The 72,089-nt window shown below is 46.4% G+C and overlaps 1 protein-coding gene and 1 pseudogene across 1 annotated transcript; one reads left to right on the top strand and one right to left on the bottom strand.

The window, feature by feature from the left end:
- Window positions 1-23,819: 23,819 nt before the first annotated feature.
- Window positions 23,820-26,572, bottom strand: LOC146202689 (endochitinase-like; annotated as a pseudogene).
- A 472-nt stretch (window positions 26,573-27,044) lies between these two features.
- On the top strand, window positions 27,045-57,911 carry LOC146202688 (uncharacterized). The gene is made up of 3 exons (XM_084601800.1): window positions 27,045-27,800; window positions 27,831-28,188; window positions 57,736-57,911. The coding sequence occupies exons 1-3, from the start codon at window positions 27,141-27,143 to the stop codon at window positions 57,909-57,911; spliced, it is 1,194 nt and encodes a 397-aa protein (XP_084457926.1). The 5' UTR covers window positions 27,045-27,140.
- Window positions 57,912-72,089: the final 14,178 nt, after the last annotated feature.

Below are 72,089 nucleotides of genomic sequence, written 5' to 3'. Positions count from 1 at the left end.
GAAACACACTTCACAAAATATGGTGTGGTTTGGTTTGGTTTTGAGGTTTAACATCGCAGAACGACTCAGGCTGTGAGAGACTCCGTAGTGGAGGACCTTGGAAATTTCGACCACCTGGGGTTCTTTATCGTGCATTGGCATCGCACAGCACACGGGTGCCTAGCTTTTCGCCTCTATCGAATCTTCACAAAACATCTTCTGTTCATTAATGCGTAAGCACTGTATGACTATGTAGGCAGGTTTTGCGTGGGCATGACCTTGCCGGCGCTCTAAAAGAGGAACTAGGTGATTTATCGGAAAAGAGAATGGTATCATCGGATATAGCGTCAAGGAAAGGTGTGCAAGGGACAAAATGGCTGGTGTGGGTTACTTAAATAAACAATTACACCTGAATAAGTCAGACATCGAAATAGCCAGGAGTGGTAATGTCGACGTCCAAAAGGGGCACTGATACTGGACTTCCGGTGACGTAGGCCTAACTTCCGTTGGCGGGAAATTTTAAATGTTGGAACGCGTTCAAGCGGGAAAGGCCGTGATTTGCTTGAAGAAATGGGTGGGATTGTTAGTGTCTAAAAAACATTTAATCAAGCAAATGCAGTCTGAAAACTTCCCCGAGCACTGCAGAATATGCAGTCCACAAATGTTAAAGCTTGAGCGTTGGTGCTGAACACGTTTCATCATGCGCCCCTTGTCGAACACATCCAGCATTCCGTTGAACGCAGCAAAGTTCACAGACGTTCTATAATTTGTTTACAGCAAAGGAAAGGCGTACTGCCTGTCTCTCGCGAAATCCCGCTGACACATCTCACAGACAACACAGCAACGCTCAGGCTTACGCATTTATCCAGTGCAGACGCTGCAGTGATCTTGGAAAATTTCGGGATTCTTTCTTGACTTTGAGTATAGATATAAGCATTGTTTGCGATCTGGATCCTCGAGGTGCCTGACATGTTTGGGGGCACTGGAAAAGGTATTGAGCAAAAGGCACAGAGAAACAGCCGACTTCTACATGCCAGACGGCTAGTTTTATACAGCCCGTCCACAACAAAAATTACTGGAACACCCTCGCAGATCTTCTGGCGACAAAAGTCTATTCGTCTTGTGGCGATGATGTAAAAATTCTAGATGCAATCCAGGTTGGGATGGAGATCCTGTGCTAGGGAATGCAGGCTGAGCTTTAACCGACTCTGAATGGCATCATGCAGCACTGGTCATGCCAAGAAGAATCCCAGTACAAAACAGTACGACCAGTGATGTTGACCTACATTATTGCAGCACACCACGGGGAACCTTATTCAGCGCCTTGTAATACAATGACGAGTACTTAAAAAGAAAAACAGCAAAAAATGAAAACACTACCAAAATATCAAGCTAAACGCATAAAAGACAATGTAAAGTAAATTATTAGAATTCTGTGAGAGTAAAATGCATGGGGGCACTTAAGCTCCGCCTTTAAGGGTATGAGGCGATAGCGTAAATGGCGGCTGTCTGCGATTTCACTTCTGATTCCCTGTTCGCGTATACATGTAGGCTCTGCTTGTGTAATTATACCAATTCTTTAATTTGTGCCCCTAATATCTCACGGATTTTGCTCCCACGTCATTCAGCTACCGGTCGTAAGCGACCACCGGACATGGATGTAAAGCCTCGCTATAACCACGCCGTGCCTACGTGGCCTAAAAGTAGAGCGTGCCTGTATGTGGGCATCCGGGAGCCCTTCCCACCTCAGATTCAACACGACATGGTAGCTTTTCCCGCCTTTGTGATACATGTGGTCTCAAACAGTCACATAACCCATCGACGTAACACTGCTCCGCCATGTTACCTGCAAATTACCACCTACCGGAAGTAATCCCCTTTATTTTTCGCTCAAAACGCCGGCAAAGACGGAATTTGTTCAGAAAGAGGCCTTTAACGCGTTTCGTGTTAAAAGCATTTCACTCCTGAGAAGCACACAAGGCGATCTAAAGCTTCACGTTACGGTACGTTTGAGCGCACCAGTTGGGCAGGGGAAATTTTGTTCGGGAGTGTTTACTCCGGGGTAGCTTTTTCCGGGGTCTTTTTCCGGAATTCGAGGGCCAACCATTGGTTTACATTGGCATGAAAAGTTTTTGAAAGTAGTTTTCCGCAGATTGCATATTCGTCAAAGATAGTACGCATATACTCCTCTATGAGTTTCAATAATTGGTTTGCGGTCCCCCGGTGAAACTTTTTGGAAGAAGCAGTTTTCAGAAGCATTAGTAGCAATATTTGAGAAAGCGCTTTTTAAAACTCTTACCAATCCTTTTTTATATATGTCGATAGGATAGACGTGGCGAAATGAGCAACTTGCACTATGAAATTATTACCCAGACGGCGCATAATTAGAACCACAAATCGAGGTAAATAAAAGACTTGGAATTGTGCAGACACTTTTTCTACTTCTTGTAACTATTCTGAAATGGATATTTTGTGTTAAACAGTCAAGCAACAATTAAACACGATCAGCGGAAACCTCAAAGTTAATTTGTTTATGTATCTGAGCTTTCAGGCTTGGCACTTTCACCGGAGCATTAGAAACTTTGTACCCTTGTGCGATAAAAAAAAAAAAAATTTTCTGCATCGTTATCATGTCCCATATTTTCTTGAAGGCCGTTTCTTCTGATAGCAGAAGGCGAGCCACACGACACGGCAACACATAAGCGGCGCATTCAAATCTCGATATTCGCCGCTTTTTTCAGATACATCGCGAACCTCTGACGATAATCTTCCATGCCCGTTTCGTCGGATTTGGCTGTGTCGGGTTGGAAACAGAGATAAAATACTTGCTCAATTAAGGTTCTAGTTTGTATTTGGTGCCCGCTGTGAGCTTTAGTAGTACGAGAGGCCAGTCCCTTCCGGAGCAGTAATCCGATTGCTGCACTAGGCCACGGTGGCCTCCACAATTAGAGCGCACATCGTGGGAACAGACGAGCGTGACTTCCTGGTGTGCCTTCAGTCGCGTATCTTAATTATGTGCAGCAAACATCAAAGGTTACGCTATTGCCACCCTTAATAGTAATCATAATTATATTATGATAGCCAGCATTCTTGTTAAGCACGTTCTGTTCGTTACATGCCCCGCCCATGCTGATATTTTTCAGTCACTTCGGATTTATTTGGGCTGGTAGGAAGTAACAATATTGAGAACGTTATTAGATTACGTCCACTTGGAAAGAGAACTGCATAACGACATTTCTAACAGTGCCAGTCTTGACGGAGACATTCAGCGCTTGGATCCAGTTTGAAAATTTCATCTGACCATCGCTGAAGACTGTGCGCATAGCAAACGGCCAAATACTAATTTCGCACATTTCCTGGGTCCATATTCCGAGTTTGCGTCGTTATCGAAGTGTTGCTATCTCACGTGACCTTGAGTCATCTGATTGGTTTGTTGAACAGTGTGTTGCCACTACGGAACCAGAAGAGGTAGCAACACACGGTTCCGGCGTTTCAATCAATCAGATGGCTCGAGGTCACGTGAGATAGCAACACTTCGATAACGACGCAAACTCGGAATCTGGGCCCTGGACGACTGCTCAAAAGGCAACATGCTTCTGAAGTATTTTTTTCTTTCAAGTCGTGTTTTTTGGTTTATAGGGTTTAACGTCCCAAAGCTGCTCAGGCTATGAGATAAACCGTCGTTGAAGGCTCCGGAAACTTCGACAATCTGGAGTTCTTTATTGTGCACTGACATCGCATAGCACATAGGCGCCTTGCTTCTCGCCTTCCATCGAAAAGCGGCAGCCGCGGCCGGGTTTTGATCCCACATCCTTGGGCACTGTAGTCGGGTGTCCTACCCGCTGCGCCACCACGTCGGAGTTTATTCATCTTTTAACTTCTGGAAAAGCTTAAGTCCGTGGTTGACCTAAAATGCGCTGTTGTACGTTTAGTCTCTGAATCCACGCTACGTGGCTACGCCCGTAGTGCTATAGTATTCCGCTAGGAGTCGATGTAAGCACGTCTAGACTTGGTGCATGTGCAGGTCGCTGAAATGTTGCCACGTGATCATACGGTCTCCAGAAAAGAGGGAGGGACGAGAAGAGAGCTTCTCTTCCTTAAATTACTCTCGTTTTTTTTTTTCTTTAAACGGGGCGTTTAATGAAAAAAAATCAAAATTAACTTAAAGGTCCCCTGAAAGGGGTCACAAAGAAGGGTAAACAACGCCATAACACTGATAGTTATTGAACCACCCATCATTTTCCCGCAAAATTTTTCGATCTAGCTTCTGCAACAACAGAGATATCGGCGATTAAAAATGACCCTTCCAATTTTCCCTCTCAACTCGCACGCCGAAGGGAGCCATAAAAAAACAAAGAATACAAGCAAGTTCAAAGCTCCGGCCAGACATACGTCACTTCGACGAACTTCCGTTTGCCGCGCGCTCGCTCGCTGGCGTACTCGCACCAACCCGTCCTCGCTCGCACACGCCTGAGGAGTTCGCCAGTTCGCGCAGCGACGGTTAGTGTAACCGCGAACCCGTGGTTATCCTATGTTACACGGCGGACCGCAAACCGAGCTTGACGACCTCGGTTTGCTGCTTTAACCGAGGTTATGACGGCGTCTGTTGACGGAAGCTACTCGTCGGCGCCCGAGTGCGCGAAACGTACGAGCGGGTCTGCTTCACAAAGTTATTCATTTGCCCACTGTATCACGTTTAAAGATCGATGTATAGATTATGGTGCCGCCCGACGTCTTCGATTACGGCCGACAGCGCAGCGACTGCGTACTGAAGCCTTGTCTTGCCTACAGTACCGTTAGAACGGCTTGTTGCTGAGCAGAACGTCAAAAAATACGCGGCCTTAGCTATGAAAGTACACGAGTTTGCAACGCTTGCAGCACGGGATGCCGCGAGCAGGCTGAGGTACGTTACACAATTACCGCAGGGGTGGAACGTGCGAGCGCGGCGAACGCCAGTGCCGTGCGTGACCGTCCCTAGTCGTCGCTAGGCCTACATTGTTTCGCTTCGAAGCCGCGGCGGTCGACGCTTTGGAACATGATCAACGCTGTCGTAAATCGTCTACTTATGAAACTGCCTTATAGTGATTCCTATCCTGCCATAGTGAAATAATTATAGGATTAACTCTGCCGACGCATTAATTGCAGAGCTAGTACGAGCAGATCGCGGATCAGCCCAAATGCAGCAGCGGCAGCTGGCTTGAGCAGAAACTAGCGTGTATCACGGCTATCGCTCTTACCAGCAATTTGCTGCTGGTCAGCGATCCTCACGAGGGCTTCATACTTGATATTCGGCTCAATATTCCAGACGCCAACAAATTTTAGCACGCTTTATTTCGGACATCGGTGCTAACGATCCGCCGTGTCGTTCGCGAACGGTATGTGGGAGGAGCTAGGGGCCACAGCGGCGGTGTTTACGGCGGTCAAGGAGGTGCTGCCATCGTGCGGTGCTTGACCGTGCTGTTGACGCCTCGTCGAACGACACTCCGATACTCCTGAAACCACGTCATATAAATAAGATATTTGTAAATGCAGCTTCGTTCTGCCGATCCCTGCGTCGCTTCGGTTGTTGCACTTAATGGGCAATGGCCACCTAACCGATAAGGGCGGCGAGCTGTAACAGCCCGCACAGAGTTCGAGCAGCGTACGAGCAGACGACTTTCGCAGCTACCGGAAGTGTGTCCGTGACGTCATGGTTGCAGTGACCGCAGCGAATGGCAGCTTCTAGCAAGCCTTGCCAGTCAACCGACCCGTGACGTCACGGGACTAGGAAATAGTTCCATGCGACACCGCCAAGCGACATTCTCTCTGCCCGCGAATTTCAAAAAACGCTGTTTTTAAAAATTAATAATAAATCGCTGGCTTTGTTCCAAGGAGTTATACTTTGCGTTAATGCTCAGAAGGATGTGTTCTACACACTGAACACGTTTATCAGTGGTTTCTTGGGGGCCGTTTCCGTGGACCTTTAAGGAAAAGAAGCTTTTCCTCGCCCCTCCCTCTTATTTTTTTTTCGAGCCCGAAAAAGCTCCGGAGACCATTGTGTTACAAAGAGCAAGAAAAATAAATACAACAAATGTTTTCACCTCCTTTACTTTAATTGTGACAAACATTCAAGTTAGAAATACGCCTCTGGCGAAAGCGGCAATAATCTCATCTGGAAATACGCCCCTGGCGAAAGCGGCAATAATCTTTTCGTTGCGCTTGCCTTCCATGAATATGCGGCTTGGCGCGTATCTAGTACAAGCCGGCCACTGGTGCCAGAATTGGAAGAACCCTGTATGCTCCGCCATTTCGCCCTAAATGACCGAGAAATGCAGGAGAATCCAGCAGAGAGCTCAGCTTTCCTTGACGAGACTGTGGGAACTGTGTCGTCTCAGTTTGAGTGACATAGAATTCTTCCATACTTCTTTTTCTTTATTCTGTTAGACGAGAGGACTATCTGTTTCCTTTGTGGCGCCTATTTAAGGCCACGCCGTGTGCAACATCACTTGGCTAGCCTTCCGTTGCTAGCAGAAAAAACATGCCATAAAAACGACGTCTGCCTCGCGGCTTTTGTGAATACGATGGGAATGGACGAGACCTTGAAACATAAAACAGGGCGGTTACAACATGCTTTTGTTTCACAAGCTGCTGATACGCCCTGCACGATGAAGTACATTTACGAGGAGGAAGATCCAAATAAAAAGGGCGCGTCATAAAACACCCGTAGATTTGCGAAATAAAATGGAACCTTGGGCTGGTTGCAACGCTGCATAATATGGTCTTCGGAGGCGCCAGCCGTGGCGGAGGAGATAGCTGCTCTCTGCGACTCTTGCCCGCTATCGCACGCTCCTTTCCTCTGCTTTCCTTCTTTTATTATTCACTTTTATCGACTTCTACAGCTAGCGAGACGCCGACGAGGTCGCATGCAGGTCACGCTTTTCGAAATCCCATGTTGTGCGATCGTCGTATGTTTTCCACCTCGCTTGCCCTCTTAAGGTAACAGAAAAAAAAAAAAGAAAAACTCGCTGATGCGGCAGATTGTGTTTCAGCTGCTATGTGATATATGCGTTTCGACGCTCTTCTCCCTCAGCGAGCCAATGCTGACCCTAAGGCTCACTCGTATTCCTGAAGCGCCGAGGTCATCTCATTGATGGCATTCCGCTTGTTCCTTTTTGGTTGTCGAAGCAGCCCTCGTTCCCGCTTTATTTTCTCTTTGTTTCATCGAACGCACTGTCTGGAGTTTCGGAATTGGATTTGATTTGGGGGGTTTAACGTCCCAAAGCAACTCAGGCTATGAGAGACGCCGTAGTGCAGGACTCTGGAAATTTCGACCACCTGGGGTTCTTTAACGTGCACTAGCATCGCACAGCACACGGGCGCCTTGCTTTTCACCTCCATTGAAAAGCGGCCACCGAGGCCGTGATTCGATCCCGCGTTCTTGGGAACAGTAGTCGAGCGCAGTAACCACTGCGCCACCCCGGCGGGTTTTTTTCGGAAATTGGGGAGAATGCGCTTGCATAATCTATGTTGCGTCCTTGATGGTTGTTGGCCAAAAGCATCGCCGCGAATATACTAGACTAAACCCACCTGCACAGGCAAGGGGTAGAAATTCCTAAAACGATGCCCGTAGTTATGCGCGATATGCGTGCATTCGCTGCAAGGGACACGGAATATTTGGTGAAAAATGAAACTCTCGTAATCCTGTCTGTTTCAGTGTAAGGCTATCGCACGACCACTGTGGAGGGAAGGGTTGGAAGGTATATCTTCTGGCTTACAATTTGCTCGCAGGACTCTTTAAGAAACGCACGCCTCGGTATCCTCGGCCTACCTACTAAGTACGAAGTGTTAGGTGTTGATTCATGGCGTTGCTATGTTGTCATAAATTTTGTGCTCCCCCAAATTACCGGTCGTGTATTGTCATCTTTGTCAGGTACAATCAGTGATTCTGGACAGCCGGGTTTTAATGTCTGTCCTTTACGCCCTGTTAGCTCCGTGAGGGCACATCTCCAGGCAAGCGTCGCTTTCATCGCGGTACTGTGTTACGAACTGAACGAAAAGAACTTCAAGTGGTTGTTATCCGCACCAGCTCAAGATAGCGAAAATAATACCAGTGTTCAAAAAAGGCGATCCGGCTTTGCCAAATAATTATCGACCAATTACGATTCTTCCTTCTTTTGACAAAATTTTAGAAACAATTATTTGAAATACGGCTGTCAGGATATATTGGAAAATACAACATATTGACAGATACTCAACACGGTTTTCGATGTGAACTATGTACAGATGCTGCTATAGCTTCTGTTATAGATTACACCAGGCTTGCTATGGATAAAGGAATGTTTTCAGGCGCAGTTTTCATTGATTTCAGCAAAGCATTTGATTCCATCGATCACTCCATCTTGTTTCAGAAACTTGAGTCATACAGCATATCAGGAACTCCACTAATGCTTTTGAAGAGCTTTCTTCGTGACCGAGAGCACATAGTCTGTATTATTTACCATGCATCTAATAACAAAGGGTTTGCACAGGGTTCTATTCTAGGCCCTGTATTGTTTCTACTCTATATTAGGGATTTACCATCCTGTTTTAGGCATTGTAATAGTATATTATACGCAGATGACTCTACCATGATAACATCGCAAGACGACATTTACCAGGTCATATCTGACCTTCACAATGATATTAATTCTCTTGAAAATTGGTTCCATATTAACTGCCTTACTGTGAATGTTACTAAGAATTGCTTTCAGATTTTCCATCCCCCTCAGAAGCCATTGCCCGTCTCACCACTACTATACTTCAATTCCACTGTCACAGCGTCGCAAGGCCGAATTTCGTTTTTAGGTGTCGTTATTGACCCTCACCTAAAATTGCATTATCATAAAGCGGAAACTTGCAAGAACATTTCATATGGGTTGCGCGCACTTATCAAAGCCCAATCCTATTTCCCAATCCACACGTTACTATCACTTAACTACGCATTCGTCCACAGCCACTTAAACTACGGCATTTCATTTGCAAAAGCAAGCCATACGCATCATAACCTCCTCCCCTCGAATGTCACCGTCACACATTTTATTCATGGATTTAAATGTTCTACCCCTCTCGGCTCTTTGTCCTTATTCTTTTATTCTTTAAGTTTATTCACCATCAGCATCTAATTAGCATTTTTCCTCCCGGCACGATCAAAAACAACAGCGTTACATATGGTTCACTCTACGTAATAATTTTTTACTACCGAAGGTCAGTACTAACTACGGGAAACAATGCCTTTATTTGTGTCCATATCACTTTGGATTTCTTTGAATTTCGACATTAAGCAAACTAGTACACTTTTTCAAATTGAAATTAAAAAATTTTCTTCTTAATTCGTGATTTCTTTATTTATCTTTTGTGCCGCGGAATTCATAAGTGTTTTTGTACTTTTTTCTGTATTCTATTTTCGTATCTAAATCTGTGAGCAATACACTCTTTACTATGTATTTTGTTATTTTCAGTGTTGCTTCATAAATTTTCTTACAACAATATTACTATTTATGTTGCCTGTCGATATCTATTACCATGGGAGGTCCCACCTGCGATATTGTACCATGGGACCTCTCGCTGTATATTCTTGTACGTTCTTTTTTGATTCGAAAATAAACTTTCAACTTCAACTTCAAATAGGAACCTCACATTTTACTATGCTAGAGGGATTGCCTGTTGGTGGCATGCGTGTGCCTAACTGGGACATTGTCTTTACTTGTTTATTTATTTTATACATAATTCAAATTGTTCAGATCAAACTTGTCACTTGTACTCCGCTCACGGCTCCCCTATATGGCTCCGCTAACGTATTATTTTTTGTAAGTTATTTATTCATCCTTCCATTTTCGCACTGTAATTTTTCTTGCGCTGTTAACAATTTTATTGAACGTTCAAAATTTTCAAAATTTAATAAAAAATCGCATTCATCCACTGCGCCGTCAATATCAGTATATCCTTGTCTCAACCCAATCCGCTCGTACACTTGCTGCGAGTACACGAAGGACACCAATGAAACTGCTTGTAGTTGCTCACAACCATCCACACGATGCTTATAGAACAGCAGTTGCGTGCAGCGCATGCATATTTCAAACGGGCGCACCGCTTTCTACGTGCACCAAAAAAAAAAATATATATATATTGTAATGTGATAGTCAGCACTCAGCCATCGACATGCACCAGTGCGTTGTGCGACGAAGACAAACAAGAAGTACGCTGGGCTCGCCGTTGCAAAGTCCTGTCCTCACGGCTCTCCATCTGAGCATCAATAAACGCCCTATTACAATTGGTGGAGGTGCCGGAAACGATCCCATCCAAACTGGAATTGCGAAGCCGTACACTGCCCTCTACGACCGCCATGCAAGACGAGTCCACTTCGACGCTGCCGGCCGTTCCACCCACGATCATGTGTTCCGGCGTCGTGCGCCAGCGTGACCCTTGCCTCTTCAGTGGCACGGCCGATCAAGATGTCGACGACTGGCTGTCATCGTATGAAAGAGTAAGCAGCTACAACAAGTGGGATGACTCATACAAGCTCAGTAACATCATATTCTACCTGACGGACGTGGCGAACCTCTGGTTTCGCAACCATGAGGCTGACCTGTCATCTTGGTCGACATTTAAAAAGAATTTCGCGGAAGTGTTCGGCCGCCCGGCAGTGCGTAAGCTTCGTGCCGAACAACGTTTACACAATCGTGTTCAGCGCGCTGATGAGACCTTTACCAGCTACATAGAAGACATCGTTGATCTCTGCAAACGAGTCGACCCGGCCATGCCGGAAGCGAACAAAATCCGCTACATCCTCGAAGGCATTACTGAGGACGCCTTCCAGATGCTGGTAGCGAAAGATCCCACCAGCGTTAGTGAAATCGTCAAGCTTTGCCAGAGCTACGACGAGCTCCGCAAGCGGCGCGCTTCTAGGCGCCGCTCCAGTGTGTGCGACGAAGGCGTATCCGCATTAGCCCTGGGTGGTTCGCCAACTTCTGAAGGGAGCCCGCTGAATCAACAGATCAAAGATTTTATTCGTGAAGAGGTCGCACGTCAACTCTCACTCCTTCCCCATTTTCAAGACTCGGGCCGCCTCGTTCCTGAACTGGCTCCATCTTTGGCCCCTACTATACGCCGTGCCGTGCAAGAACACGTCGCTGATGTCTTGCCGTCCAACCCCGTGCTGCCGCCTGTGACGGCACCTCTCACGTATGCCCAAGTAACGGCTCGACCACCACCTTCGCCCACGTCTGGCTCCTACGTGCAGGTCCCTGCCTACCGTTCACCGCCGCATGCTGAGCCTTCGTTCCAAGCCCCACCCTCAAGGTTCCGCCCACATCCTATGAAACCTTGGCGTACTACGGACAACCTTCCGATTTGCTATGCCTGCGGTCGGCCGGGCCACGTTGCACGCCTTTGTCGCCAGCGCCTCCAACCTTCACAGCCTGACATTCGACTTTACCCGTACGATACCGACTCACGCTCGCAAATGATTCCGCCCGGTTCTCAGTTTGTCTCACAAGATCGCCAAACCTATGCCACTCGTCGATCACATTCTCCTCGGCGCCGATCGCTTTCTCCAATGCTGCGACGTCCTACCAGCACCGTTGAGGGAAACTAACAGTCGCAGTTCCGGGGGCAAGAACTGCGCTTGTTTCGAATTCCTCAAGTCCTCCGCGTCGTCCAGCTAATGTTATCAAAGTTTCTGTAGAAGGCGCTACAGTTCTCGCTCTCGTCGATACCGGTGCAGCCGTCACCGTCATCAGTGAAGCACTCTGCCGTCGAATTCGCAAAGTGACCACTCCGATTTCCGACTTTTCGCTCCGCACCGCCTCATCACAGCACATTCACCCCACCGCATCTTGCACAGCTCGTGTGCTCATTCAAGACGTCTTGTACCCCATCGAGTTTATTGTTCTGCCGAACTGCTCGCATGATATCATCCTCGGATACGATTTTCTATCGACTCATCAGGCTGTTATTGACTGTGCTCGTGCGCAAATTGCCTGGTATCCGAGACTATGTGGTGGCGTACGCAAGCCGCACCTTGACCAAGGCAGAGTCCAATTATTCTGTTACGGAAAGAGAATGCTTGGCCATTATTTGGGCCATCGGCAAATTCCGTCCGTATGTCTATGGCCGACCATTCTATGTGGTCACTGATCATCACGCTCTGTGCTGGCTGGCGTCCCTTAAGGACCCGTCCGGCCGCCTTGCTCGCTGGGCTCTTCGCCTCCAAGAGTATGACATTCGTGTCATATACCGCTCAGGCCTCAAGCATACTGACGCGGACGCTCTTTCGCGCTCACCGCTGCCTCCCTCTTCGTTGTCTGATGAGGTCTGCGCCTACGATTTGTCTTCGCTTGCCACTATCGACATGGCCACGGAACAGCGGCGCGACCCATGGATATCTACACTTCTGGACTTTCTTTCAAGTCACTCTCCAGGTCGTTTGTCTAGGGCGCTTGCCCGCCAAGCTCACCATTTTTCAATTCGTGACGGGCTGCTCTATCGCCGCAATTATCTTCACGACGGAAGGAAGTGGCTTTTAGTCATCCCCCGTCATCTCCGCGCCGAAATTTGTGCTGCTTTCCATACTGATCCCCAGTGCGCCCACGGCGGAGTGTTGAAAACCTACACGCGCTTGCGTCTACGCTTCTTCTGGTGTGGAATGTACCGCTTTGTCCGCCATTTTGTCCGCTCTTGCCAGTCTTGCCAACGCCGAAAAACTCCTCTCAAGTCTCCTGCTTCGTTGCAGCCGTTGCCCTGTCCTGCCCGTCCGTTTGATCGTGTCGGCATAGATCTATACGGTCCCCTTCCTACAACTTCAGCTGGCAACCGCTGGATTATCGTGGCAGTGGATCATCTGACCCGCTACACTGAGACGTCATCATTGCCCTCTGCATCCGCACGCGACGTGGCTGCCTTTATTCTGAAAAACCTGGTTCTTCGCCATGGTGCCCCTCGCGAACTGCTCAGTGACCGCGGACGCGTTTTCTTATCAGACGCTCTTGAGGCTCTCCTGAAAGAATGCCGCATCATACACCGCACCGCTACCTCGTACCACCCTCAGACGAATGGACTGACAGAACGTTTCAACCGCACTCTCGGTGACATGCTGGCTATGTACGTGAACACCGACCATTCCAATTGGGACCAAGTTCTACCGTTTGTTACTTACGCATATAACACCGCGACACAGGCCACTACTGGATTCTCTCCATTCTTTCTCCTTTACGGGCGCGAGCCACCCTGTACTATGGACACACTTTTTCCCTACCGCCCTGACGTTTCCGAATCTTCCCCGCTATCCGATGCCGTCACGTACGCAGAAGAATGTCGTCAGCTCGCCCGCTCTCTCACAACAGAAAATCAGTGGCAACAAAAATACCTCCGTGATACCGGCGAAGCTTCGTCATATCTCCCGAACTCTCTGGTGTGGCTCTGGGTGCCCTCCACAACCCCTGGCCTTTCACAGAAGTTTGTTGCTCGCTACCACGGGCCATATAGGGTCCTCCAGCAAACATCTGCAGTCAACTACGTAGTTGAGCCCGTCACGCCCTCTGCGGACTTGCGTCGCCATGGTCGTGAAACAGTTCACGTGAACCGATTGAAGCCATTCTATGACCCCGCTGTGCTTTCCGCGCCATAAGTCGCCAGGATGTCTCCTTTTTTTTTACCCGGGGGGAAAATGTAATGTGATAGTCAGCACTCAGCCATCGACATGCACCAGTGCGTTGTGCGACGAAGACAAACAAGAAGTACGCAGGGCTCGCCGTTGCAAAGTCCTGTCCTCACGGCTCTCCATCTGAGCATCAATAAACGCCCTATTACAATATATATATCCTCAGATGCTTAAGGGTGGCCCGAGTTTTCAGTTTTTGTGACTGGTATTTTATTTTGAAATTAAAATGCATAATGCATTTTTTTTTTAAATTTTGCAAGTGGATTCAAAATAGGGGCCTTTAACATGCTTTTGTTGTTCATAATTCCCAGCCAATTCAATCTTGTCTCTTAAGCGGTATTTGCCAGATTAGAGCACTCGTGACACGTTTCTTCACGATGAAAAAGTTAAATTTTTTCGTTATTCCCGTGGAGGTAGGGCTTCACCTGTCTCGCTTGTTATTCTCTCTCAAACTGCAAACGCTTCTTCTTTATATTAGAATGATTTTTGCTACACATTCGCTCCAAGACAAACAAGTGTGGCCCGGGAAATGTCTCTCAAGGTGGGCAAAATCTGGGCATCTATATTAATATTTGGTTTTCATTCGAAGTGCGTTGTTACAAATCTGCCGGAAAACATCTTTTCGGGTCCGCAAACTGTCACCTGGGTGAAAGCTTGCGGAAATAGAATGCACACACCTTGAATTACAGACTGAAGGAAGCTAAACCATGAGGGTGTATTTGAGGCCCACTGCGTGTCTCGAGGAAAATGGGAGAGTATCTTGCTAGTAAACAAAGAAACGCCAAATGCTTCTCTTTACCCTGAGCCCCGTACCTGTGATCGATACCTATTTTTTGGTTCTGACACTTTCCACGCTTAGATTGGGGTGGCTTGTTAAATTCACGAGAATTTCTGCTTGAAAATAAAGGGCATTTTCGCACTAGGTGATAAGAAAAAAGGCCGGCTTACTTATTGTTACGTGCGGCGCATCATCGACAATACAGTAATTTTTTTTCGTACTTAAACACAACGCGCAAGACACCGAGCCATTAAGAAATATGCTTACTCGATGGTTATCTTCCTACTCTTTGCTCTTTGCGGTGGACGTTTCTCGACTACATTTTGAACAGCGCACCTGTCTCCTCTCCATGTCGCTCCGTGCGCAACTCGGAAAAGTTTTGATCCAGGAAAAGTCGAGCCTGTCGGGCTACTGAACAAACAGCACGTGAAAAAAAGCGAGCAAAGAAAATTCGGCGCCCCAGCTTCCATCTAGCTTTGTGGCTTATTTGGCCGACACGCATTCCTGTTCCACGCAGACTCTTTCAAAGCGACGACTTCGTCCTCTGCACTCTTTCCACGCATACTTCCTCGTCAACATTATGCCAACTTTATTTACTCCTCTGAACAAAGCCGATTTCGTCGTCCTCTGTTGACTTTGCCACTTTCATTCCCTGCCGCAGCTTCACACCTGCTGCTGTATTCTCTTTGCTGGCAGCGCCTCGCTCCGCTCCGGTTGCTAAGAACTCCCTTGTTTGACCTCGGAACTTGACGCCAAAGACGCAGAATCAACAGAATACTCGGCTCACATCGTCCTCTACCCTCGAGAGAGAACCGTCGTGGTAGCAGTGTGCGTTCGGCCGCAGGCCAGATTTTCACCGCCGCTGTACGTGTGATGGGTATTGCGTTGGGCTGCACCGAACGAGAAGAAACAAATGAAAGGTTAATTTTGGCCTTAGTTGAGCAATGCCGTACTATAGTTCTCAGTCTTGAGCTTGCTCCCTGCGTAGCTCGGAGCAACGACATAGAAATCCGCGTAGCGGAGAGGCAGAGCACACTACTTTTATTGGTTTGCATTTTTCATTTGGATGCATTTGTGGTAAGAACAGGATCATATATAGTGGGTGCAAGCTTTTGAGTGTTGCAGTGATAAAAAAAAAAAAAATAACACAAGGAATGGCAGCGTGATTAACAAGATTGCTACAACATGTGAAACATAACATAAAGCAGAAGAGAACATGTGAGTGCCATTCGTAAGTAACGTGAAACGACAAACATTCAATAGATTAGTTTGCCCGGCAGCGGCGGCTGCTTTTCGATGGAGTCTAAAATCAAGGCAGCCTTGTGCTGTGCAATGTCAGTGCACGTGAAAGAACTCCAGGTGGTCCGAATTTCCGGAGCCCTCCACTACGGCGTCTCTCATAGCCGGAGTCGCTTAGGGACTTTAATCCACTCAAACTAAAACAAATCTCAATAAAGGTTTCGAGCTTTTCTACGCAAAAAAATTATTTGCTACAAAAATGGGATGAAGGGATAAAACGAAAATAGGTACTACGTAATATGACAATGGTAAAACACCTATTCTACAGAAATGGCAATAAGATATTATTATAAGGCATAGCACATCTTCATATAAGCGGCTTCTCAGGTCTGGCACCTCTTAGCACTCTAACGCAACAATATATTTATAAAATTACAGCCACATGTACGCTCCACCTTAAGACTATGGCGCGATAGCAGCTTGTGGTCCTCTCTACTTACACACATATTCCTTCGCGTACAGTCGTAAGACAGTTCCCATGTGAAATTCTTTAGGAAAATAATAAAAATCACCGCTTGTTGACAAGCCGTATGTGCGTACCTCCCGTGACCTAGTCGGTAGCAAGTCTGCCTCACAACCGAAGGACCATGGGTTCCAAACGCGCCTAGCACTTATCATTCTTTAAAATATTTCAGCGAAGTAATTTACTTTTAAAATTAAATACTTCATTACTAGCACCGACCAAATTTAATTGAATCTCACTCTGAACGCATGGCGTAACGTTTAACGTCAGCGGGCCCGGTACTGTGGGTCGGTCGTTAGGACGCTCGACTACTGAACCCAAAAGTGCGATATATAATACCGGCCGCGGCGGCTTCTTTCCAATGGCGCTCAAAACCAGGGTGACCGTGAGCTATGCGACGTCAAGGGGTCGAAATTCCGAAACCCTCCAGTGCGGCGTCCTTCATAGTCACAATCCCTTGGGGACGTTAAGTCCTATAAACCAAACTGAACCTTTAACATGAGCGTTGCACGTTATTTAATATTCCTGCGTGAGGACGTGTGTCTCTGCTGACACTTCATGGCTCTGTCGGCCGGTCAGGAATTTTCACTTTAGGCAAACGACGCCAACAACAACGACGGCTTTCCGACGACACAAACGCCTTCAGGCTGTCGCGTTAAAAAGAAACGGCACTTAAGATCAGATAGACTGGCGTTATAAATGTGCTGAATGCAGCGGTGAAGCGGGCCCGCAATCGAACGTCCTTGACCTTCTAGACAGGACCCAGGTCTGAGAAGGCGTTGTCCCACATTCAAACCTAGCATCACTCAGCGGGCAAAAACTGCAACGAGTGAAAAGAGGTGGGAGCTTCTATACTTTCGCGAGCCGTGCTTGTAAGGCAGTGCCACTCCCCGTTCCTGATCTTTTTGCATTTTGCTGTCCTGCAAAAGAGCTCACCGTTATGGGGAAGAACAAAAGACCAAGAATTGCTGTAGGCAGCTGCCAACTCTGAAAGTGCAGAGCACGGCATAATTCAATAGAGCGGTAACTTCATTACCTAGTTGGGGAGCACGATAAAGTTGTGTCCACATAATTGGGAAACGAGCCAGGCGAAAGCAGGAAGTGTTCTCCGCGATACTTACTATCAGTGGCCTGTTCTTGCAGTTATGCAATTACGCTGGCTATTATGTCTGTGTATACAGATATTTATAAGTGCCATCTTGTCATACGCAACCAACTGTAAATTAAGGTGTGAAAAAACACATTGCATCTGCTCAAGCTACTGCTGCCGGTGCGTCTCGCCGCATTGAAGTGTTTCTGATAATGAATTCAAGTAACGTGACAGCGAAATCATAAACACAGTAAAGAAGAAACAAACCGAATCAAATTTTCTCTTTAGTTTTATTATATAGCGACATACAAAGGCAGTTTTTCTTGGCTACTAAAAACAAAATTTTTGCACGTTGTAAGAACAGCAAGCCCTACAGCACAGATTCTACGTTTCAGCAGTTCAGTTGTGTTAGCCATTTCAATATCTGAACACGATGCATTTGATACAAGCCAAGGTATAGCTTCCTGCTACTAAGGATTTATTTGTTTATTTGCGGAGTCACATATTCACTAGCAAAATATTCTATAATGGCTCAGAAGCATACATTCCGTGAATGTTAGGCATTCTGCATATCGGCGGCTAGGATGCTTGAATATGGCCTCTTGTTTCATTTTACTGAAGTAAGCAATTTAGGAAAAAAAAGAAATGTACGCATAGAGCAGTAAAGGAGGAAAAAAAAAACGTTTAAGGCGTTAGTGCATTACTTCTTGTCTATATACGGGAATTTCTTCGCGCTGCTCCTGGTGAAAAATTCACGTCCTCGCTAAAAAAAATTTCAAGGCAACACGATTCACGTTTCAATCGCGGAGTCATCGCTCGCGCTGTCTCGGAAACTCTAAAGGTCTCAATACGTGAGGCAAATGATATCCCCCCTTACCCCCTTTGAATTAACCGCTTAAACGTAACGCAAACACCAAACACATGGATCGAAAACAAATACTCTCTAACCGGGTACAGTTCTTTATTCTAGTTGAACACCAATCGTCTTCCTGTTTACAGTCTGCTAAGCGCAGAAAGAATCGAATCTGTTAAGTATTTGTCCGTAAAAGCTGCATTTTGCACTTATGTTTTGTTTCTATCCGTGCCATCGGCATTAGTTCTTTTTTTTTTCTTTGTTAAAACTAGTTCCCCGGGGAAGAACTGCTCTTAATTAAAAGGCTAAATCAATGTTGGCTTGTGTGAAAATTTCGAACTATAGGAACACAACGCCTATGCGCTGAGGATATTTTATTACAGTATAATTGGAAGTGCATTTCTAGCCACTTCGAGGTAGCCAGATTGTTACACTGAAATAAATGTGACGAGGTGCACAGCCATATTATTATTTTGTTAAATATTTTCTCACTACAGTAAGTAATCGTTTACTAGGTCCTATTATTTTTTTTTTTTTTGTATTTATTACGCTGCATTATTGAGCGGCGAACATTTTCCCTGCCGTGGTACCGGCGAAACTCACTAAAACCCTAAGGCGTACAGTTTACGACATCCAGATGTTCCCTTTCATATTTTTGACGCCATTAACAACGGTTTATTAGTCTTACATTATAGCGTTCAAGAATTCAACATGAACGAAGTTTACATGCCCTTCCCTATCAGGGGACATTGGGCTTCTGAGCCATATTCAGAAAACGTCAGGTTACGAAACAGTGCTGTCCGCCTCTACGCTGCTAGCATACGAGTCTTATCAATCATGCTGCCAAAAGCACGTCAGCTCAATCGCTTTACAAAGTTAACTAGCGCCGAACTCACAGGAAACGCACATTGCGAAGCTCGCCTATAAATCCCAATCCTGCCAGCGGGTATTTTCCTGTAAAGCGTGCTTTGTCTGTTAAGCAGCTGAGTATAAAGGAAAAGCAAATAAAGGGTAATAAAGGGAATGTTGTTAAAAGGGGTTTTAAATGTTTGACATGCATAGGGTCCTGGCGAGTGTCACTCGCTTATTAATGTAACTGAGAGACGAACATTAATGTGCACACGTGAAATATTGTATCCTGATCTGACTAATAGACACAAAAAAGCCGATCCCGTACTGTATAGGCGCATCGCAGGCTCGACAGCATGGTGCCCCACTGAACTCAGACAGCCCCGACAATCCATCGCTGCAACGAGTGGGTCCAGAGTCACTCGTTGCTATGGAGGGTTTGTGCAACTGAGCACAATGCCACGCATTAATGTACCGTTAAAACAGACAAGATTTTGTAATCCATGAATTGTACACAATGCAAAAGTTGCCCCCACCCCCCCTTTATGTACCTGTAATACATCAAATAATATATGTGCTTTATAAGTACTTGTGCTGTGTTAAGTGAAGGGAAGGAAATAAAGGGATCAAAAGAATTGCATTAGCCTCAGTTCATGCTCCTTTGCCTAATAATGATTATGTGAATTACAGTGCTGAAATAAATCTTGTTATGCTTTGAATCCAAACGCTTGCTTTTTTTAAATGAGTCGCCTTCTATTAAACTTGAACGGCACCGACTGATTTAATATGCAATACAACAAAAGTGCTTTTCGCTATCTGTTACTCAAAATGAATTGAGCTCAATTATGACGAGAAAGGTGCACACAAAGTCAGCATCCTGTCTTGGTATATCAATCGAGAGCATAACGGACCCCGGGCGTTCAACAGAGAAGCATCAAGGGTTAGTACTCTAAGTGAAAAACTTTTAAGGGAGTACGGTGGTGAGGACAGAAAAAAGACATTTTATTTAGGCACGTACAGAAACAGTTCCCCTTGTACTCATTTCAAAAATCGCCAAGCCTTCTCTATTTTTTGCGGTCAAGTGCTTTTTGTTACCTTTTCTTTGGCTAGAGCAGCAAGCAGCGGCGAGCACCGCAGCGCAGGTGGGACAGAGAAACGGACATGGTACTTGTGTCATTGGTCGGCTCAGGGGGCAGTGCTATAGAACGCGACGTTTTGTAACGCGTGGGTCGTTTGGCGCCAAATATCCGAAATTTGTTGAGCCACGTAGCAGGGGTGATTCAGTTTTTCATGTTAAAAAAAATCTGGTACAGATATTAATAGTTGCCAGCTGGAAATCTTATATTGCATCTGGACACCTGACTGTAAGATAAAAACGATAAGTAATCAGAAATTCTTTAGCCTGTTTACTGGTGAACATTATTAGCGTGTTTTCTGATGTCATCAAAACTGGTACAATTGTACCAGTTAATATTGTTACTATTGTTATTATTTAGGCGCAATAAGTTAGTGTGCAAGGTCATCGGGATAGCAAATAAAACTACAGCCTTCTCGAACATGAGATGAAAAAGCGTTGTTAATCCAGCTCCGTGTTTTTCTGGGTTTTCTTCGAAGGAGTTTTCAGAAATCCGAGCTGTACACCGTTCGCGGCATCTACAACATAGCTTAGCTTATGTCATCATCTAGCTTTTTGGGACATCACTCTTAATTATGAAGCAACTGTAAAAAAAACACCTTGATGGGAATGGTCAGAACTTCCGTAGTGTTGCAAAATTCTGCTTCTGAAATTTGTATGGCCGCATAATGAGTAGTTAAAACTGCTACTGAAAACCAATTAGGTGTCTTTCTTTAAAATAACATGAAGCTATAAGTCTGCCTAGGAAAGATACGCGGACGTATTGATTAACATGGACAGTTTGATAGTGTGCGAAAAGATATGCAAACACTCCTTTAACTCGCTGAAACACTTTTTTGGAGAATTTGTGCAAAATGTCTGGGTATGGCTGTTGTAAGAAGACTCACACACTCCTTACTGAGATATCAGAGTGGCCTTCTGCATGATAAAACGTCCTGAGATAGCAACGCTACATGACCCGTTTTCCCATGAACAACACCAGAATGTGGTGAGTCAAGGCCTAGTGAGCCACGTTTGCGTTCTGGAAGCAGTCCTGAGGCAACCCCTTTGATTCGGCTGTTTGATGATCAGCTCTCTCTTATTGCATACAGAGTCGAGGAGGATAAAATGCATCCCTAATATAGGCAGTTTTAGCTCAGGTTTGTGTCAAACAGCGTGAATGCTATTAAGTGGTTCTTTTTCTTTTTAACCGTTGAATATTGTATGGACATTAAACGCAACAGCAATGAATCTTGTATATGATAGAAAAGCGAGAATGCATAACCACTATATCCAGACTTAGCCCACATTCATTTATTTCAATGTACATATCCATGCCGGTACAGTATTTACTGGGTATTGCCGCCTATCAGAACGCACTATATGAAAGCCAAATGGTTGCATTTACACTTTCATTACTGCTTAATACACTAATTGATGCGAATATAAACATAGAGAGCATTAGCTACACTAACCTCCTCGACGTCTTTCTCCGCGAAACTTTCCTTTCTTAGTGCCTCTTCATTATGCACGTGTAAACGTTCCTTCGTAGAATTAGTGTTTTACAAGCGTAGTTTTAATAGGAATTATTGTAGTTTTTTGATGCATGTTTTCTTTTTCTAATCACACTACTTTTTCGTGCTTACGCTTAAGTCAACTTTGTCTGTTTATTTTTTTCTTAGCTCTTTGTTTGCTATTGTGATAGAAGTGCCTTCGCATGCCACTGCTCATTTGCCGTAAAGGGGGGTGGGAACTTGGTCAAACGTTAATCGTTTTTATTCCCACCTCCTCCATCAACTTACGGTGATGGAAATAAAATTATTATTATTATTATTAAGTGTATTGATTAAATATGTGATTTTGTTTTGCGGAGTGGGAGAATGATAGTCAGCAGTAGTTGACAATAAGGTATTATCAGCAGCAAAAAGGCTTTGGAATGCAGGCCCCAAAATGTTATTTCAGTGAAGTCATGCAATGCAACTTTCTGAAACATTTTAAAGCCACACAGCACATGAAATCTGCATCCGGCGGTAAGCAATGCAACTTTTTTTTTTTTGTTCTGGCACAATGCATCCCATATGCTCTTAATGTAATTAGTATTTAAGAGCCCGAAACGTAGGATACTAAGGCATGCCGCCGAATCTCGAACAAAGGTTGCTCACACTTCTCTTAGCAACAATCAAATGCGACTCAGTGGACATCAGACAGTGTTCGATTACTAATGCAGTGCGATGCGGTCACAGAAATTATGACTTCCAACAGAACAGCAGCCTTTTTCTCTTGGAAGAATATTTTTCGGAAGCAAACATTCACATTTCAAATTTTAAATATTCCCGCTTTTGAAGGCATTCAGCACAAAAACAAAACAAAAAAGCAGCGCACGCAAGCTTAAAGAAGGAATAGGCACTCAGAACCAGCTCAACGTTATCGTCTTCAGCAAAACTTATGCGTATGAAGTGGTGACATTTTTTTGAAAGCCTGGAAGCACAATAGCGCTAACATCCTCTATGCCTATTTATTCCTTAATGTAAAAAACATCGCAATAAACAACAAAAACGCTCTAAATATGTCATAGAAAAGCCATAAAACAAAAATTATAGCGAGCGAGAATATGACAGCTTATATCAACCTCTGACATATTGAGCAAAGTACGAATAATTTGATCTAATATCTACATTGCCTAATGAGCGTCAGCACACATATCGGTGCTAGAACCTGCACGCTGTTCGCGTTTAGACGGGAAGCCCTAACGGAATTTCACATAATGGGCCCAGTCTGCCCCAGTGTCCCCACTCGAGCAACGTCTATATGCATGCCTCGTCACATTTATTAACGCTTCACGTACAGCTGGTCGTGCCGCAAGTCGGTAGCGATGCTCGCTGCCATGTTCCCCATTTTTCTTCTCTAGAGAAGCCCGAACAATGGCGGGAAGGGGGGGGGGGGGGGCGTGCCGTCATCCGTTGGCGGCAAAAAGCGGTCAAAAAGTTGCCACTTGGTGGTTCTCCGTTTCAAGAGAAGCTGCTGCTTAGTGTCATTCCCGCCTACATCACAGCCGAAATGAAGCGCAGCATCATGCTCAAAATGGCCAACGCCTGTCAAACTTCGGCGAAAAGGAGCCGCCAGCGCTTCAACGATATGTACATACAACGCCACAACAACGTCAAGTGGGTGTCACTGCATGCATTTACCAGGAAAATTCAGATATCAAGAAAGAGCAGGTATTATTTACGGCGCACCAACCCTAAGGCCGAAGTAGCCTTACTTCTGTTATCGCTTGCCAGGTGTCCCATTGTGCGCTAGCCCATCTGCCTACGTGGCAGCGCAGGAATGACAAGCTTTAACTCGATTGATCCGTTCCTTTTCCCACTACTGCTTGAGAGCAAGTCTACGCGGAGTATTTGCGTAGAAAAAAAGGGGAAACATTTTTGAGCATCACCACGTCAGCAGTGCTTTATATACATATGCGCCATCTTTTCCAAACGTTATCAGGCTGCCTGCTCCGCTTCTCAGTTGGGTAGCAGAACATTCGTTCCACTTCTGAAGCTGTAAATCTGTGCAAAGTAAAGGTGAGCTCCTGTCCTCACTTGTTAACCTGTTATGATCCTCTGGAAGTTCATGTTGGCTATAGAATAAAAGCAAAAAACGAACCATGAAGCCTGTTACTTTTGGCAAAGACGGTGCATGCCACTTCTCACTCCGAGTTTGGCATGCACAAGAGGCTAGAGAATCCTGCATCCAGCAGGAAAATTTCCATGGCCCAGGCCATCAACCTCACTGTGCATCATTGCCTGTTCAAGATAAAGGAACTTTCTGTATGACTTCACGGGGCTGGGACTTGGGTGATGCGATGTTCTTTCGTGCACCACTTCGTAGACCTTGCGTAGGAACGCACACGGTTTTGCCACCAGGCCATCGAAGTCGTCCATGTCAGCATCCCATAATACCAGTCGTGAACATACCTCATCCAGGCCTGCTTATCACCCAGGCTCTCCTAGTTCTCGTAGGCGACCAACTGCAATTCTTTCCTGGCGAACGGGCAACGGCTGCAGTGGTGGTAACTTCGCTTCCAGCCTTCCTTGCGCAGCCGCTCCAGAACCTCGACGTAGCTGAGCAGTTAGTACTTGTTGGTGCATGGCCCAGGACTCCGGGTCTTGACACCGCTGCGCCCACACGGTGCAGGCTCCTGTGGCGCAAAGTAAAGGAGACGCCCGCGAAGGACACGCTCAGCACAGACTTGCAAAAGTCGTCTGTCTCGAAGGCGATGTCATCGATGGCTTGCCGCAGGTCGTACTGACCCTGGTGTCAGGCACGCAGTAGGATGCGCATCGGGATTGCATACGCTGTAAGCGGGAAGTGACGTGGGTTGACCGACCGGTGGCCGTTTACCAACACGACGTCCAGGGTCTAGTTGATGGACTGCAAGCAGCAGGAGTCGCGCCGCGGCCGCGTTTTCAGCGGGAGCACCACCAATACGAGCAGATTATTTACTGTGTAAGTTTTGCGCGAATCGGCCAGCAGAACGCTTACGTTTACCCTGTGCTCGCGCCCCGGGTGCTTCTAATAGAGCAGCAGCCCCTGACAGGTTTTCCTGCGAAGCCTTTCGGCCGAGTTCCGCATGAATGTCACCTATGTGCGCAGTCCTTTGACCAGTGTTGCGAACCGCGACCCGTCCTCGCATCTGCCTCCAAGGCACGCCCACGGGTTTAGCTCCGATGTCGAGCTCTTCAGGCCCACGAACCTAGTGACAAAAAAAAATGGAAGGGGGGGGGGGGGGGGGGGGGGTATTACAGTTGTCGCGCGCAATTCGCAGCAACTGCTCTCGATGTTCACATGATAATTGCTGTTCAAGCAGCTCATTTCCCGGGGTCATTTTTTTTAGAACACCAAGACGCAGTCATGACAAACCCCAGTACAGCAGCTATAATCAAAGTTCGCCGTCCTGTGAGTGCCTTGTTTATTTTTGTGTTGTGTCTACGTCAGCAAGTTTTCTAGAAACGTTTTGAAGCCTTTATCAACTCCACCAACATGATACTTTATGCAGAAAATTGAATTTGGAAATCCAAGTCATGATTCCATATAACAAGCCCATTTTCGAACCACTTAACCTTTACCCTTCCTAGATTTATAACACAGCTCTTGGACGCCCGTTTCTGGAAGGAGCCTAGGCGTCGCCCCCCATCAGCGTAACCGGCCGAGCGAACGAGGAGCGCTCGTGCTTTCACACACGCACACGAAGGATTAATTAATTGCGATATCGCAGAAAGTAAAAAGCAGAAAGCAAATTAAGTGAACTGGTTTGGTTTGGTTCATGGGTTTTCACGTACCAAAGCGACTCAACCTATGAAAGACACCCTAGTGAAGGACTTCGGAAATTTAGACCACCTGGGATTCTTTACCGTGCACTGACATCGCACACCACACGGCTCCTTGCTTCTCGCTTCCATCGAAAAGCGGCCGTCGCTGCCGGGCTTCGATACTGCATCCTTTGGGCACAGCGGCCGTGATCCCTAAGCGAGAGCGGCGCAATGGAGGAGGAGGCATTGCTAGAACGCTTCTGCTTGCGCAAAATTGGCCCGAATTAAACGTACCGCTCGAGCAGGGGTTCGTCTATGGCCAATCACTTTCCACACTGCCGAAGCTAACATCCACAGCCGCCTCTGTTCAGCACTGCGTGTTCAGTCTGCGGTATATAGGTTCAAAAACGCAGCACTCATATGTGCAGTTTCGAGAAGCATACTTATTAGTAATTTTTTTTAATACGTTAGCACAAGAACCCTAGCCCCCTGTCAGCAAAAATTGTCAGGTGTTGTTTTCTGAAGCCACAGAGAAAATGACCGTGTCTCATTTATAGCTATGAGCGGATTTTTAATCCACACAAAAAAAGCATCCTTTGATTCACTCTGCTTTGGAATATAATCAGCCATCGCCGCAGCCTTTCTCCCGATATTCCAGCCTCTGGCTGCGCACTCACACCGCAAGCGTCAGTTTGCGCAGCTACGCACATAGGGTGCCACAAATTCTTGGCGCACGTGCTGGTTGAAATCACTGCGCAAAAAGGAAGCCACGAGTCATTTAGTTCAAAAAATTGAAACCCAATTGATATTGCATTCCTCAGCGAATCAATCGCATTGATCACCTGTGAAATGTTTCGGATTTATGGTCGCTCTTTCTAAGCAAGCGCAACCAAAGGACCACCGATTTAATAGGGCAAAGCGCTTTAGGTGACGATATAGAGCCACCATTTTAGAATTGCTGTATAAATCGACGAAACAGGGCTTCATGTTGTGAGCATAGATTCTGCATAGTAATGCACGCATAAATTAGCGTATATTTCAAAAAAGCGCCAGTACATACTGTGGCCTTCTCTGAAACAAACGCACTGCTGTTGAACAAGTTACATCCAAATTAAAACGATTTTACGAAAATAAGTAAATTTTCGTTACCCCCGCCCCCTCCCTTACCTTCCGTGCATTATAACTGAAGGATTCATAGGCTGGTAAAAGCTACACAGGCGATCCCTTTGATGGTATGGCGAACTCTATCAGCCTATGTTCTGGCAGCACTGACACTGCTCCTAACTGAAGCCCTGTCGTCAGTGCAAGGCGTCTATATATTGTCAGAATGCTGGCTGCAAGCATTGGGGTTTTTTTTCTGCCACATTGCATTGTAATAAATCTTTAACAGATGACGCACAAAGGAAGCTCAGTGGATGGGATCTGTGCTGTTATCATCTGTTTTGGTTTGGCTTGGCTTGGCTGGCAGCTGCGACTGCGATAGTGGCGCTAGTGTATCTGTGGCGCAAGTGTGGCGCAAGTGTATAAAAGCGGAGTGCGAGAATAAACGGGGGTTCATTTCGTCGCTTGGGAGCTCGGTGTCTGGACTGCTTTCTCTGGCTGCGTTCCGGCGCGGGTGCAACGGCGCCCCCCCCCCCCCCCCCCCCCTGCCTGGGCTAACACGACATGGTGTCAGAAGTGGCCGTCTACGACATGATGTCAGATGGTCAAGAATCTTCGCACTGAGCCAGGCACCTTCCATCCACGATGTCGAAGACGCCTTCAATACGGCTGCATGGACTGCAGCAACCGCCACCGCTGGACTTTGACCGCACGTCAGAGTGGCCGGCGTGGATCGAACATTTCGACGACTTCCGATATGCAACGGGACTCAACGAATGCTCCGGGGAGGCTCAGGTACGAACGCTGTTGTACACAATGGGGAGGCAAGCTCGTGACATATTCAAGACGTTTTCACTATCTGACGAAGACGCCAAGAACTATGAAACCGTAAAGAAAAAGTTCGACGGGCACTTCGTAAAAGAGAGGAACATCGTGTACGAAAGCGCCTGTTTTCACAGACGCGTACAAATGCCAGGAGAGTCGGTAGACCAGTTCGTCACTGCGCTACACGGCTTGGCGGAACGTTGCGACTACGGTGAACTAAAAGAACGAATGATCCGAGACAGACTGGTTGTCGGGCTCCGCGACGCAAAGCTCTCGGAAGCTTTGCAAATGGATTCTCAGCTAACGCTGGCTTCGGCGCTGTCGAAGGCTCGCTTAAAGGAAAGCGTCCAACAGCAGCAAAGTACTCTACGAGGACAACACAGCCATCAGTCATCGGAAATTCGTGACCAGGACCCCAATGTGGACGCGGTGGTTCAACAGAGGCACAAGGGACGTCTGCATGGGCAACGAACGCCGGAGGTGCGGCAGCATGGGCAACGAACCCCGGAGGTGCGGTGTCCTTTCTGCAGTGGCGACGCCCACCCCAGGACAATGTGCCCAGCCAGAGCTGCCAAGTGTCTCCACTGTGGCAAGAAGGGACATTTCGCAAAGGCCTGCTTGAAGAAAGCAACGGCTTCCGCTCAACGAAAGGTACGCGTCTCAGCGGTCAACCAGGAAACTGGAGAGACTTTCGTGGGATCAATAGATGCATGCAGAAAAGCGCGATTTGTTCAGGTGCGCATTAATTCTGTGCCCATTTTTGCAAAGGTTGACTCAGGTGCTGAAGTGTCAGTATTACCATCAACGTTTCCGGGATTACCGTCCCGACTGGTAAAAACCGATGAAATCTTGCATGGTGCAGGAGGCAGTAAGCTTAACGTACTAGGCAAATTCGTAGCAGAGATCGCATGGAAAGAGAAAACTGTGTATCAAACATGCTACGTTGTCAGTCCGTTACGCGACGTCCTTCTAGGATTACCTGCACTTGAGGTCTTAGGTATCGTGAAATTTGCAGACGCGGTCGAGTCGGGAAACCTGCAGTACGAGACGCGTTTTCCAGAAATGTTCCGCGGTCTAGGTACGATGCCAGGGCAGTACACCATCAGGCTACAAGCTGGCGCTATCCCGCATGCCATAAGCGCTCCACGCAGGGTACCAATTCCCCTGAGGGAGTCCCTGAAGCGCGAAATAGATAAAATGGAGCGTTTAGGCATAATCAGGAAAGTGGATGGGCCCACCGAATGGTGCGCCGGAATAGTTCCGGTAGTGAAGCCCTCAGGAGACCTGAGAGTTTGCGTAGACCTTACTAAATTGAACAAATGCGTAGTTCGAGAGCGATTTACGTTACCAACTGTGGATCAAGCTCTAGGGTCACTGTCGGGAGCGAAATGGTTTTCAAAGCTCGATGCCAACTCAGGCTTCCACCAGGTGCGACTCAGTAAAGACTCGGAAGAGCTAACCACGTTCTTAACACCCTTCGGTAGATACTGTTTCACGCGACTACCCTTTGGAATTACCTCCGCTCCGGAATACTTCCAAAAGAGAATGTCTGAGATACTAGGTGGCCTGCCGGGGGTCGTTAATTTCATGGACGATGTCCTAGTGTTTGGCGAAAGCAAAGCTCAACGCGATGAGCGTTTAAGTAACGTGATCACACGCCTAGCAACGGCAAATGTGACATTAAACAAAGAGAAATGCTTATTCGGGGTTAGGCAAGTGCGTTTTTTGGGTCACATTCTGAATGAGGAAGGTATTCATACTGATCCAGCGAAGGTCAGTGCTATAAAAGATTTGAGAGCACCCAGAAACGTTACTGAGCTTAGAAGCATTTTGGGCATGGCGAATCATTTGGGCCGCTTCCTGCCACATTTAGCCCAAGTGACTGCTCCCATGCGTGTTCTTTTGCACAAGGATAGGGACTAGGTCTGGGACAGCAATCAGGAAAAAGCGTTCCAAGAACTCAAAGAGCTCATTTGTTCAGCGCAATGCATGGCTTTGTACGACGCTTCGCTACAAACCACTCTTTCAGCTGACGCATCGTCTTTCGGTCTGGGAGCAGTTTTGTTTTAAAAGCAAAAAGACGGGCAACGCAGACCAGTTGCATTCGCTTCTAGTTCGCTCACCAAAACCGAGCAACGGTACTCCCAGATCGAAAAGGAGGCGCTGGCGTTGACGTGGGCAGCGGAAAGGTTTGATGAGTATATACGTGGTCTGGAAGTTGTTTTTGAAACTGACCACAAGCCCTTGGTGTCGCTGTTGGGTCACATGGCAATCGATGCTATGCCGCCAAGAATTCAACGTTTTCGTCTGCGCCTGATGCGATACAGTTTTTCTGTATTATATGTACCAGGCAAATCGCTAACCACTGCTGATACTCTTTCACGTTCGCCGTTAGCTCGTACGAAAGTGGAAAGCTGTTTACCTGTCTCAGAGGTAACCGCTTACTCGAAAGCTTGTTTACTGGGTTTAGAAACAGGCGACGATTTCTTGAGAAGAGTAAAAGAAGGTCAAGCAAAAGACGAAGTGTGTCGAAGCTTGCGCACAGTGTGCAAAAAAGGGTGGCCCAGGAAACAAAATGTTCCCTGTTATCTTTTGCCATACTGGCAGGAACGTGCATGCATTACTTTGGTGAACGGGTTTCTGCTCAAAGGTATGAGGCTTATCATTCCTCAGACTTTTCGCAAGGAAGCGCTAAGCAAACTGCATGACGGTCACCAAGGCATCTCGCGATGCCGCAGTGTGGCTAAAGGTTCTGTCGGGTGGCCGGGACTTAGCACTGAGATAGCGTCATTCGTGAAACAGTGCAGCGTTTGCGCGAGGCATGCGCCAGAACAGATCGAACCGATGATTGCATCGCCAACGCTCTCTTTTCCTTGGGAGAGAGTAGGGATCGATCTGTTTCAAATTCAGGGATGGCAATATCTTGTCGTAGTAGACTATCTTTCGCGATACCCAGAGATTGCCATTCTTCCGTCAACAAAGTCTGCTACCGTGATAAGCCGAATGAAAAGCATTTTTGCGAGACATGGCATTCCCGAGTGTGTGGTGACCGACAATGGTCCCCAATTTGTCAGTGTCGAGTTCGAGAAATTTGCAAAACTGTATGGCTTCCGTCATGTCACCTCGAGTCCGAGGCACCCCCAGGGAAACGCGGAAGTCGAACGTATGGTAAAGACGGTTAAGAATCTCATTCTAAAATCGGACGACCCTTACTTAGCCTTGCTGGCTTATAGGGCCACACCTGGTGTTCTGAACGTCAGCCCAGCGGAGATACTGATGGGTAGAAGGCTTAGGACGAGAGTCCCAATGCTGCCTTCGCACCGCAATCCGGGACAATGCTGTCTGCAAGAAGCGGCAGCCAAGGACCGTAAAGTCAGAAAGGGGCAAAGCCGCCACTTCGACCGACGTCACCGGTCTAAAAATCTCCCAAAGCTGGAAGCAGGTGATGTGGTGTGGGTGACTGATCTCCGTACCAAAGGTACAGTGCTCGGAGCAGCACCACAGCCGCGTTCATACCGTGTTCAAACGGAAAACGGAGTTGAAGTCCGTCGAAACAGGAGAGTGCTTAACCGTCTCCCAAAAGACCGGGTAGATAGCGGGAACTACGAACTTCCGGACAGTCAGGAACAGCCCAGCAGGGCCGGATTGGTAACTGGAGTAGACAACCAATTTGACGAAGCTCCGGAAGCTTTGGTGCCTCTAACTCAGACGGAGACTGACGGTGGCAATTCTCAAGCTAGAATTGTAACTACGACCAGATTTGGAAGAGTTGTTCGCAAACCCATAAGGCTGGGCGTGGACGACTGATGCTGGAGTGACTGTGTTCTGTCGTGTTTTCTTGGGTGTGTTCCAATGTTATTTTGAAGTGTATGCATGTAAAGTTAATAGTGCTTGAAAAGGGGGATGTGCTGTTATCATCTGTTTTGGTTTGGCTTGGCTTGGCTGGCAGCTGCGACTGCGATAGTGGCGCTAGTGTATCTGTGGCGCAAGTGTGGCGCAAGTGTATAAAAGCGGAGTGCGAGAATAAACGGGGGTTCATTTCGTCGCTTGGGAGCTCGGTGTCTGGACTGCTTTCTCTGGCTGCGTTCCGGCGCGGGTGCAACGGCGCCCCCCCTGCCTGGGCTAACACGACAGGATCTTCGTGATCAACATGCTCAATACGTGACGCTTCAAATTTGCCCCATTCTTTAAAGAAATTAAGGTTTGTGACAGCTAGGCCCACTTATTAGTTCAGTTGTAGATGTCTTTGCTTCGAATCCAGGCGACGACTTGGGGATCGCTTGGTAGTATAATGACTGCCGCAAACCTACTTGGCTGGTATGCCTGAATGTGATAGAGTGCCTGTCTGCATAAAATTGTGTTCACAAATTTATGGTTAGTGGTACGTAATCCACATTTCCTAAGGAAATTTAGTACGGGGTGGTTATGATTTGCCGTGCCCGGTCCTTTGTTACTTTCCAAGGTTGACAAGCGCGGTGAGCATAACCAGAAATCTGTTTTTTTCTAGAGAGGGTTTGGGAGAGAAGTAGGAAGATAGTTATAACCGGATGATCAAACATCTGATTCGAGAATTCTTAGTAAGTTAAGGCACCATGCATCGTTGGTTAACTAAGTGCTTTGGTTTTCGCATACGCGAGAGATATTTTTCGGAAGGCTGAGACAGAAGAAATTAGGTGCTTCAGGGTGGTTGGGGACGCTCCTGGAGGGAGGATATGAATTCAGGAGATGGGTAGAGTGTGCGGAAAATGGGTGGCAGACCCATACCTAGTTGTTGAATGGGAACGCGGCTGACCGGTGGTTCTTCATAAGGACAGCTGACTGTGCCACTGTGCCTTTGAATGCAATTTCGCCGTCGTTTGTTTTTTTTTGTTTGTTTGTTTGAGCTTCTGGTTAGTGGATATCATTTGGGGAATGGCTCTTCAGAATATAGTTATGTGGGTAGGTTATGGAGGATGCCTTGAAGGGTGATGGGCTGGGGTGGTGTGAGGCGTCCGATCGAGGGTGGCGATGAGTGTGTCGACAGCTCTCTTTCTAGGGGTGCGGTTTAAAGTGGCTGGTAGGTGGCACTTTTGGAGCATAGAGACTATACTGCCCAAAGCTACAGACAGACCGACGGACGGAAGGACGGACGGACGAGCAGTTCATTTCGCTTATATGAAAGAAGTTTCCCCAAACATTTTACACAAATAAAAAATAAAGGAAGGGTATCAGATTATCAGCGATATCATTATCAGCAGCGCACCTGTAGCGTCCTCGCCCGCTCGCAGATGTGCCACGCGCACTGGTAGGCGTGGTTGCATGGTGCTGCTGTAGCAGCACGGTTGCGCGTTTGCCCATGTGAGTCCCCATAATTTTCCCTGATAAAACGCCGACCCGAATGGCATTTTCAAAGTTCCAAAAGCTCATATCCAAAATTGCTTACGATGGGCTACAAGCCCCTCAAAACATGATCCTAATCTTGATAGGCTAACTATTAAATGTTTGTTCACAAGCCTCCTAGTTTGCACATGTTGACCATATTCTGATGCATAAACCACTGGAAATTCTATACAGACAAAAGTGGCCTTATTTCACTAAACATACTATTTAGAAGTGCGGAAAGCTTGAGGTGCGACACCCTGTATAGTACTGCTTGCGCTGTGAAATACAGCGACACTGCGCTGCGCCAGGTATGATCTGGAAACTAACTGAATGTTCTATTCGAAACTGCTCGGCCGCAAAGCATGACCTGCGAAGACGATAATTACTCTAAGTAGCAAAAAGAAACGAAAATTGCCGCACCAGGCTCGAAATATGCATAGCGCAAGCTTAACTAGCCTACACTGTAACCACTGCGCTTAACCATCAAAGAACAGCAAGTATGAGCATTTAACACCGAAGTTAGCGTTCCACGTGCGGAAGTACACATGCACTGTATGAACGTTGTTAGCATACATCGTGCGGTGGTTTTTCTGCAACACTATTTAAAAAAGAACGTGACCAAAGTTCGAGAACAGCGCTCTTTTAATTCAAACCATCTCCAGCGTTAAACGCAAGCAGGGCTTTAGCGGAAGCAAGGCATAACTTCATAACCTCAGACATAACCGCACTGTCATCTGAATGTTATCTTCAGCGTGCCGTTTTCTGTTTTGTGGCCCATTGTTTTACGCATCAAGAGTTGTTGTTCAAATCCAATAAACTATGGCTAGTTTATGCTGCATGCATTCAGTTCAATGCTAGAATATGACAAAAGTGTAATTATAGCCAAGCGAATTATTCTCGCCATTCTAGCAGCAAACAAACTGGCTAAATGCAAATAATGGCAGAAAAGAGATGCAATATGACTCGGTGAGCTCGCCGCCTGTTTAACGTTTTGAAACTCGAGGGGCGCTTCAAAACGAATGCACACGAGACGCCGCCCAAGAATGTGGCATAAATATTGCTTCTCAGTGGCAAAGTGATCATTTCTCTATTGTCTACTTTGGAAAACACACTTGTGTTTCCCAAAAAGGCTCCGAATATTTATTGCTTTTAGCCTGAAGCGCGGACTCGACGTAGCGGCAAACCCGGACGCTGTGTTCCGCAGCTTGAGATGCCAGCACTGCTAAGGAGAGAACGCAGACCAGGCAAGTCCGGTGTTATTTTACTTTGTGCCGGAAGAATTCAATTCTTTAGCTAGGTAATAAGCCTCCGGCAGGCGCTATTTAGCTATTATTTTTTATCGGGCTATGGGCTATGACATCACTGAAATATTCAATCCGGGACTCGTCAGAGTAACATCTGCAGCTCGCTCGAACGATGACGAGATTCCCTAGGGTTATTTATTTAGCCTTAGCTCATTTTTTTCTCCGCTATCGCCGAGGCCAGTGATGAAATGTTTACATGTTCCGGAACAAGGGAAGGCGATTCGGTCTCGGCTGTGTGTCTTTTTTTTTGCACCCTTTTGCGTCGGCAGTTTCATTCCGTTGAGGGGCGATGCTCTCTAAAGAGACAGTGATGTTGGAAACAAGCCCATAAGTAAATGATTTAGAAAGGATGAATAAATAGTATCTAGCCGTACTTATGCCAAGAAACGCTTTAACAAATGGCTATAGAATGACCATTACTTTATTGATGTGCTGTTGCGACTTCGAACTTAGAAAATTGAGGAAACGTGCTTTATAACTGCTTCGTGCATATGTGCCACATGCAGTGTGCTGATATATTTAGAGACAATGTGGTTAAAGATGGCAAAATAACGCGTTAGACTGACGCCGGACATTTATGACCCAGCATGTGCTCCAGGGTTCGCTATTACCTGCGACGGTTGAACGAAAGGCGCTGTTCTTGCTGCAGAGGATGCGCGAATTGTGCGAGGTAGCGCGCGTTTTGAGCATTGTTTTTCCCAGTGTTCTATGCGGAATCACCTCCCTGTCGCGAGTGAGTTTTTCGCGAGGAAATGCTTCGACGCTTTTCATCCTCACCAACTGCTTGTACACCGCTAACGAATTCAACTTAGTCCATTGGTGGGCAGATAAGAAATGCCAGTTTTCTTTTTTTAAAATTTTTCTGGCTTTTAACGAATGACAATAAACAAGCCAAAAGACGCACCATAACAATGACTAATTTTCTTCTCAGCAGTGTACGTTTATAAGTGGGAGAAAAAAAGCAATAGATTTTGAGTCAGATGCCCTTCATAATTTTGGCCTGTTTTTGACGTGCGTAGCCAGGCTGCTGTGCATTGTGATTCGTGCAAGGCGTAGGCAGTTGCTATCTAGAGTAGCTAAGCTCAACCATCTCCCCTCTGTTTCGCTTAAGCGTAGCAGTCGTATTGTAGCCCCGTTCAGCTTTGTTTTCTCCAACAACTTCAGTTATTCCCTTGGTTTCTTTCTTGCTTTCGTAGTTTCTGCACCCACACTAACTCTTTCGACTGATGCGGGATAACGCGATGGGTAATAGCAGCGTATGTATAGGTTCCGACACAGAAAGACTACTACAGAGCAGCCCTTTACCCCCTTCCCCCCAGCGCTCTGTTCTCTTCTCTAATGAAGTTGATTAACGTGAACAGGAAATTAATGAATCAAGAAAAGGTAAGCAATTCACGCGTTGTGCCGCACTCTCTAAATAACGAATGTATCGTTATTGCTTTTACGAAGCGTACACTCCTAAAGTTAGTTAAATGTTGTTGAGCTAAATATATGAACTAATAGGGACCCCCTATGGAAAGTCTCGGACGTCCTAAAGCTGTCTGATGTAATAAATTTTAGTCCTGGCATATAAAGTTCACCGCAGATGACACAAATTCAAGTCCGAAAGTTACTAATATATGAGGATGACAAAAAGTACAGAGTTTCTTAGATGTAACTTAAAAGGAGAACCGCAAAAATCTACCCTTCCTCTCCTATCATTTGCTCCTCATCGTTTCCTTCTTATCGTTTGCCTCTTTCGTTTTGCCTCTTACCACTTTTGTCGTATCATTTGCCTGTTTCTTTTTCCTTTTCTTTCCTGTAATTATTGCTCATAACCAAACATTTTACTCGTTTTCAGTCAGTTGCGGTCATTCAAGTTGTCTTTTCACATATTGGTCTTACGTATAGTAATTAAAAGTCATTATGTGTCATGCCTAGTCATTGTAGCCATTATCACTCGTCGCTAAGCATTTTTACTTCTTTGCAGTCAGTTGCGGTCCTTTCTACTCTTCGTTTCGTAGTATGATGCGTTATGCCTATTCATTGTAATCAGTATCACTCATGGTGAAGTATTTTCGCTCACTTCTTGTCAGTTGCTGTTATTTAAGTGGTCGTTTGACACACTGGTCGTTTAGTAGTCATGATGAGTCACGCCTAGTCATTGTAGTCTTTACCACTCATAGCTAAGCATTTTTCATCATGCGAGGAGGCTTCAAACTGCACGACCGCGCCTCATCCCAAGGCTACAGCATTTCAGCCTATTTTTATTTTTGTTTATCTTCTGCGTGCCCTTCAGCGCTTAATCATTACAGCGCAGGAGTGGGCTAACAAAAATAACACCCAACAACGCCTCCATGTAACGGAAAAGTTTTAAACGTGACAGGCACAAACAAAGCATTGAAGCTTTCATAATGCGTTGTACAAGCAATTTACAAAAGCACCAGTTCAAGCATTGCTCTACTATAAGCAATATACTCTTTGGCTAAATGAAGCGACTATTGTACAGCTGAACCCCGCCGTGGTGTCTGAGTGATTAGGGTGCTCGAGTGCTGGGCCGAGGTACACAGTTTCGATCCCGGCCGTTGAGATCGCGCTTTGGTGGAGGCGAAACGCAAGTCTCCCGTGTACCGTGCGATGGCAGTCCATGTTAAAGAACCTCAGGTCATCGAAATTATTTGAAACGCACCCCTACAGCGTCCCTCACAGCCTGAGCCGCTTTGGCATGCTAAACTCTGTAAACACTGTCACTGTCAGCGGAAACTATATGCTACCGGGAAATGTGTTCCACTCAGTTATTCTATTTGGGAAGGGTAAGTTTAGGCAGTTTTACGGAATAATCCACGCTGCGTCTATACTACCCCACTGCAGGAATGCTGTTCGGTGTTTTGATCTCATCCATATGCAAGGAACCACACTATGAAAGATGCCGCTGTAGAAACATTTATGCTATTTTTGTTTAGTTACTTACAAATATCCGCTTTGCAGCAGCAACAATGTAGCGTGTGCGACATGCCTACTTAAATTTTTCACCAGTTCTCAGGTGTCTTGGAGCGTGTTATTGCGTTCTTGCTGCAATTGTTACCCCGCGCGTATCCGGCCTCTCGCTTCCCGCTTACGTTTTGCTTTGTTCCGATAACGACGCTGTTACGTTTGTGGGCACTGTCTTGAGAGCATTGGTCTCAACGTTCCTGAAGTGCTGACATCGAATGTTCTCTAGAATAATTTTATGCATTGAAAGCTTAGGTCTCGTTCATCCGCCAATAACAAGTAGGTGCTGCCTAGTACGCGTAGCTCTTTGCCGCGATCAGGTAAGCCTCAACAGGCGCAACTCGCGCCTTGGTCCAGCTACCCATTTCTTTGCCGTCGTGTGGGTGGAACGTGCCGTCGTAGTACGCTGCCAACTGCTTTGAAAGCCTGCAGCGTGTTTCAAAGGGTATGTTCTGGTTTGTCACGCCAATATTTGTGCATTCATGAGTTCTGCAATTTTCTTCTTGCATGATGTTCCTTTTATACTTCTTTGTTTTCGTCCTCGAGCTTCATTTCGCGCAAGTCTGGCGCTAAGTTTTACCAACGCTGGTGTTGTTAGTACCGTACTAACTGCAAAGTAACCATTACACAACTAAGTTTCCTTCTATAGTACCTGAATATGAGGTGACTCTGTGAATGTGAGATTACCTGTTGGTTGTCTTTGCTGCCACGCGCATATTCTTTGTATTGAAATGTGGATTTAATGGTTGGTTGGAACGTCTAGCGCTGGCAGTACTTTGGGCACAAGGGATCGAATTACCAGCCGCAGGGCACAGCTTCAGCGCGAGCGAGATGGGCGCCGGAGACAAGCGATGGTGATGGCGATGCCGCAGCGTTTTCTGTTCTTTGTCTTCTTTACAGTTCCCCCGCGTGAAGAAGTCGCCATCCTGGCGACTCAGGGAGAAGAGACGACCAGAGGGTTGTAATATGGCTTGAGGCGGCTAACGTGGACAACCTCGCGGCCGCGACGGCGGTGGTCGGAAGAAGGGGTGACTGGCTCGATGACGTAGTTCACAGGGGATGTGCGTTCCAAGACGCGATAAGGTCCGTGGTATTTGGTGTCTAGTTTGTTGGTGGCAGGAACGCATAGCCAAACGAAGCTGTCGGCCAGGAACGTGGGAGCAGGGGTATCGGTATCATGCTGATCTTTGCGATAGCCTTGAGTGTTGGAGGTAAACGTGCGAGCTAGCTGCCGGCATTCCTCGGCCTTCTGTGCAATATCTGACAAGGCACTGTACTCAGAGGCATCTGGATGGTATGGCAAAATTGTGTCCAGAGTACAAGATGGTTCACGGCCATATAAGAGAAAGAAGGGCGAAAACCCAGTTGTTGCTTGGGTGGCTGTGTTGTACGCGAACGTTACGAATGGCAGTACCTGGTCCCAATTGGAGCTTCCCGATTCAGATGTAACATACATAGCGAGCATGTCCCCAAGCGTACGGTTGAAGCGCTCCGTGAGGCCGTTTGTTTGTGGGTGGTACGCGGTTGTAGCCCGATGTATCGATTTGCAAGACGACAGGAGCTCTTGAACTACTTCGGAAAGAAAGACACGACCTCTGTCACTCAGTAGCTCGCGAGGGGCGCAGTGTCGAAGAATGAAGTGGTGTAGAAGAAAATGGGCTACCTCTCGGGCTGTCGCCGCGGAAAGTGCAGCAGTCTCGGCGTAACGGGTCAGGTGATCGACTGCGACGATGACCCATCGATTACCAGCGGCCGTGCATGGTAGCGGACCATAAAGGTCGATTCCCACGCGATCAAACGGGCGAGCTGGACAAGGTAAAGGCTGGAGAGGGCCAGCGGGGTGGCGAGGAATCTTGCGTTGTTGACAGGCGGTACAAGAACGAATGTAGCGCCGTACGAAATTGTACATTCCCCGCCAGTAGTACCTCTGACGAATTCGATCATAGGTTTTGAGGACGCCGGCATGAGCGCTTTGAGGGTCAATGTGATGGTGGGCACAAACCTCGGAGCGGAGGTGGCGCGGAATGACAAGAAGCCACGTTCTGCCGTCTGAGTTGTAGTTCCTGCGGTAGAGAAGGCCGTCTCGAATGGCGAAATGGGAGGCCTGTCAGCGGAGTGCCCGAGGATGCGTAGCCGCGGAAGTAGTGCCAAGGATATCCAGCAGGTTAGAAACCCAAGGATCTTGTCGTTGCTCGAAAGGCATATCCTCAATGGTGAGTGCTGACAAGAATGCTTGAGGAGGGGACGATGAGTTAGGCGAGCGCACCGGTGGCCGAGAAAGAGCGTCGGCGTCAGAGTGCTTGCGGCCAGAGCGGTACACTACACGGATGTCGTATTCCTGAAGCCTGAGAGCCCAGCGCCCGAGACGGCCAGACGGATCCTTGAGAGACGCGAGCCAGCAGAGAGCGTGATGATCTGTAACTACCTCGAAGGAGTGGCCGTATAAGTAAGGGCGGAACTTCGTTACAGCCCACACGATTGCTAAGCACTCCTTTTCGGTAACGGAGTAGTTGGACTCGGCTTTGGTGAGAGCACGGCTTGCGTAGGCGACAACGTATTCGGAGAAGCCAGGCTTGCGCTGGGCGAGGACGGCGCCGAGGCCGACACCACTGGCATCGGTGTGAAGTTCTGTAGGTGCAGTAGGGTCGTAATGGCGAAGGATTGGGGGTGACGTCAGAACATTGCGCAGTGTCGCGAATGCATCATCGCAGGCTGGCGACCAAGAGGAGAGGTTAGGGGTGCCTTTCAAGAGCTGTGTAAGGGGGGCTATGATGGTTGCGCAATTCCGAACAAAACGACGAAAGTACGAGCAGAGGCCCACGAAGCTTCGCAGTTGTTTCAAAGTGGTCGGTTTCGGAAAGTCAGCGACGGCGCGCAGCTTCTCAGGATCAGGCAGAACTCCATCTTTACACACAACATGTCCGAGTATTGTGAGCTGGCGGGCACCAAAGCGGCACTTTTTGAGGTTGATTTGAAGACCGGCGCGGGTTAGGCAGGTGAAGACCTGGCGAAGTCGAGTCAGGTGGGTCGGGAAGTCGGTTGAAAAGACGACGATATCATCGAGGTAGCATAAACAGATGTTCCATTTCAGGCCGCGCAGTACAGTGTCCATCATTCTTTCAAATGTGGCTGGGGCGTTACAGAGTCCGAATGGCATAACATTAAATTCGTATAGTCCGTCTGGAGTAATAAAGGCGGTCTTAGGACGATCCGCCTCTGCCATGGGCACCTGCCAATACCCGGAGCGTAAATCGAGTGAGGTAAAGAATTATGCGCCTTGCAAACAGTCTAGGGCATCGTCGATTCGTGGGAGGGGGTACACATCACGACGAGTGATTTTGTTGAGGCGGCGGTAATCAACACAAAATCGTATGGAGCCATCCTTCTTTTTAACTAGAACCACAGGAGACGACCATGGGCTACAGGATTCTCTAATTACTCCGCGTTGCAGCATGTCATCGACTTGTTGGGCAATAACACGGCGCTCAGTCGGGGACACCTGATACGGCCGCTGATGGAGAGATGGGTGAGCGCCAGTGTCGATGAGGTGGGAAACGGTCGTCGTGCGGCCCAAGGAAGATTGCGGAATGTCAAAGGAGGCGCGGAATTGGTGTAGAAGGTCTAGAAGTTGCTCGCGGTGGCGCGGTTCTAGAGCGCTGTCCACGGAATGGTCAAAAAGGTCCCGCTGTAGCGGATCTGAAGCCACACGAGTTGGAGTCAAGGCGTCAACTTGGCAAACAGGGAATGACACATCATCAAAGGTGAACAGAAGGTCCACGGGCTCGATGCGGCCGAGGCACTCCCCTTCGATCAACATAGCGGGAGAGGGAAGAGGATTGGCTACCAGAAGTGTGCTAGCGCCGTTTTTCATGTCAAGGACGGCAAACGGCAGCGGTAAGTGGCGGCGGCGGCAGACAACGTTAGAGGGCACAAAGAGGACTGTCGCGGCGGTGGTAAAAGAGGCATTGAGGGGAACCAGAACAGCGCTAACGGGTGGGATGGTTGTGTCATGTGCTAAGAGGAGTTTGGTCGCAAAACGAGGACTCGGCTCGTGAAGCAGGGCATCGACGGTGCATCACTCGATTCAATAAGCTCTACTTGAGGACTGACGCAGTCAATGATAGCATGATGCTGGGACAGGAAATCCCAGCCGAGAATGACGTCATGAGAACATGTGGGGAGAACGACGAATTCGATGATGTACAAGGCTGCAGCAATGACGACGCGAGCAGTGCAGATAGCTGTCGGCTGTATACTGTGAGCGGATGCGGTACGAAGCGATAGTCCCTCGAGAGGCGTAGTCACCTTTCGGATGGAGCGGCAGAGTTTTTGGCTGATAACTGATATAGCGGCACCGGTGTCGACGAGCGCAAGAGTATGAACACCTTCAACGATGACAGGAATAACATTCGCGGGATTAAGACGAGGACTTTGAAATTCGGTCGGATACGCAGTTCGTGCCTCGCGAACTGCGGCGGTTAGTTTTCCGGCTGGGTAGCGGGTCGTCGGCTCATTGGCGAAATGGAGCGGCGACGTGGTGATGGCGAACGACGAGGGCGGAAGTCCGGAGGTTCAGGGGGTGCTGTTGGAGGACCCGATGGGACTGGGAACTGGGGGGCCAAATAAGGTGGCGCAGGCCGTGCAGCAAAGGCCATATTTATTCGGCGCCGGCAGTAGCGTGTAGTGTGTCCGGGGATGCCGCAGTGGTAGCAAATAGGCCTGTTGTCCGCAGTGCGCCATGGAGATGGTGTCTGACGCAAGGGGGGAGCAAAGGCTGTTGGTGCGGACCGCATGGGGGGCGAAGCATAGGCATATGCTGGCTCAGGCGGTGGACTTGAAGTGACTTCGGCATACGTGCGACGCAATACTTGAGGAGGAGCCGGCGCGAATGCTGGAGCGTAGCTCAGTGGCGCAACGCCGGATGATGAAACTGTGGGCGTGAGTAACGGCATTGAGGGTGCGACCGGAGCTGATTGAGGAACAGGATTAGGGAGGACTTCAGAGACATGCTGCTGGATTGCATGGCGAAGCTGCGGAACAAGGCCAGTTGTTGACGACTCCTTAACATATGGCTGTAGGGACAGTTGGCGCGCGACCTCCTGACGTATAAAAGCCTTGATGTCTTCAGAGAGGCTAGATGACTCCCTCTCCGAGGCTAATCCAGCGAGTGATGCATCAGGCTGGCGAATCAAAGCACGCTCCTTGCGGAGTTCGTCGTAGCTTTGACAGAGGTCGTATATTTCCTTGACCGTATTGGGACCTTTGGCGATAAGCATGTTGAAAGCGCCGGCATCAATTCCTGTGAGGACATGACGTATCTTAACGGCCTCGGTCATGGTCGGGTCAACGCGGCGACACAAATCAACAATGTCCTCAATATAACTGGTGAACGTTTCACCGGGCAGCTGTAGTCGCGATCGAAGACGCTGTTCCGCGCGGAGTTTTCGGACGGCGGGGCGGCCAAAGACATCAGAAAATTTAGTCTTGAAATTCGCCCAGGTGGAAAAGTCCGACTCGTGGTTTCGAAACCACAGATTAGCGACGTCGCTCAAGTAAAAGATGACATTGTTGAGCTTACGGTTGTCGTCCCAGTTATTGTGACGGCTGACCCGTTCGTAAGTGGTCAGCCAATCGTCGACGTCGTCATCGCTGCTTCCGCTGAAGGTAGTCGGGTCCCGTTGACGGAGCGCACCTGTGCAGGTGACGGGCGGAGGCAGGTGCAATGAAGTCGGCTCCGTCATTGGGGTAGTCAATGTTCTGCTGCGAAGTTCCAGGGCGAGATGGGTACAGGGAACTTCAGATTAACCTCCACCAAGTGAAATGTGGATTTAATGGTTGGTTGGAACGTCTAGCGCTGGCAGTACTTTGGGCACAAGGGATCGAATTACCAGCCGCAGGGCACAGCTTCAGCGCGAGCGAGATGGGCGCCGGAGACAAGCGATGGTGATGGCGATGCCGCAGCGTTTTCTGTTCTTTGTCTTCTTTACAGTATGTTCTTTTTCTTAGGGTATCGCGTAGGTGCATGGCGTGTTTTCTTCGATGCGACTAGTTTCATCCTTTGTTTTTTCCGCATCTATGTTTTCAACTCCCTTCTGCCTGCAGGCGCCAGGGATAGTCACCCAGTTGAGATAGTCACTTCCTCCATATGTGGACGGACGCACGAACGAAAGTACAGACAGATGGACAGACAGTAGGACAAAAGAATGCGATAATGTTGGCGTTAAATTAGTAGGGCTTCTCCAATTTGGTTGCTGTGATCCTTCCAACCTGCTACTTAAACGTTAAGGGGGGGGGGGGGGGGGGCTGAATATATTGTTACGGACGAGCAAGCAAGAACAAGCGGACAGTGGCGCGGGCAGGAGCGCTGGCGCTAGGCCGGCTAACATTTCATTAAATCTTATCTCACAGTAATTGAACATCATCTTTCTGTCCTCTGTTCTGTTGTCATCGGCTTGCCGCATCGTAACAATATTTAAATTCATCTATACGTTTATAGCATTAGTAATTACGTGAAAGAATTTCAGCCTCTTTCCCCTCTGTCTACGGAAGAAGCCGTACGTGGATGTTCGCCCCTCAGAATTTGGAGCAAGAAGTGGCGCTGCCCACACTCATTTTTATGTTCGGGCAAACGGCTGACGTGATTGACAACATGTGTCACTCTCCCCGTGGGATTCTGCGCTCATACAAACATCATCATATTCGACTTTATTCTTATCAGCGCCACAGTACTAAAATTGCTTTACTTTTGCACGTAAGAGAAGAAATGGTAGGAGCATGAGATGAAGCTGTTGAACGACCCCGTAAGCCAGGACAAAAAAAAAACGTGCCTAGCTCCCTTTCGATAGCAGAATGTTGGATCATAAAGGGATATAGTGATGTCATTTGGTCTACGCTCATGTAGTCTAGAGACTTTCGCAGCCGACTGCATTTGCTTCTTCAGCAGGGCACTGAATCATCATCATCATCATCATCAACAGCCTGACTATACCCACTGCAGGGCGAAGGCCTCTCCCATATACGGCCTAAGAAAAGAGAGAGAATAATAGTTTCGTTTGGTTTGCAAGGTTTCAACTCCCTAAAGCGACGCAAGTTATGAGAGACGCTACAGTTGCGGGCTCTAGAAATTTCGGCCACCTGGGGTTCTGCATCACCTGCACTGATACCGCACAGAATACGGACGTCACTCCGTTTCGCCTTCATTCAATGCAGCCGCGGGCAGTCGGGGTTGAACCCGCGTACTCTGGTACAGTAATCGGGCTGCGTAACCACTGTGATACCACGGCGGGGCGAAATGAGAAGAATGCAAGAATTCTGACTGCCAAGAAGAAAGCGAAGTGGAAGTCGATAAGAAACTCAGCTCATGGACATTTAATGCTGAGAACTGGCTCGTGGCTGCGACCATCGATGGATAATTACTTTTCTCAAGAAGCTAACGTAAGGGTCCCAGAAGACAGCCCGGCATCGTATAGTTTGCGTGCCAAGAAAATAGCAGTTCAACCTTATGGTCGTGCCTTTGCCATTGAAAATGATTAAAATATCATATAATTTGTGTAGACAAGTTCACAACACGACTGAAACGTCCTTATGACAATTAGACGTTTGAAATAAATTTACAGCGCTGAAAACAAAATTGGGGTAATCAGAAGGGCAGCGAACCTATGACCCTTGTGTCCCAAGCCGGACACTCGACTCTTATGCCATAGTGGCACGTTCGTTCGGCTGGGTTAGATGGAGGCATTCTATGTTCTGTGTTGAATGGAAAATACTGCGTGAATGTCCGTGAAGTGGTCTCAAAAGGGGACCTCAGGCCGCTGAACGGACCCATTAACACTATTGAGGCGTATGCGTTTAAGGAGGAGCTTTGAGTGCCCCCCCCCCCCCCCCCCCAATTTCCTTTCAATCCGATAGTGCTCTCAAACGGCATGACAACCAAAAGATAGCAAACTGCACCTTGCAGACGACGGCGCAGACGACACCCCGACCGCTTCTGCCGTCTGCGCGCGGGCAGCCTAAGCGGCTGGGGTATCCTCTGCGCCGTCGTCTCCGACGGTGTGCAGTTTGTTTTCGTTCGTTTCTCATGCCATCTGAGAGCTGCTTTTCGCGTAGAGAAGTTAGGCTGCCCAGTTTCAACGACTGCAATAAACCATCGGGGTCACTTAACAGCACGTTGGACTCCTCGAGAAGCTTGTGGGACTCGGAAAAACACCAACTCACAGCTAGAACACCTGTCGAGTGTAGGTCTGGCTTCAAAACACACACATATCGTATAATTTTAAAAATATAGCATTTTAGCGTCGGGCACGCGTTTTTTCGCACTATTCTCAAAGCACACATCTGCTATAAACGAATGACTACCTGCATGGATGAGTACATGGTGAAAGAAAAAAAAACATTTTTTTTGTTTCTGCGAGTCATGCTACCGTGCGATGCCGGTGGCCAGCGGCGACCTCCACGCGCAATTGTTGCGAGGTTTTAAATATATACCGCCTTTGAAAAGAGGTTTCATAATTTGCCAGTTTGTTTTGGGGTGTACTATAGGCTTCTCTTCATGAAGGGCTCACATCGTACTTGCACTGCGAAATCGTAAAAAGGTGGAAAGCTTTTCTTTACATGGATTCTTAGGGGCCATGCATTCATATGGGCCGCTGGTGTCGCGCACGTCGCCCTGGAGTTAGGTGGGCACGGAGCCTATAGGAAACTCGATGCATGCCGGGTAATCCGCCATGATGTTGTAGCTGGCAGCAGACGGCGGGCAGTGCAGCCAGGCAGAATTGATCAAGTGCTTGTCTTTTTCGACGGTCCACCGAGCAAATACGCGGGGGGCGCTATGAAGAAATGCAAAGCAGTGCGACGCGGACCTGTTCAAGCTACGCGACAATGACTGACTGCACTATATGCGTCTGGACCTGGCCGCCCGTCAACATCGCCGACACTCATGATTTCTAGTTCTAGCAAGTAGTTTGATACTTGCCCGGATTGGCGTCGATCTCGCGTGTGTTGGCCCGTGCGAGCCATTCACGTCGGCCTCGCTAGAGGAATCACTTGCCTTTTGCTTGCCCTCATGCAGACGTACTTTTGGAATCGTGAAGAACCCGCAGTCGGCCTGTCCGATCTCGCCAGCATCGTCTGCACGCACTACGCGACCATGCAGACGAGGTTGTGTGGCAGTGCAGACTGCTTCGTCGTCTGCTGCCAACGACAACATCATGGCGGATGACCCAGCATGCATCGCTTCGTGCAAGCTCTCTATAGGCAAAGCAGGAAAGTTCAAAGCCTTGGTTAAAGCAGTGATTTATATCTATCAGCTGGTCTGTCGTGTAATGCTATTTCTTAGGACTTTATGCTAATGTGCATGCGTGGACCAATAGAAACACAAATTAAAAGATTAGTAATTAAGCGAGTACAGCTGGCAAACAGAAGACACTAAAGCTGTAACGCCATACCGTTAAATGAGGATCTTAAGTGTTCGTGTTCTTGTTTCTTTTTTCATTTGACACAGTGGAGTTAAAGCGCGCGTTCTGCTCGGCTTCTTGATGCGCCAACACAGACAGTGAGTTATGCAAGAAACATGACAAGTAAAGCAACCAAAATTTTGCGCAGCTAATGTTCCTCGAAGCATTCGCTGCCTATGTGTAAACCACTTAAAACTAACGAGTAGTATTATTTATTAAGCAACCTACTAGGGAGTGGGTGTAGTTTCTTTATGCTCTATAAAATACGCACGGCCTGTCGTCCTGTGTGCTTCATAGGATATACATAACGAGTTTGTGAGTTAATTAGTAAAAACGAATATTTCATGCCTGCTAAGCCCAATCAAGTTAATAGAAGCGTAAAAGAGCGGAGCGTGCGCCAAGCGACCGCACTCTGACGTTCATAAGGATCACAAACGGATTATAGAAGACAGGCTAAAAAATACACTCTATATACTATATAGGGAATACCGCAGTTACTTCATGTGATACTTCTGTTAATAGGGCAATGTATAGCCTCCGACTTTTCAGTAAGAGCTTTTTTTTGTATTTTGCTTGAAATTTTGTAGAAGACAATTGGAAAACTGATTTACGCACGAACTATATAGGAGTGCATGTTTCCTGACAGAGTTTCGAAATTTTGTATTTCATTAGCCAGGCTTCGATAACAATGTGCTGACCAGATGTTTAGCCACAATCCGGGTGAATTCTTCGCATCCAACTCAAAAGGGCTTGAACTTTTAATGCAGAATCAAAAGGAGCAATATGACAATTTGAAATGCTGCCCGGCAATTACATTTACATGCTATATAATGATATGTCATTTTTTACTTTGTCATGTCATGCCATGTCATGATATGTTTACGAAGCGACTCAAGTCATGACGGACGACGTAGTGGAGTCGTACAGAATAATTTGGACCACCTTTGGATCCTTAACCTGAAACGATATACGCGTAATTTTAACCGCGTAAATATGTATTACAAGGTTATTCAAGTAAATAATCAGTTCCCATCGAGTATGAATTATCGAGTTTCGACTAGGTCTTTTGTTTTCAAAGAATAAAGAGGCACGTGTGCAGATGCATGTGTGTCCTCTGTACGTGTTGAGATAGAGGTCACAGCCTGCCGAGCGCCTTGCGGCTGAGCACAAATAAAAACCCAGCTCGCAAAATAAGCGAAAATGTTATCTTGCTCAGTATCGGTGACTGCTTTGAACATTACTACAGCAATGTACGCTTTCAAAGCCGCATATAGAGAAATATGCTTTGGACTACTTATGGACGATGCTGGTGGGGACGGGTATAGAAGCGGTTATGTGCGAGGGCAATCAACTTAAGAGTGGGCTCTGGGCACTTGCTCTGCCTAAGTCGCCTCATGGAAAGAATTGTCTACAAAGGCATCGCTCAACGGTGAATTCGTTGTCCTCAGTTTGCATAGTAGTGTTTCAAGCTCATCACAGAAATGTGGGCACAATAAAGGGAAATGATACGCACCAGTTGTGGCAGTGCACTTAACGGACAGAGGAGAGGTGGCATAATGATTATTGTGCACTGTGGTGCGGTCGGGGTTGGTGCGCAGACAGTATAGAAAGCTCCAGCTCTCTCACGAAAAAAAAACCGTGTAATGCAAGAAAGGCGCGCCACTGGCTGCCTTGCAAAATCGTTGTCTTTTGAGAGAGCCGGAAAGTTGGATGCGTTTGAGCACCTTATGCGAAACAATCTGCAAAGCTGTTACCAGAAAACCCCAAAGGGAGATGGGGGCCCTCGAAGCAGCTGAAAATCTATGAGCTGCCAAATATTCGTTGCCTTTCAATGCCGAGCCCCTACAACCAGCGCCATCTGTTTATCTCTTATGTATTGCAGCCATGTTCTATAGAGTGCAGTGAATCCTAAAAGGCCGCATGTGCTGCCAACGCGCGTGTACAACCTAGCCCTATAGTTCATTTCGGGCATGGCTTATCCCTAGCGCGGTACTGAATCTACATTCGTAGCTGTGTGTGTCGCCAGCGCGGCACAGGTCGAGGCAGCGGACATCTGTTGCCGGCGCAGCGGAAGAGTGCACATCTGGAGGCCCGCGAGCGAGACCGCTCGCCTGTTACTACGAGTGATGAATCACACTGAGAGCTATCTTTTAATCATTACTTTGTCACCCTCTCTTATGAGATGAAATACCCCCTTTGCCAAACGATTTCTATTATCATGCAGTTTCAATCAATACGATCCGTATATTCAGATTAGTCGTGAGCGCCAGTAAACCGCGTACAAAAAGCGGGGCGGTTCCACAGAAATAAAAAAAAAAAAAATGGAGGGCGCACATTAGGCCACTAAAGTGCGATGAGGCGAAAACCTTTATACCGCGGTGAAAGTGCTTGAAGCGGATTCGATGCGCACGACCTTTCCAGATGTTTCTCTCATCGCGCCACTGCTCTCTCCCACGACTCAACGCGCCGTCTCCTTCTCCCATGACTTCACATTGTTGCGAGGATGCGCAATGAGGTCAGCGGCGGTGGTCTCCACGACAATCACGTTGGCATGACGCTACACAAGAAGAACTAACCTACGTTTCTCACGTACCCGGCGTGGAATTCTGTTAACGCACTTGCCTCATTATTGAATGGGTAGGAGTTGGATTCCCGCAGGTGCATGATTTCGTTGCTTAAACGCTAAATGGTGAGACATTTGAGAAAGTGCCAAAGGAAAGGCGCAAGATGATTAACAGCTATAGTGTGACAGGTTTTGCCGACGGACGGACAACGATGAGCCATTAAAAGTTTTCGCCTTAAAACGCACATTCAGAAAGTGCGTCGATGCAGCTGTAAACGTCATCGCTTCTTGGCGGACAGCGGAGGGAAGAATATTACACTACTCATGGGTTGACATTGATCTTGCAGTCTAGTGAAGGTGCAATGAGTGATGCGCCGTGCGTCACTGTAAAGTGTCACAAAACGCAGAGGTGATAAAACATGCTTTCCTTCAAAAGCAGGACACCTTCAGGATAGGCCAAGCAGGTGCATTTTGGCTGCTGGAGTTTTTGATTGAGAATAATTACGCTATTGGTGCAGATAAACAACTCACATTTTTCGCTCTTATTTTTGAATTTTTTGATGGTAAGAGATGCTATACTGTATTTTTCTTGCAAGTATATGCGCAGAAATCGGTGATGCTGTCAACAACAGACAACCTAGGGGGAAAAAGGATATAACGTGATTTAACGGACCAGAAAGCTTCACTATAAAATGATCGCTCTTCAAGATGATGTTGCTTTTATTCCTTGTCCTTTTTGTGCACGCGTAGCATAATTTGTGCAATGTTGACCTGTAAAAGTGTTAATTCAGCTGATCGACAAGGACAGTACAGGGATAACTGAAAACCATTCATATTCCAGTGTAGCTTTTCTGTGCTCCACTTCGGCTTTAAGGAAGCAATTGAAAAAACGCCCTGATCCAAGACTGCAAGCGACATGATAAACCCTCGAGCTCCACATTTGCGCCTAGTATTTCAAGATTTATCAATGGGGTTTATTTTGTCGCTGAATATCGTAGCTTCTTTTATAACGTGGGCGAAGAGAATCCTAGCAGCTATGTCGCAGTCGGGAGATTTAGAAGCCTTGCGCACTGATAATTAAAAATGCAGAACAAAAAATATAAAGATAAAGATGACGCAACGCAAAAAAAAAAAAAAAAAAACGAGCATAAGTCAATGTTCGCAAGGACATTTTCATTGACCGCGCAAAAGATGTGTGCTAGGGCATGCTACAAATATTCAGCGACAATCTAAACCCAGTTGGTGAATCTCGAAATACTAGGCGCAAAAACGTAGCTCACGCAGTTAGACGCAGTTTTTCGTGATCCTTCTTGCTCACTGTTACGGCAACGTCGTGTATTGTTTGAGTGCTTTATTCACTCGCTTCGTGCGTAAGGCCTTCACATACTCTATTGACTCCTGCTGTGCAAGCATGCCGAGGAGTTCTCACCACGTTCGGTATAGTTTGCAGCTGTTATAAGACCCCGGGCTGTGTATCGGGCAACAATAAATGATGCTCTCCTGGTGTTTTATTCGATTCACTTTTCATAGAAAAAGAAAATTGCCAGATCTCCTGACTGTCTCAAGTCTTGGATTAAACGCAATTTATTTCGGCCAAGCATCGAGTGCAGCGGCATGCTGCCATTTACAGCTCCCTCCAATATAAACTACCTTTTTCTTACTATACTCTTCCTTTGGCATATAGCATCGAAAGACGGTTTCCAGCTCTATTAAAACGATAACCAAGCGAATGGTTCTTTTGTACAAGTTAGTTGATCCCTGTCATACCTAGGAGTCACGAACAGAAAATATGCAGCTCACTGCGACAGGAAATCTTTTCTGGCGTATTACGTACCTAGCGAAAGTGGCAAACATCGTTATGTTGGATACCTTTGCTACTTGCGCCACTAAACGACGCTTACTGCGTGTTCAATATATCAATAATGCAAACTATCCGGATTTGATACGTCCCAATTCCACAGTACTCAAACTTTAGTTAGACATTTATTATAGTAGTATTAGTATTAGTAACACTTAGTAGTAGCGGGAATGAGGCTCCACATACAGCCTAGCTGAGTGACCTGAAACGATTTCCATACCTAAAGCATTCTTCAGCGTCCTCCAGAATGCCAAACCAGGATCACCGACGCATTTAAAGCGCGCCGTTCTCTTTCATTCTCACACAAAGCACTCCTGAGTGTTTTCGTATAAAACGCAGGGAGGCAATATTAGTCCCTTTTTACACAACTCGACTTGCACTCTGCACCGTAGCACAGAAAAGAACAGTAGTAATCTAGTTTCCCTCCAGCCGAGCTTATTTTTCACCAAGTGCTCGAGTTCTTCCTCTCACACTTTCACCCGCTACCTCTTCTCCCACGTTTCCATGCAGTTGCAATACCTCGCAAGCGTGGGAAACGTTTTTGTCCCTTGCGCTAAGTAACGTGGCGGAGGCGGCACTTATTCTAACGGGAGGCCATTCTTTTCCGTATTTTTGACACGTTGAAAGCGTTTTTCATTTGGCACGAAATTCTTAAGTACACACTAGGAGACGGCTACTGAAAGGAGAAAAATTCGGCCAAACAACTAACGACGCTGAATGAAACAGCAAGAAATGCCATCAACTTGCACATCGTTAGTCGAAGTGGCTGTAAGTGGCTTGCAGCCATAGCAACTCGCACTGCTGCAACAAGGTCTGCCTGGCGAAATACGTACGGAAGGTACAAGTCTGTCTGTCCGCACGTATTACGAGCAAATACGACACAAAAATTCAGGTAAATATTTTAGTGAACAATGTACGGAACATTCTAATGGGAACAAAAAAGAAACTGTCATTAACGACGTGGCGCGCTGGCGAAGGCTTTGTAAATTGGTAGGGCAAAAGTGGTAGTCCTCAATGAAGCACTGATTTTCTTTTTATGCAGGAATACACTTAGCGGCTACATTTCTACTTTGTCTATCCGTCCGTCCAGAGCGCGAGGAAATGGCTATTTAAGATGGGCCACGTGAGTTCAGGAACATGTAAAAAAAAAAAATCTGACACCAAATTTTTTAGGGTGGCTCATGTCAAAAAAGAGGAGTAATTGAACTGTGAAGATTGGCTTAGTTTGTGTAGAAATTTATCTAGAACCTTTGGATGACGAGACGAGCACGTTACCCATAGTCAAGAAGCCTCAGTGCCTCCAGCTTAATAAGGGTGAACGTAGTGAATGCTTGATGTGAACCGTAGAGACCAGATAAAGCTGTCACGTTGAACATTTCAGCAAACATTTTCGAGAGACACAATATACAAGAGAAAAATTTTGTTTTGAAGAATGCACAAGGCCCTCTCGAGATGAGCAAGAAGGAAAGCCTTGATAACTTAAACGTTCCTTTTTGTCATTTGGTAACACATAGGGCCTTTTTAATGATGCGTTTTTGGAGCTTCTCTCGCGCATGTTATTGTCCGCACCCATACGTACTTGCAGCAAGAACGCTTTTTTTTTTTACTTGTTCGAGAGTTTTTGTTTGTCTGATTGCCTCACAGCCTGCCTTGGCACAGCTAACGTTCCCATTGTTTGCATCTGCCAGACCTCATCTGGACCACGTGGCACAATTGGATAGCAAAAGTAAAAATGATAACGGTTTCCCCATAGTTAAGCGCTAGCATTACGTGCGAAAACTATACGTGTTTAGACCTTATTAAGCCTTAGCAAGCCTAATTAGGGTTAGGTAGGTGCAATTACTTCCAATGCGAGTTCAGAAAACGGGCTACTGTGATGTGATCTTAGAGACATCTAAGATTAGCTTGGCCTACTAGGCCTAACTAGGACTAGAACGCGCAATAAAGATGAGAAAAGCATAGTTACACCAATCCTAACCTAAACTATACGTTTGAAGTCCCCTCAAGTGTGCTCCACATAGGTTTAATTTTTGTCAGTTAGGCTTTATACGCACTTACCTTGGTTAGCCTATTCAAAAAATCAATATTGTGGGACCTATTCATACCGTATCATTGCACATGGGAGTTATAAGAGTTGTATTGTATCGGGTTGTAGGTTACAGGGATCGTATTATGTGGTCGGCGGCCCTCGTTCTGGGGACAATGCTGGCGCAGGCTAAGAAAACGTTCAGATGTATAAAATAACGTAGGTATAAATTAAAAAGAAAAATGAAAAAAAAAAAATATCGTTCGCAGTGGGAAGTGAGAACCAGGAGCCAACCGCGAACTTCAGCCTAGTACGCTAATCACTACACTACGGCGATCAATGATTCCTGCGGTTATTCATTCTTTTCTGGCGTTACTTTGCTGTTTCGTGCTTTGTGTATTTTTCAAGTGCTGTCATCTTTCAACGACTACACTGTAACAAGTTTAATTTTTTCCCTGTCGTCAGAAGCAGCTAATATGTCATTCATTATTCTAACGTATCGGTGTTTTGCATATGCATCTCACAATATCCCAATATGTCATGTACTGGCTGTTTTCTTGTCATGTTAGAGCTCATATTTTTATTTTTTCGACAGAGATTGCAAAGATGCATATCATAGTGCATCTTTTAGCTTGACGTGCTACTAGCGGAGCAGCGGAGGGAATATTTAACCTCCCACTACGCCTTTTGCATATGTACACCTTCAAATAAGCATCGCGGTTGACATGCAGCTATCAATGAATAGTTTGGCTGGCTGCAACGTGTTTCAGTTATGCTCGAAGACACTTGCCATGTACCTGGAGAAAGGATAGTTTATTCTATACACTTTCGCGATTCAGGCTCCTCATCAGTTGCAGGTATTAACGTGCTACATAAGGTCGGATGGCATACAGGAATTGTTGCTGGTAATTAACGCATACGCTCCGTGAAACCATGCAGAGATTAATAATGAAAAATATGATTTCAGTAATGTTCACATCTCTCAAATTTGACTCCGCCGCGCTGGTGCAGTGGTTACGGCACTCGACTACTGTATCCAAGGATTCAGGATCGAATCCCGGCCTTGACGGCCGTTTTTCGATGCAGGCGAAAGGCAAGGCGTCTGTGCGCTGTGCGATGTCAGTGCACGTTAAAGAACCCCAGATGGTCGAAAATTCCGGAGTCCTCAACTGCGGCGTCTCTCATAGCCTGAGTCGCTTTGCGATGTTAAACCCACAAACAGAACCAAAACATTCAAATTTGAAAAACGTTTTATTGTTTTTAAATCTTGATAAAATTTAGCTGAAACACAGCACGCGAATATCAAAATTTGCTTTTACAACCTTGCATAAACAAATCTTGATGGTATAGGAGCTCATCCAACTCCTACATCATCATGATACAAAAGACCTATTGACTCCTACGATATCTCCTAAAATATATCCTACATGAGATGTACAGGAATTGCAGGAGTCTGTTAAGAAAAATACAGGACCAATATGCATATCCTCTGCGTCCTCCTACTAGTCCTGAATTCTTCTTTATGTGTCCTTTATGCTCCACATCGGCTCCAGAACCTATTAAAATCGTATATAGGCTTTTTCAACCGGATAAGGTCATGGTATTCATGGTCGCTCCTGTTATAACCATGTTATACCCATGCATAACAAAGCCAGGCTTTGATGTTGCCTTAGCAACACTTGGTTAGGCAGACGAAACCAGGGAATTGGCGAAATCCATCGTGATAGGCTAGAAGTATCGCACTCAAACAAATGCTTTCGCCTTGACGCCGCAAACAGTCGAGGATTCCACGTCGTACACGCAGCGTCATCACTGATGCTACGTGGGTGCTTACGAATGGCGTCATGAAAGGAGCGTACAAAGGCTTCATTAGTGGGAACAGTCTTATTTTGTAGCCGCAAGTACAAGTCAGAATCTAGGTTGAAATTACTTTCGTAAAGGTGATAAAAGAATTTGAGCCTAGCGAGTTCTCTCGGAGTTTCCAAAGTTGGTAGTTGAGCGAGTGAAAGAATGTCTGTTATGGACTTGGTTCTTTGGTAACAGGAAAATAAAAACCTCACCGCTAATCTCTGAACACGTTCAAGTCTGTGTATGAGATATTTTTGGTTTGGGTAACAAATTATACTTGAGTATTTAAGACGTGGCCTTATTATTGATTTATATGCTTTTAATTTCTCTTTGATTTCGCCGTAAAAATCCGAGTTTTCTTTGAGCTGCTCTCCAGATATTTTGTACGTGCACTCCAGCTCAAACTCCCAATTAGAGAGCCATGCTCACATAAGTGTATAAGGGGCCGGGCTTACTGTGGCGGTAGCGGATTTGACGATGCCGTCCAACCCATTCGCGAGACACATCAGTCCTGTCTTCGGGAAAGCCGCGGATCGCCATGTCGTGCGTGGCCGTGTAAGAGCCATCAATGAAGTGTTTCATATAGACAGGCGCGTTTGAACACGTCACATGGTGTCAGAAGTGTAAGAAACGGGATAACAAGCACCTGAAGCAAGCGACGGCACCTGAAGCAAGCGATGGCACCTGAAGCAAGCGATGGCACCTGACGCAAGCGATGGCACCAGAAGCCGGACTCCTAACACCGAAGGCGCTCGAGGTGACTATGAGTGACAGCAACACGCAGGAAGACTGGCTGCAGTCGTACAAGTGGTATGAAACAGCCACGCAACTGCAGCACAAGCCATTAGAAGTGCAAGTAGCCATGTTTATGTTAATAATAGGAGCCGAAGCTCACAAGCTATATAGGATGTTCTCGTTAACCGAGCAGGAAGAGAAGGACGTGAGCGTCATCAAAACAAAGTTCGCTGCGCACTTCACTCCGCGCATTAACCATCAATCATGCGTATGAGCGCTACAAGTTTAACCAGGTTCAGAAAGACGGAGACGCATTCACTGAGTACGTGACAGCTGCACGACTGAAAGGCAAGCGGTACAACTATGGAACCCTGACAGAAAAGGTACTCCGCGATCGCATTATCTGCGGCGTAAGGAACGACTATAGAGAGAGGCTGCTCACAGACCCTTCCATGGACCTTGACAAGGTCATACATATGTGCAAGGCAAACGAACAAGCAACGAAACAAATGAAAGAGATATCGCAAAGCGCCAAAGCTGCTGACGCGGTGGAAACCATTCAAAGGAGACAGCTAAAGAGGCGTACTCACAAGTATGAACACCCAGCAGAAAACAAGTTAGGAACTGCGGCTCTTGTGGCAACAAGCATCAGAAAGGAAACTGTCCAGCATATGGAAAACAATGCCGCAACTGTTGTCGTACTGGGCATTTCGCATGCCGCAACTGCTGTCGTACTGGGCATTTCGCAAAAGTCTGCAGGGCAACCATAAGAAAACAAAGGCAAGTGCATGCCCTTGAGAGCGCCCAGACTGGTGAAGAAATGTTCATCTCTGAAGTGAAAAGTGGAAAAGGCAGTACACAATGAGGACTGGCTTGAGAAGATAACATCCCAGAACGTGAAAACTGTGAAAATGAAACTGGCAACTGGGGCACAATGCCATGCGCTTCCAAGAGATTATGCCCACAACCTTGAACTTATGGTGCAGCAGTCATCAGTCAAACGCATAGGCTCCTACATGGAGCACAAACTTGATGTCACAGGAGAGTGCATTGCATTGTGCAAAGTACGTGACAAGCCAGTCAAGATCAAGTGAAAAGCGACATCTACATGGGGTTTATCAAGGGTCTCACCTATGATGCTGATCTCAAACATGATGTCGGCAAAAGTGAATTTATTAGAACCTCAAGGGCCCCCAGATGGGACATTACATGAGGGGTGGGCACTTGAACGGCGGTTAACAATAGGTTTTGTGAAATGATTACAAAGATGATGAGGCTTCTTTGATGGCAGTCTTGAAATGAGTAGGGTCAGAGATTAGGGCAAGGCTCCTGGGAAGGTCATTCCAGTCGCGAGCTGTGTACACGAAAAAAGATTTCTGGAATGTAGTAGTGCGGGCACGATGCGGGGTGGCGCTGTTAGAATGGCCTGTGCGGGATGTTCGACGTACCGGTTAGATGAGCTGTCTGTCACGAGGGGAACTTTGAAAAAACTTGTGATAAAGGCAGATGCGTGAAATTTGGCGGCGGGAAGCGAGAGAAGGAAGTTGAAGTTGAAATTTTAATTCGGATATGCTAGAACACCTTGAGTAATTTGGTAGGATAAAGCGAGTAGCAGGGTTCTGTACAGACTCAAGAACTGTGATAACGTTAGTTTGATGAGGATCAAAGATAGCGCTAGCGTATTCAAGTTTAGGTCGCAGATGTGTTTTGTAAGTTAACAGTTTTAAGGAGGAAGGAGCCATGCGTAGATTACGACGAAGGTAGCCAAATGTTCGGTTAGATGAATGTATTATGTGGTTGACGTGGTACGTCCAAGGTAAATCGCTAGTGAGGTTAATACCAAGGTATTTAAGAGAGTTAGTGGAAGTAACGGCAGAATCATTAATTTCATAAGCATGCGGAGTATAATTTCGGCGGAACAGAGCCCTAATGAAGGTACCATTTGCAATCAGGAAGGATGTCAAAAAAGAACTCGACAATATGGAGAGAAATGGATTAATCAAACAGATTAACGAGCCAACCCCATTTTACAGCCAGATGGTCATTGTCAAGCAAAAAGGAAAGCTCAGAATCTGCGTGGTCCCTAGAGACTTCAATAAGATTCTTCTGAAAAGACGCTTACTACTAAGAACACTATAAGAGATTGCAGATAAGGTCAGTGGATCAAAATATTTTACACTTATCGACATGAAGAAAGGTTTTTCACAACTAACAGTGTCCGAGAAGACACATAAGTATCTTCCATTGAACAGGTACACATTCCAGTGTGTTCCACTTGGCATAGCAACATCCCCGCAGTCTTCCAACAAGTCATCCCCGATGTCCTAAAAGACCTCCTCAAAGTAGCCAATTTCATGGATGACATTCTGATCTACGCCAAGACGCCAGATGAGATCAAGAAACACAGAGAAGTCCAACAAAGACTCAGAGAGGCTGGTGCCAAGTTGAACAGAAGTGCCTTTGCACAAGCATAAGGGTGCAGTTCCTTGGACATGTGCGGACACACAAATGCCTAGAAGTAGATGAGGACAAGGTCCAAGCAACTGAGGAAATTAAAGAACCAAAAACCAGAGCGTAACTTCTCCAACCTTAAAAGAAAGCAATTCCTCTGCGCAATCTACTGAAGAAAGACACAGAATGGCTATGGACTGAAGAGCAGAGTGATGCATTAGACACAATCAAAACTGACCTAAAGAAAGCACCAACACTCTAGTCATCATCATCATCAGCAGCAGCAGCAGCCTGATTATACCCACTGCAGGGCGAAGGCCTCTCCCATATTTCTCCACTTAACCCGGTTCTGTGCTAGCTGCATCCACTTGACCCCTGCGAACTTCTTAATCTCATCCGCCCACCTAACTTTCTGCCGCCCCCTGCTACGCTTTCCTTCCCTTGGAATCCAGTTTGTTACCCTCAGCGACCATCGGTTATCCTCTCTTCGCACTACATGTCCTGCCCATGTCCATTTCTTCTTCTTAATTTCTACTAGAATGTCGGTAACTTGAGTTATTTCTCTGACCCACTCTGCACGCTTTCTATCTCTTAATGTTACCCCTACCATTTTTCGTTCCATAGCCCTCTGGGTTGTCCTCAACTTAAGTAGAACTCTCTTGGTTAGCCTCCACGTTTCAGCCCCATAGGTGAGTACAGGCAAGATGCAACTGTTCTATACTTTCCTCTTGAGCGATACCGGTAAGCTGCTACTCATAATCTGCGAGTAATTGCCAAATGCGCTCCATCCCAATCTTATTCTTCTTGTTATTTCCTTTTCGTGGTCCGGATCTGCGGGTACTACCTGTCCTAAGTAGACATATTCGCCTACTACTTCCAGTATTTCGCTACCTAATGTAAACTGCTGTTCCTTCCCGAGGCTGTTGAACATTACCTTAGTCTTCTGCATACTGATTTTCAAGCCTACCTTTCTACTTTTCCTGTCTAGGTCATCAATCATTATTTGCAGTTCATCCCCCGAGTTGCTTAGCAAGGCAATGTCATCAGCAAATCGCAGATCGAACACTCTAGTACTATGGCGTAAATGGTGAACTGAATCTGTCAGTCGATGCAAGTTCAGGAGCAATGGAAGCACTGTTCATGCAAGACGGAAATCCACTGGCATATGCATGAGCCACGTTAACTGATTCACTGATGAACTACCCACAAATTGAAAGGGAGGCTCTTGCAATAAAGCATGGTTGCAAAACGTTTCACTTCTACATTTATGGCCGTCCACTGAAAATCGCAACAGATCATCGCCGTCTAGAAATCATCAGAAAGAAGCTTTTAGGAAAAGCACCACCAAGGCTTCAGAGGATTCTGTTTGATGTACAACATTACGCTCCCACCATTGTATACAGGAAGGGGAAAGACACGCACATAGCTGTTCTACTAAGTCGTGATTGTGCATCAGCTGAGAGTACAGAAGACACAATCACTGAGGACATGGAAGTTCTTGCAATACTACCAATGGGTGAAGATTCGTTCAAGGAGCTCGTCACCGACATGAAACAAGACAAGACATTGACTAGCGTAGTACGAGCCGTACAGAATGGTTGGCCAAGTCCAGAACGAATGAGGGATGGACAAAAAAATTTCTCCACCATACGTGATGAACTGTCAACGTACGAAGGCCTGTTATTTCGAGGTGACCGCGTAGTCGTACTAGAGACCTGGAAAGACTGAGGGCTGAAGTCCATACACAATGGCAATCTAGGCATCAACAGCATTCTTAGACGAGCAAGAGTGGCGCTATACTAACCAGGTATGTCAAAGACATCACAGATCTCATTCAATCATGAAAAGGCCTGCGAAGCATCACACAGAAGGCCATCCAAAGAACCGCTCATGCCAAAAGAGGTTCCAAACCTGCCTTGGGAAGAGTGGCCGTGGACCTTTTCGACTATACTGGCAACCTCACATTGTAATCGTGGATAGCTACTCGGGATACATAGACTTCAACGGACTCATCAACGCGACTGCAGCCACGTGATTGCAGCAATGAAGCATTAGTTTGCTACTGACGGCATAACGTGAGTTGTGGAGTCCGACAACAAAACCTTTTTCACAGCATGTGAATTTCGCAGGTTCCAGGAAGACTGACAGTTCGAGAACTAGGCATCCATTCCATTATACCCTACATTTATAGTACAGATGATGAAGAATGTTCACACATGCGGTGCATTGGATACCAGTGACGTGCAGCAAGCAATGCTGAACCTCAGGAATGTACCTCGTGAAGGAGATCTTGGCTCACCTGCTCAGCGTCTGTACAGGAGAACGAGAACAACCGTTTCAACCAAGAAAGAACTGATGAGACTAAAATTAACTGAGTGTGTCTCGAAGATGATCTGGAATGCACGAACTAAATAAAAGGAGTACTATGACCTGCACCCACTGTGAGCAAAGGAGGCCGTGTTCGTGGTTGGAAATAAGGACCACGAAAGTTGATCCCAGCCACTGTGTTGGTCAGCCATCCAGCTACAAGATCCTACGTGTTGCAGGCAAATCAAGGCTTGTTAAGAAACACGTCCATTATTGGGTCGACTAGAGCACAACTAGCCACCTGCACTCATCAAGGCGGAACAATTCCAGACGAAGACCCTCACGAGACTCCACAAACCAACGGCATACCACCACCGTAGAACATGCCGATATCTGTGCTTGCTGGTACCACTGTCACTCGTGTGGGCCGTACAGTTAAGTCTGTAGTGAGACTCAACCTCTAACAAAAAAAAAAAAAGAGGACGTGACAACAACAGAGTTGACGATGCCGTCCAGGCCAATCGCGAGAGACATCAGTCCTGTCGTCAGGGGAGCCGCGGATCGTCATGTCGGGCGTGACCGCGTGTACGAGCCATCAATAAAGTATTTCACGTAGACAGTCAGTCGCGTGTGGATACGTCATATTTAATAAACATTTGATGCAAAGCGCCAGCCAAAACTAGCGATTTAGAGACCGCTGTTTGTGCACGCTGCCAGAGATTATTTTCCATTGGTTACTTCCCACGCAACAACCAACTGCAATATAACGAAGGTCAGACTGAAGCAAGGTCCCTGCTAATGGGTGCTGTTGGCTGGCCACTTTTTTTCTAAAAAAAGCAAATAAAAGTCTCTATTATTCGACAAGAAAGGTGTATATACATCTCATGCTATACACAGGGGGTAAGGACGAAAAATAAAGCAAATCCGCCTTTGACCTGGATGCAAGAAAGGGTGCGGCAGTATTTTTGCCCGATGACGACACATCATCCGGGCTCGTCTACGCTCTCAATCCTGTGAGCGTGAGCCCAGACCGCAACAAAGATCATTTGAAACCCATTCCCAGCGGCAAGGCGCAACGACAGTGCCTCCCGACTGCGTCGTCCGCTCACCTTTGTGTTTCGTCGTCGCCGGTAACTGCATTGCCTGGCGCATATGTATTTATTGTGAGACTTTCTGGAAAAGGGCGCGCATTCTGGGCCTCCTAAGTCCGGTACGCGGGTCGCTATAGGCACTGCGACATCCACTCCCCGCCCCCCTTGGACGCACCGGACGCGTTATTCGGAGGTCGTGGGTTCGGTTCCCACCATCGGCACGTTGTTTTTTCTTCTACTTTGTGTTTAATTATCTTTCCCCTAACAGATTACATTACTAATTTCTGTGATTATCCAAGTAAACATTAAAAAAAAAAGACATAAAGTACCATCCCCAACGGTTTCCTTGGCCTCGCCGACTGTTGGCTTCTTTCCTTCATGTATTATAACGAGCACCCTCACTTCCCCTTAATTGATCTGCTGGCAGGTTTAACCAGAGGTATACTGCCATTTTTTTTTCCTTTTCGCGTAACGAGGCGCTCCGTATTTGGTTGGTCGGGTGTTCGCCGTTGTTTCGAAGGCCGTGCCATCGCAATAGATGAGATGGGACCACCGGTATGCGCGCTGCCATTCGTTCCGAGTCATACTGTCTGAGAGATATTATAGTTGCGCGCTGGACAGGCTTGCATCGCTTCCATCCTTACGTCGGTCGTTACGCAGTCGTTTTTGGGGGTTCGTATTTTTTTCCCTAAAGAGCCTCGTTCCTCTGTTCTTTTTTCCGATAAATTGGAGCACCTGCACAAAGTAGCGCCCCCCCCCCCCTTTTTTTTTCCCCAGCTATTTTTCTGCGGTAGTGTTGTTGTTATTCAGGAGTTGCAGATTGCCGCTGCAGCGATGTTTGATTTTCGAATTTTCCCCCTTAATTTCCGATTGAAATACTTCTTATATATGACTCCCTGAGTCGTGTTTACAATATTTCTTTAAATTTGTAAAAATGTTTTTGCGGTTTCCGTGTGTGTATAGAAGAGAATTATAAAGTCGGCGAGCGCTGAAATGGAATTAAGCACTTATGGCGCGCGGGAGGACTCTCCAGGATTTCAACGTGGACGCGTGAGTGCCCCATAATGAAGCAGCACAGCATGGAGCCAACACATTGTGCAGTATAATAAATGAAGCTCCTCTACCAATTTACCTCCCTGGCCGCGTTGGACTTCTCTACTTTTAAAGTTAGTACAGTCACATAACAGACACGCCACATCACATCACATCACAGTCATGTCATAGCAAACTCATAGTCTTTCGATTAGGCCTGTGGTTCTAACTTTAACTATACCTCTCTCACAACTTTTATATCCACTCATCCCCTTCCCCCAGTGCAGGGTAGCAAACCGGTTGCTTTTACTGGTTAAGCTCCCTGCCTTTCCTCCTCATCTTCCTTCCTCCCCTACTTTTACTTACAGTAAACAAGTTGCAATTTTGATTTTTTTCTTCGCGGTTTTACCATTGCTCATTGTTGAGAAAACTATGGAAAAAAAAACACGTCTGGAAACACCCAGTCCATCCTTTACATGCCTGTGCTGTTGTGTAGTGCCTTCGTGGATTTTATTGCAATTCCTTATTGCGTGGAGCGCGCAAAGAAAACGTTTAACGCACGTCTTATTTCAACGCGGCAGCATTCGAACCTCACCTGTCCGCAAACATTACCCGGTAGCGTCGGCGGCCTCGACTGTTGGAAGCCTCGCAGCCTTTAAGAACCACGAGCATCCCTTTGACAGGTTTCTAATGCAAGAGTGCTACTACCCCATGTCGGGAATTCTGAAGATACCTCTGGCAGGTGGTAGTCGGATGTTAACTAGCGCTGCGACTCTTGCACCCCTTGTTTGAAGCATCGCAGCATGAAAATGACAAGCACGCCTGTGACGAATGGTAGTTGGAAGGAAACATGGCCTGCCACTGAATGGCGACAGGTGCACTCACGCACCGGCATTTATTTATCTTTCGCTCATCTAGGTTGTCAGTTTTGCGACTGGTCAGCAGGTTGCGCGACGTCAAGAAACCACACGGCTTGGTCGAGGGGCTACTACCGAATTAGTAGCTCCCGGGTGCTACCAACTCTTTTAGTTCCGGTCATATGGAAGAGTGCGATGGGTATTGTGGGAATTCACAATCTCCTTCCTCCATGATAACGCCGGCGCGTAATTAACACGCGCGATTACGCGCGCTGGCAGAGAGGTTGGCGGAGGAGAGGGACAGTTCGAACATTAAAGACATCAGCTCCAACCTACGTCGTCTTTCTGCTTCTGCTCTTTCCTTGTTCTTAAACCTATAACAATAACTTACACATTCCTTTGTTGTAGGTCTGTTTGATGCATTTAAATCAAAATTCTCATTAAAAAAGCTTCATCAGAAGGTGACATCGCATTAACTGCGCTGTAAGAGGACATCGAATGTTCGAGTATGACAGCTGACAGCGTACAATAAACAGCCCGTAAATCACTTACCGCCTCCTCTGAGTATGTGTTACCTCACAATTTTCAGCCGAAATAGAAGTTTATAACACTGGCAGACAAGGGACGATAAAGACGATGTTGCAGTAATGACCACGTACCCGCCGCCCGCCTTGAGTATAGTGCTTTAGAATATTCTAAAGCACCATACCTTTAGCCATAGCCGCCGATAGCTGCTAGCGGCATCTTGTTCTTTGATCTTTACACATGGCACGTACCCAGAAAGGGAAGTTGACCATGATTTAGTGCAGAATAATTGATCCGGACTTGGGCTATATATTATGTAAATTATGCATTATTGATTTTCCCCGCCACGGTGGTGTAGTGGTTAGGCTGCTCGACTACTGTGCCCAAGTATGCGGGATCGAATCCCAGCCACGGCGGCCGCTTTTCAATAGAGGTGAAAAGTAAGGCACTCGTGGGGTGTATGATATCAGTGCACGTTAAAAAAAAAAAAAAAACAGGTTATCGAAATATTCGAAGCACTCCAGATACGTCGTCTCTCATAACCTGAGTAGCTTTGGGACGTTAAACGCCAGGAAACCGAAAGCAGGAAACCGAAAGCAGGAAACCGAACCGAATAATTTATTTTAGCAAACTGTCAACCACAGTGGGGTTATTACAGGAGTGGGCATTACAATAGATTAGAATACATTAGAGAATACAAAACAAACACGCTGACCATTTGACGCATAAATTGTTAGATATGAGAAAAGCAAAGGACTGCCTTTTCGGCAAGCTCTACAAAATTGTCAAAGGCTGATTGTAGAGCAATAAACGGATACAGTTCGATTCACTCTCACACAGATTGTGGAAAGTAGTTGTAAAAGGAAGAGTTATTATTGCGGAAAAATTCTTTCAACTGTTTCGGGGTATAAGTCGAGTCTGGCGAGTGCATTTAAGTTTGGTAATTTAGCTTTAATCAGTTATAAACTAGTTGAAACAATTAAGGACAATAAATGTTGCAGTTTCGCTCGACTAGCCAGAGTTTGAAGTCCGCATATTGGGTTAAGTTCAATACGTGCGTTCATGCGCTTGTAACGCGTGCAAAAAAAAAAATCTAACAGCCATCCTCTGCACCATTTCGAGCGTGTAGATGCTATACATTTTGTGTATAGAAACAATATTATATTTGCGTATGCCGAAATCGGCTGTATAAATGGGGCGTAAGCAAAGTGTTTTATTTCTAAGGTTGAGCATTCCAAGGTTCTTCTTAGAAAAAATAGCTTCTGCCCTGCTTTTCTGATTACTTGTTGTGCATGAACTGTCCAGGTTAAGTCGAAAGAAATGATGACTCCATGATAACCATGCTCGGTCACACTTGGGATGATCGCATTTTTTAAGGAATAATAAAAGCCTTTTTCTTCTCTCTAAAGCAGACTTTGAAATCGTTTTTTTTATTTCTAATTTGATTGACATCTAGCAATTCTTACACCAGCGCCAAACATTCTTCAATGCATTGTTAAGTTTGATTTGAACATCACTATTCTTGACTTCATCATAAAGTACCCAGTCATCTGAAGATAAACAGATTTTAACGTTACTTCATCAGCGATATTATATATAATTAAGAAAAGAAGTGGAGCAAGAAGACTGCCCTTAGGCACACCGGAAACAACTGGAACAAAATCGGAAGAATATTCAGCAAGCTGAGCAAATTGCTTCCTATCGGATTAATTCCTTAACCAGCGTATCACCGGTACATCTTCAAGCATATTATCAAGCTTAAAAATTAGTTTTGTATGCGGTGCCCGATAAAAAGCTTTTGATAAATTTATAAAGAGCATATCAGTTTGAGCATAATTATTAAAAGCTTGCGCAAGGTTGTGAGTCATTTTTACTAGTATTAGGAATCAGTTTTGGTGAAAATTTTTTATAAAGCATCTTGAGGTAGCAGGAATAGCAATCAATAAATAAACATAAAACAAAGTAAACGAAAAATTTGTAAGTAAAATCAAGGCAGTGAAGGGCCAGCAGATAAATCTTCCGGTCCCAATATTATATCTATGAAGTATATCTCACACACCGGATTTAGGGCGTGCCCTTTTGCGGTGGCAATAAAGGAGCTGAGGACAGAAATTATAGACGGCAAGCCTAAGTGACCTAGCAAGAAAAATTTCCAAGTAACTTCTTCTTTGAGGAGCATGCCTCCGGCAGGAGAGGATGTAATGCTTCATAGTTACCACGTAATCACATATGACACACAAATATTACATGTCTTGAATCTAGAATAACATAAATAAAGATAAAGGTAAGAAATTCTCAACGCAACAACATCATGGAGACCTTACATTGTCTTGAGGTACAATATCGGACATTCGAAGGAAAGTTTAAATGTTCGAAGTCCGCAGTCGCAATGAGCGGCTTATGATTCAGATATAGTACCGTATTTGGAACCTTTCAACACGGGGCATAGTCAGCACTTACAATGCTAGGTGAAAACTGGCAGCGGGCTCATTGAGTGCTGAATTCATTAAGAAATAGGCCGCTGTATTGCAAGTAATGCCGCAATGCACCGGAATCTACTGAAAACGCACTTATTGTACATGCCAAGTAAGGAAAAACTAAAGGGATTGCGCCAAAAGACGTGTACTCGAGCTTTCTAGCGCTGTTAAGACTGATAGGCAGTGAGAGAGCAGAATTCCGTGAGTGATTTTGCAGGCAACGTTTTGAAGGGCGAAACAAATTACAAGCGATTCAGCAATAAATAGTGGCCTGTAATCTGAGATACAGACAACAAAGCTTAGCCCAGTGCCTGAGAATAAATCCCTATTGCTGCTGTTTCATAACTTTCGGAGGCATCTCTAAATATAGCTCGGTGTCTTGGGTGCTGCAACAGGCAACACTCCAGGAGTCCATTAATACTTTTAGCAGTCAAGTGCTTTGCGTTAAATGGCAACGACTGGTCAAAGACCTGTGCAGAAGTATTCTGAATGTTACTGATACATTGTGCTGAACCAAGAGGTATTGCAATTTTAAACCACAAGGATTGGGTAAATACAAATTGTGGTTACCTGTACTTCGGCCAATGGTTATCAAGAAACAGAGCTTAATGCGTCATAAAAGTGGGTTAAGCCACTCCAGGAAGACGCTCAAGTGCTCATAAAATGGTTCGTAGAATGCGAAGCTGAAGTCGAGAGCTGAGGTCTCATACATCGACCTCTGAATAGAGGGCAATATTTTCAACTCATTTTGGGAAACCAAGACAAAGCTGTAAAGCCTGCCTCTCTAAAAGAAACAAGATAATACTTTGTATCTCCCGGTAGGTCTACCAGAGAAAAGAACGCAGCAGAGCTCCAGCATTGTTTTTACAGCAGTTTTATAGAGAAACAAAAGTGTCTTTGCGGATGACAAATTTCTCATTGGTAAGTTTATTCAAGCGGCCGACGGTGCGATCAAGTTTCAGGCAATTGCTTTTGATTTGAGGTCGCCGGTCTAATTGGAAGCGGTAAATTACTCCCCGTATTTTAGGGACTCAACCTGTGGTATCTGTGAAGCGTAATACACAAGGGAGACATAAACATAGTATGACGGTGGGAAAACGAGTGAGGAGAATTTGTACACGTTGAGAATTCGGTTCACCTTAGTCAGCCAACTTAAGGGGCATTGAGGTAGGCTTGCAGTAACTAGTGCTACGAAGTAACATCTTTCGTAGATGCAAAGAAAGGCATGTATTATCCGCATACGCATACACATTAGTATAGTTAAGCGTAATGGAGACAGGAGTGATACCTGAGACACATCTCTAGTTTGCTGATAAGCGTCGGAAGTAAAAGAAACTCTCGCACGGAAAATTCTCGATTCTTTAAAAATTCCCGTAAGCATACAAACATGTAAAAAAGTAGCGTAATTTCGTTTAGCTTGTTCAACAGTATTGAGTGTTCTACGCTTTCACATGCTTTGACGATATCCGGAGTCACCAATACCGAGACCTTTTTCTTTTCCATTGCAACCATAATTCTACTCTCCACCTCTCCGTGTCTATATAAGTTGTCTAAATTGAGCACCCTCCAAGAAACTAACCTGTATATCACTGAAGGCGTCTAGAAACATGACATTGTCTGTGAGGCCGCGTGAGGTATGTGTTCATTAAGTTTGACTAAATTTGATGTTAAATCAGCTTAATTTTATCTAGATCACAAACTTTCCTGAGATCGACCTTTGAGGATTAGAGTACTTTTAGCGACCGCCAAGCTGCATCCGGGAACTGTTTACATCATTCAACAACTCCGAGATGTTGATTAGCATACGTACTGTGACACCGTCGACCGCAAGAACTGCTGGTTTCAGGTCAGATGCTACAGACTCTAACCCAGGTGGGAAAACCACGATGAAATCAGCACATGAAGCAGGTCGAACAACGGAATCGTTGTTTGCGCTTGAAAGCGCTGAACAAGTCTTTTGCTGTCTCATCAAATTTATCTTTTGCTTCATTGGCCGTTAACGCCACTGACTGTGTTGCATGAGATGCGGGTGAACTGTGGTTGCGTTCCACAACTATATAAGAACCTTTCTGATTATTTCATTAGGATTGTAGTCGCACTCAGCTGTACTAATAATTTTTTTAAATGAAGCCGGAAAAAAATTTAACTTATCCAATATTTAGAACTCGGGTTATAGAACAGGCAGTTTTTCTATGACAGTATGCGTTTCCATATTCTTATTTCACCACCGGCATGTCACTTGTTTTGTTGACCAGCTTAGTGGTATCAGTGTTCAGTGGAATCTAACAAAAAAGAGAGCGTTTGTTGAGCACGGTCAGAGTCCTCAGATGAATGGAGGAGAAAGAGGAATTCACCAGCTTTTGAAGAGTTCATGGTTGACGAATTTCTGTTCAGAAGTAGTCACTCTAAGGGGACAGGGCACTACATTAAACGTAACTAGTAAGCCGTCTGTTAGCGTACCACAATTCACTATAGTCCATGATGAGACACTGACTTCATTCGTTGCCAACGTTAAATCAGTGACTAACCGAAAAGCGGCACACATGTAGGTTATGACTGGAGTGTAACAGCAACTCACTTCACTTCACCAAAGAAGCTACCCACGTACTTGTGAACTGTAATTCCAAAGAACATGATGAGAATTAAAATTACCAGCAATAATCATTCTGCTTTTAATGCGCAATAAATCACTTAAAAAAAACTATTCTAAGGGCACTTACTGGCAAGTAGACACTCATAGTAGCAAGGACAGCACACTGGGAAATTGCAATGTCAATTGCTAGCAGTTCTCAGTCTCTTAGTAGATTTTTCTGCGGCATCTTAGCTCAATGAAATGTTTTTGAAGAAATTAACGTTAGCAATCAACCGCCTCGGCAGCTAGTGCGATCGGATCTTAAAGTATACAAAGGTTTGAGAGAAAATTGCCGATTTGGTAAAATTCAAGTTGCTTGAAGTAAAGTTACGTCTGGGCTGAATTTAATGATGAGCTTCTGTGAGGCGTGAAACGAAGGTGCAATTGAACACAATTTTGTTGATTTTAAACACTCCATAATTATTTTAAAATCAGAGAGACGTCGGACATATGCTGTAAACTTGAGGAAACGTTTCTGCTTTTTGTGTTAAAATGAGAGGACTTCAAGGGAGAGGAAAAAGCGCGTCGCTTCTGGGAAGGACATGTTATCTATTCATCCGAAAAGCAACTGGGGGCAGGCGTGTATCCCCAGGATCCTGAAACATCGTTTTCGTGAATGCAGAAGGAGCAGGCGACTGGGTAAAACCCCCAGTAAGAATAGGAACCGGATATTCAGTTGTAATGAGGTTGCCAAGATCTTAAGCTGTAATTTGGGAAAACGCAGGCAGCGTAGAAATGACCTGCTAAACAACTTCGGTAAAGCTGGTCAACATGGGCACCAACGTCCTCAAGTGCCTTCTCAACAGCTAATACAACTGACTTTGTTAAACCTGATTTTACATCAACACCAATTGTCCTTGCACAGCCTGCAATGCCGCTTTCTATCCAACAGCGCATAGGCGTCTGCTTTAAAATACATCTTGTGCTTGATGATGTCTTGGAAACTTTGCTCATCTCAGTGTTTTCTGGTGGTGGCACCATTAGTCCGGTGAGTTCCGCAATATAGACTACAAATAGCCGTACAAGGCGTGTAAAGATCTTAGGATTGATTATCTCTGTAGTCAGTAAGGCGTCTCTGATTTGCAATCCTTGCTTTTATGTCCAAAGCGGCAGCAAGTTTTGCACTCTAAAGGACGAGGTTGAAGCGGATCGGGACGATACATATAGGCCATACCTTAACCTTTGATGGACAATTAGCACCAGAAAATGTCGCAGTAATGTACACTGTCGGCACTCGGAAGCCATCAGCGTCTCAGCTGCCGCCGAACAGTGAAATAATGGCCACCCTGACATTGTTGAATTCCTCAAACATTTCCTGGGGAGAAGGCGATAGAATCACGCTGCGCACAATAACTTCTGAACGAGCAAGTTGCTCAGGGATGAAAGGTTTCACAGGCAAGGAGGCAAACGATGCGCATTGCAGCAAGTCCTATACACATAACAGATAATTGGAGGATCTGCAGATATTTGCCCTGCTGCGGAAAGTACGAACGTCAAAGATGTTTAAGTGAAGGCTGGTGACAGCCTTTAGCTGCTCCTGGTCATTTTCGATCTTTTTTTTTATTTCAGAGCTGCATTTCAAATTGGGACAAGCACCACCCCCCCCCCCCTCCCCCCCAACTAGCGAGGCTAGCGATATCGTTCGAAGGCTTATGGGAACATGAACCCTATCTTTTCGCTACAGAAAATACTTCTGATCAATTCCAACGTCGAACGGCTTCGCCGGGGGGCACATGCAGCAGGCAGGCAGTCGAGGCAGGCAGGCAGGTAGGCAGGCACAAGGAGGCAGGAGAGAATGGCAGAACACAGTCACGGCTGGGCGGCAACTAGACTCGATCCCAGTGGCCTTTTCCCTTCTTGTTCTCACGCTTTCTCTTTCACGACACGACTTGCGTCACAGCTGTCTTCAGGCGCCAGAATTACACTTCTTGTACATAAGCCCTTAGCGAAAACTGTGTAACATTACGCGGATATCTTAATATTGTAAACTTGAGAACACTAGACAGTCGTAAGAAATTCTGCACGAACAAGACGCGAGCATGCCAGCATGCTTTCTCCTCTTAAGATAAAGTGTTGCTGATGCCGGCATGCGTGACTGCGTATATTTGGCAGCTACTTCCGCGTGTTACTTGCTCGTATTGGTGTTTTGAAGCTATCGCAGACGCGTTTGCATTTCTACTTCAATGCGATTACCATAGCACCTTGAACGAACGTCATCAATTGGATTGTATCCTCTTCGCATGCTGTCGCAGTGTCCTGAAGAGTCGCCGCTGCTGCACCGTTCACTCGAATGTGTCATCCATTGAAAGCCGATGGCAAAAAAGTTGCGAAAGCGTCGTTTCACGCTCTGCCTGCTGCTAAAAGGCATGGAATATGTTTGACTATAGTAGTAGTAACATATGTTATGTTGAGGCAGAAAAAGAAAGAAAAATAAAGAGCCTCGGTCCGTGCCACTTAGTATAACGGGCTTATAGACATTTATTGGCATAGAGAATTATAACAGGAAGGGGTGGGAGAGGGGAGGGGACGCTTTTAGTCCAGGGCTCCAGTGCTGCTCGCCGCCTATGGCGATCGCTAGTCCAGTTGTCGCTGTTTCTCCAGACGGGCTGGTGAGCTCAGCTTCCCATTTCTCCGGGGAGTGGTATATATTGAGGGAGAGGCGGTTGTGCTGTCACACCCCTTGTTGCGTGGCTAAGAATGCTCCGCTCTTCATCATTAAGATCACGACGCTATCAGCATCTGCGACACATTTTTGTCAGCACTGCCGCGGTGACTCAGGGTTTAGGGTTGCTCGACTGCTGTATCATAGGACGCGGGATCCAATTCTGGCCGTGGCGGCAGTTTTTCGATGGAGGTGAAAACGAAGGCACCCGTGTTCTGCGCGATGTCAGTGCACGTTGAAGAACGTTCCCAGCTGGTCGAAATTTCTGGAGCCTTCCATTATGGCGTCCCTTGTAGCCTGAGTCGCTTTGGGACGTTAACCTCCATAAGCTAAACTAAACTAAACTTAAGTAAACTCAACTAAGCATTTTTGTGAGTTTTGTTTTCATAGTGAAGAAAGGCGTATACCACGAGGGAAAAAGTTTACCATTCGTGATGCTGGCCTCAGCGCGTGTCCCGGGGATAAACCGCGAAGTTCGAGAGGCACCGCTTGGGAGAGGAGGCTAAAGGAGGGCATAGGTGATAGAATGTCGCATTGAAAGGGTGCGCGCAGCGCCAGGAAGGAAAGCAGTGTGCCCCTTGACTGCACGGGATTCGCAGTTTTTGTCCCCAGCTCAGC

Source organism: Amblyomma maculatum, chromosome 1 (genome assembly GCF_055883805.1).
Source record: "Amblyomma maculatum isolate TAMU_Amacu chromosome 1, ASM5588380v1, whole genome shotgun sequence".
NCBI classification, from domain to species: domain Eukaryota; kingdom Metazoa; phylum Arthropoda; class Arachnida; order Ixodida; family Ixodidae; genus Amblyomma; species Amblyomma maculatum.
Note: the sequence above shows the minus strand (reverse complement) of the source record. Positions and strands in the feature narration are given on the sequence as shown.

Excerpts from the sequence above, each read along its gene's own strand:
- LOC146202688 (XM_084601800.1), top strand. The coding sequence starts at position 27,141 with ATGTCGAAGACGCCTTCAATACGGCTGCATGGACTGCAGCAACCGCCA. Across the intron at positions 27,801-27,830 it reads ATGGGCAACGAACGCCGGAG|GTGCGGTGTCCTTTCTGCAG; the intron begins GTGCGGCAGCAT and ends CGAACCCCGGAG. Across the intron at positions 28,189-57,735 it reads CTTGCATGGTGCAGGAGGCA|TCTTCCAACAAGTCATCCCC; the intron begins GTAAGCTTAACG and ends ACATCCCCGCAG.